Below are 72,089 nucleotides of genomic sequence, written 5' to 3' on the forward strand. Positions count from 1 at the left end.
GGGTGGAGTCCTGGGTAACCTTTCTGCCCAGGGCACTTGGTCGGAGGAGGAGTCCTCCCTCCCGATAAATGTGCTGGAATTGCGAGTGATAAAATGTCTCTTCCAGTGGTCGGACCGACTTCGGGGCTGTCCTGTTCGGGTACAGACGGACAATGCTACCGCGGTGGCTTACATCAACCACCAAGGGGGTACCAGGAGTGCTCGGGCGGCCCGGGAGGTGACCGATATTCTGTCTTGGGCCGAGACTCATGTCCCGGCACTTTCAGCAGTTCGCATTCCAGGTGTGGAGAATTGGCAGGCCGACTATCTGAGTCGCCAGACCCTGGACCCAGGGGGAATGGTCCCTACACCCGGAGGTCTTCCAAATGCTGTGTGCGAAGTGGGGATCCCCGGACGTGGAGCTGTTCGCATATCAGCTAAACCAAAAGGTGGAAAGGTTTGTGGCAAGAACGTGCGATCCTCTGGCAGACGCCTCGGATGCGTTGGTGGCCCCTTGGCACCAGTATCGTCTGATGTATGCCTTTCCTCCGATTTCAGTTGTCCAGGTTCCTCCGCAGGTTAGCCTCGGAACCGCACCTTTTGATTCTGGTGGCGCCGGACTGGCCTCGCCGGTCCTGGTACGCCGACGTTGTTCACCTGGCAGTGGCGACTGCCAATGCGGGAAGATCTCCTGTTTCAGGGACCGATCTTCCATCCTGCTTTACTGTCGCTGGCTTTAACAGCCTGGCTGTTGAGACCCAGGTCCTGAGGGGCAGGGGTCTCTCCCCTGAGGTTATCCCTACTCTAATCAAGGCTAGGAAAACCTCCTCTGGTAAAATCTATTACCGTACCTTAAAAGCTTATTTCGCCTGGTGTGAGTCTAGGGGGTTTCTCCTCGCTCTTACTCGGTGCCGAGAGTGTTGGCTTTCCTCCAGTCTGGAGTGGACCAGCGCCTGGCGCTGGCCACGATAAAGGGCCAGGTGTCTGCACTGGCTATTCTCTTCCAACGCCCTGTGGCGTCTCATTCTTTGATTCGCACCTTCATTCAAGGTGTGCGACATCTGGCTCCTCCCAGAAAGGAGCCTTTACCTCCATGGGACTTGAACTTGGTTCTGTCCGTGTTGCAGCGTGCTCCCTTTGAAAATATCCGGGAGATATCGTTGCCTCTGCTGTCTAAGAAGGTTGCCTTTCTAGCGGCGGCTCGCAGAGTATCGGAGCTGGCGGCGTTGTCCTGCCGCTCTCCCTACTTGATTATTCACAAGGATAAAGGTGGTCTTGCGACCTCACTCGTCTTTTCTTCCTAAGGTTATCTCTGAGTTCCACCTGAATGAGGACATTGTCCTGCATTCACTTTGTCCGAAGCCTAAGCATCCTAAGGAGATTGCTTTGCATTCCTTGGATGTTAGGGCGATCAGGGTTACCTGTCTACGGAGTCCTTTCGAAAGACGGATTCCCTCTTTGTCCTTCCTGAGGGACCTCGGAAGGGCATGGCTGCGTCTGCAGCAACTATTGCCAAATGGATCAGACAGACAATTGAACAGGCTAATGCCTTGAAGGAACGGGTTCCACCCTTCCCTGTTAAGGCGCACTCCACCAGATCAGTGAGTGCGTCCTACGCCTATTGGCATCATGCTTCGGTGACCGAGGTGTGCAAGGCTGCGACCTGGTCGTCGGTGCACACTTTCTCAATATTCTACATGGTAGATGTTCTGGCATCAGCTGCCTCCTTTGGCCGCAAAGTTCTCAGTGCGGCAGTGCCATAAGGACCCTTGTTTTTTTTCTGGGTCCCTGGCTGTTGGTATTTGCTTTCCTGGGCTGTTGCTCCTGTTGAGCATTGTTTTCTGTTGCCCAGAAGGTTCTCTTACTGTGCGTGTAAGGTTCCTTTCTGTGATGTGGGTACTGCGTTACCTTTTTCTACGGTTGCATCTCCCACCCCTCATGTTACATTGCTTTGGGACATCCCAATAGTGATGACTTAGAGGCGGCGGCGACTGTCGGACGTAAGAAAACTGAATTTTTGTAAAATCTTACCTGTAAAATTCCTTTCTCTGAGTCCTCCGACAGTCGCCGCCCCCGCCCCTCTTTTGGGGTTGTTGTCTTAATTCCTACTGCTATGCTACCAAACTGAGTTGGGAGTGGTCACTGCAGGGGGGTATTGACCTAGTGGGACAGCCCCCAGGGGTGTGTATATGCAAATGCCTTTGTTCTTTTTGACTAAGTCTTATGCCTAGCTACTCCTGCGGAGCGGAATTTAATACCCAATAGTGATGACGTAGAGGCGGCGGCGACCAAGTCTATGCATTATAGGCCCACGCCACCATTCAGGATCTTGTTGCAATATCTGGGGTGCAGTCGAGGGAACCCGCTCTATATTTTCCCACTATGAGCATCAACGCACAGCAAGGTACACTGGGGAGTGTTTATGAAGCTAAAATATGTTTGATACTGGTTATAAGATATCGCAAGTTTATTACAATGTCACTAATTTCAGATTTGTTGTCTCTACAGATTTGTTGATGTCTCCACAGTAAACATCGGGAATCACCTTTTCTGCATAAGTAACATGGAAACATGCGGCTCCGTGAATAGATAGATAGGTATAGATAGATAGGTGTGTATATAGATAGATAGGTGTGTATATAGATAGATAGGTGTGTATATAGATAGATAGGTGTGTATATAGATAGATAGATAGGTGTGTATATAGATAGATAGATAGGTGTGTATATAGATAGATAGATAGATAGATAGATAGGTGTGTGTGTGTATATATATATATATATATATATATATATATAATATATATTATAATTTTTTAAATATAAAAATTTTGTAAACCTGTAAATTATTCTGTCATATTTTTTTCGTGCCTTTATGATCATTGCTAAGATGATTAATAAAATGTTGCCAATTAAATATTATCGGTTTTTGATTTACACTTTTTATTAATATAGTCCAGGTGTGTGTGTGTGTGTATATGTGTGTGTATATATATATATATATATATAATATACACACAGTGCATTGCGAAAGTATTCGGCCCCCTTGAACTTTGCGACCTTTTGCCACATTTCAGGCTTCAAACAAAGATATATAAAACTAATTTTTTTGTGAAGAATCAACAAGTGGGACACAATCATGAAGTGGAACGAAATTTATTGGACATTTCAAATTTTGTTAACAAATAAAAAACTGAAAAATTGGGCATGCAAAATTATTCAGCCCCTTTACTTTCAGTGCAGCAAACTCTCTCCAGAAGTTCAGTGAGGATCTCTGAATGATCCAATGTTGACCTAAATGACTAATGATGATAAATAGAATCCACCTGTGTGTAATCAAGTCTCCGTATAAATGCACCTGCACTGTGATAGTCTCAGAGGTCCGTTTAAAGTGCAGAGAGCATCATGAAGAACAAGGAACACACCAGGCAGGTCCAAGATACTGTTGTGGAGAAATCTAAAGCTGAATTTGGATACAAAAAGATTTACCAAGCTTTAAACATCCCAAGGAGCACTGTGCAAGTGATAATATTGAAATGGAAGGAGTATCGGACCACTGCAAATCTACGAAGACCTGGCCGTCCCTCTAAACTTTCAGCTCATACAAGGAGAAGACTGATCAGAGATGCAGCCAAGAGGCCCATGATCACTCTGGATGAACTGAAGAGATCTACAGCTGAGGGGGGAGACTCTGTCCATAGGACAACAATCAGTCGTATACTGCACAAATCTGCCCTTTATGGAAGAGTGGCAAGAAGAAAGCCATTTCTTAAAGATATCCATAAAAAGTGTCGTTTAAAGTTTGCCACAAGCCACCTGGGAGACACCAAACATGTGGAAGAAGGGGCTCTGGTCAGATGAAACCAAAATCAAACTTTTTGGCAACAATGCAAAACGTTCTATTTGGTGTAAAAGCAACACAGCTCATCACCCTGAACACACCATCCCCACTGTCAAACATGGTGGTGGCAGCATCATGGTTTGGGCCTGCTTTTCTTCAGCAGGGACAGGGAAGATGGTTAAAATTGATGGGAAGATGGATGGAGCCAAATACAGGACCATTCTGGAAGAAAACCTAATGGAGTCTGCAAAAGACCTGAGACTGGGACGGAGATTTGTTTTCCAACAAGACAATGATCCAAAACGTAAAGCAAAATCTACAATGGAATGGTTCACAAATAAACATATCCAGGTGTTAGAATGGCCAAGTCAAAGTCCAGACCTGAATCCAATCGAGAATCTGTGGAAAGAACTGAAAACTGCTGTTCACAAATGCTCTCCATCCAACCTCACTGAGCTCCAGCTGTTTTGCAAGGAGGAATGGGCAAAAATTTCAGTCTCTCGATGTGCAAAACTGATAGAGACATACCCCAAGCTACTTGGAGCTGTAATCGCAGCAAAAGGTAGCGCTACAAAGTATTAATCACTTACCGCAAAGTGACGTAGGACTACATCGGCAAACTTTGCAGTAGTATACCGGGATGATGCCTCTAGCTAGAGGCACCATCCCGGTACCGTGGTTTACAGCAGACGGTCAGATTTCCGTCGGTAACAACCGATGCGGCTCGGGAGCCGCTCGATCATTACCCGGGTGAGCGGGAGGGGACATCCCCCCCTCCCGCCGCCTTCCGTGACTTTGGCACGTTCGCCGGCTGGATGGAGTCCCGATCAAAGCCGGAAACGGCTTCAATCGGGTCTCCGATGATGTAACCTGGAGGCGGCGTCCATGACGTACCTTCCGGGTTACTGCGCTGCAAAAGGCGGCCAATTTAAAAAACGATGTTTTCGGCGTTTTGCATACATGGAAATGTAGTGGAGGAGTTTGGGGTCTTTTAGACCTTCGATCCCTCCATAAAGAGTACCTGTCACTACATATTGGTGTCACAAGGGATGTTTACATTGCTTGTGACAGCAATAAAAGGAATCAGATTTTTATTTTTGAAACTGTAATAAAGTTAAAAAAAAATAGGGAAAATAATAATTTTAGCCGCCCCCGTCACCGTTGGCTCGTGCACAAAAAAAAAGTGTACGGAAGTCGAGCCGCTGTGAGGTAGCTCACACACATGTGAGGTATGGCCGCGATAGCCAGAGCGTGGGCAATAATTAAAAAAAAGAGCTACACTAACTTTAAACTGGTAACCGTAAAAAAATTTAAAGCGTCGCCTATTGAGATCTTTATTGACCGTAGTTTGTCGCCATCCCACGGGGGGGGGGGGGGCGCAATTTTAAACCGTAACATGTTGGGTATCTATTTACTCGGCGTGACATCATCTTTCACAATATACAAAAAAATGGGCTAACTGTACTGTTTAGTATTTTTTAAATGCAGTGAAATGTGATTTTTTTTTTTTCCCCAAAAAAATGGCGTTTTGAAGACTGCTGCGCAAATACCGTGTGACAAAAAATATTGCAATGACCGACATTTTATTCTCCAGAGTCTTTGCTAAAAAAATATATATAATGTTTGGGGTTCCAAGTAGTTTTCTAGGAAAAAATACTGATTTTAACTTGTGAACAAAAAGTGTCCGAAATAGGGCTGGGGCTTAAGTGGTTAACTTAAGGGGGCTGAATAATTTTGCACGCCCAATTTTTCAGTTTTTTATTTGTTAAAGTTTGAAATATCCAATAAATTTCGTTCAACTTCATGATTGTGTCCCACTTGTTGATTCTTCAAAAAAAATTACAGTTTTATATCTTTGTTTGAAGCCTGAAATGTGGCAAAAGGGGGCCGAATACTTTCCCAATGCACTGTATATATGGGTATAGAGGGATATAAATGGGGAGATAGAGATGTGTATATATGTGTGTGTGTGTGTATATATATATGTGTGTGTGTGTGTGTGTGTATATATATATATATGTGTATGTATGTATGTATATATGATATTTTAAAATGGTATGTATACAAAAACATTGCAAAGGGTGCTTTTACACTATATACCGAGGGAGAGAACATGTAAAATGACACAAGACGCACAACAAGAGTATGTGAACATTGAATGAATGTTTTATTTATTGCATATCATTTTAAAATTATTTACTTTATAATTAAAAAAACAAAAAACAAATAGAATTAGGAATAAACATTAAAAAAATTCACAAACGGCAGATACAAAGAACAAAATATAAATATATTTAAGAACACATTAAGCAGTAGACCACAATAATATAATATTTACTGAGCTACTAGCCTGGCCTTAAGGGTTACTCGCCACTACTTGCCCCACCTAACCCCTACCCTGCCCCGCCCCTAAATGCGCCCTCAAAAAATTATTTTTGAAAATTACACTGTTAAATGTTTTTGCATGACTGCAGAAGTTGCACAAATAAATATTAATAACAGTGTGATTGTATGTGCGTTTTACCTGGATTTTAGGTGCACTTCTATTGAATTATATTACACAGTGCATTTTCTGAAGCCGCATCAAAGATGCAGCATGCAGGACTTTAAAGCGCTTTCATGAAAACGAACTTTGTAATAGAAATGCACCTAAAATCCAGGTAAAACGCACATCCAATTACACTGGCCAAACCACAGTTCATCAGTTATTAGGGATAAGAGAGTGAATAGGGGGGGGCTGGGTTGTAAGAATATATGTTAATGAAAAGCAGAGTGAAGGACTGAAGAGAAAGTGCTAAGGCTGTATTTTGGGACAGGACAGGACAGGGTCAGCTAAATGGCTGCTTGAAATGCTCAGAGCTGGGACCAGAGGCTGCAGGACATACAGTACAGATTTATGGAGAGGACAGCTGAAAGAGAGAAGTAGATGAAGGGTTAATGTGAACAGAGGACGATTGTGCAGGGAAGATAAAGACAAGTGCGAGAAGAAAGTGAAAGTAACCTGGCCAAGTAGAACAAACCAACAGGGGGGGGGGGGGCTTGGAAGAAGAGAAGTGATTAACGGCTGCAGGAGAGATAAGTTGCTGGAATGGAGGAGTCCAGAAATCATGCATTGTGCTGCTGCAATAACAGGAGGGAGAATGACATTCACTCCTGTCAGGCAGGTGAAGGCAGAAGCTCCTAGTGCGCCCCCTCCCCCCTCATCACAGATATGGACACTCCCCACCCCTGCACGTCCCGACAGTGTTCTGTCTCTTCCTCTCCTCGCTCGCATTCAATGATTTATCACTCGCAAAATGCGAGAAGGCGAGTGAAAAATTTGAGGGCTGGATTAGTGTATATATACATTTCTCTCATGTCCTCTGACAGTCGCCGCCCTCTCATTCAGTCTTCACCAATGGGTATTGACCTCTTATCCATAGGAGCAAGCTAGGCATAAGACTTGTTAAAAACAAAGTAATTTACATAGACACACCTATGGGGCTGTCCCACTGGTCCAATACCCCCCTGCTATCAGCCATCCCAACTCGGTTTGTCTTCTGCCTAGTTAAGGAGTAAGATAGGCTTCCCTGTGCTGGGGCTACAGTCTCAGCCTTTTCTTCGGTTTTATGATTTTTATTTTCACAAGTGTGTTTTCTTACACTACTAGCTGTTTATTTCTCAGCATTTAGTTAGTCGATTCTTTGGATGACGACGGCGTTGAGGTGCTGGGAGTCGCACTGGTCGTCCTGGTGTTCCAGGACTGAGGGCCTTATGGAGCAGGCTATGTGTACGCCCTGGCCTCACAAATGACCTATCACTGTCCTCAGGGATGAAAGCCTGCGAGGTGGCCACCTTGCTGGGACGTCTCACCCACGGTTCCGTGCGTTGCTAGCGCCCTGCGTTTTTTAGCTGACAGCACCCCCACCACCTGGGGTGGGAGGCTTTCTGTCGATGAGAGGCACCCACGCCATCGGGTACGGTAAGTACATTCTGTGTGGGGCCTCTGTCTGGGGCTAGCAGTCTGATGTGTCTGTGGTATCCCCTCATGTCTGTGTGTTCTGGGGCTCCCTTAATCCCGGTACCTGCGGGGGCTCTATCGCAGCTGGAACGCTATGTGGGGGTCCCTCTCTTGAGTGCCACTATTTTGTGTGTTTGGGGGTGCAGACATCTGCGGCGACCGCTGCGGGGTTAAAAACCGCCGGTCCGCCATTTTAGGTGTGGGCAGCTGCTGGTTTCACTGTGGGCAATTCTGCAGCAATAAATGTAGTGTGTTTTGGCGCCTTACGGCACCATCTTGTGTGTGGCAATGTGTTCTTCTGTGCACATGTCGGCGGCCATTTTTCCGGAGCCTCCCATTGCTTTCTATGGGCAACCATTTTCCCTTAGCCTGCTTCCTAGTTCAGCCTCATGCGGTGGCATAACTTCCTTTTTCTCTACAGAGGAGATCGGCAGGAGTGTGGTAACACTTGTGGGGTCTGTCTTTGCTGTTCTTTGTGGGGAATACCTCTGGCTGTCAGCTTATTCCTACTTGCAGGGGTCTTTTTGCATAGTCCTCATAGCGGTGTACTGCGGTGGGATCGCTGTGTGCTTAAAGGGCCAGTACCTTAGAAAAAAAAAATGTTCTGTCGCTCATTGACAGACGCAGACTTCTTGATTAATATCAGTAGGATTATACTGCCCCCTACAGGAGTAGGACACTAGGCAGGAAAAAAGTTCTGACCACACCTATGGGCAGTCCCAGGGGGTATATCCTCTCTCTCCCTGCTATAGGATGTCAGTTCCTTGCTGGGATCTCTGGTCCTGGCAAGCTTTTTTAGATAAATCTTTTTTTTTTTTTTTTTTTTTTTTTTTTTTTTTAGTTCGCTTTTTTTCTCCAGTTGTTCCTGTGAGATCTTCAATCAATTATGCTGGATCTGGGCGACGGGCTGGATGTTGAGATCCAGTGGTCACCCCAGCCGGCCTACGAGCGCGTGCAGGCCCTAGCTCCACGATTGGTCGGCCGCGACATAGTCCCACTGAGACGGGGACTGGCCCCGTGAGTTAAACGTCTCGCCAGGTCGCCTACGACCAGTCTGAGCCTGAGTCCCGACGTCCGTGTTTGCCGATAGCCCCCCCACCTCGTTGGAGAGGGGTTCTATCAGGAGTTGTCGCCCGCTTGTTCCGGTATGGTGAGTAGAATGTTCCCCCTGACAGGTTTTGGGGTGGACGCGGGTCCCTCCCTGGGATGGTCGGACCCTCATGATTCCGGGTTCCCCTCTGTCCTGTTACGCACCCCCACCTATCTGCCCCCCTCACTAGTGGGTTACAGGCCACATATGGGGTGCGCCGCCGGTGTTGCCCTAAAACGATCGTGCGGGGGGGTTAATACCTGTGCTTTCAGGCCCATCTACCGATCGATCCGTAGGGTAGGCACCCGGGGGTCCCCTGTTGGCACTGCGGACCGCACAAGGCCGCCATTTTGTTGTAGCCTTCATGTCCTCTGCATGACGGCGGCCATCTTGGTACACACAGCTCGTCTTGCTTGATAGCTGAGCAGCTGTAGGAGTTACTGAGGGCGTGTAAGGGGATGGAGCCCCTCTCTAGACCCGGGAAAATCATTCCACAGGACTTCCTGTCAGGTAGACAGCGCCGAGAGCAGTCCTGTTTGAACTCTGGTGCATCATGTGGTGAGCCTTTTGGGGGTCTCTTCTCTCTCTGCGGGGGTCTCGAGCACGTGACCACTGAGGGGCGCTGTAGCGCTGGGGGATTCTTTTAAAAAAAAAAAAATTTTTTTTTCTTTTTTGCAATTTTGTCATTTTTGGCTGACAGGTTCCCCTGGCGTTGCCATGGACCCTGCTGCACATGTGTCCCCATCTGATCCCCTCGAGGTGGCCGCAGGGCCCTCCGATTCTCCGCTCACCATTGATGCGCTTTCGGCGGTCCTGGAGTCATTTGTGTCCCGGGTAGAGGTGGCCTGTCAGGGATGGGGGGCTAAAAAACGACCCCCGCCTACCCCTGTCTTGTCTGATGCCTCAGACTCTGATTCTGAGCCGGTCGTTGCTGCTACGGGTTCCTCCTTTAGGGCTGATGTCCCGCGCTCCTCTGACAGTGAGGATGATCTTCCTGCCTCTGCCATAGCACAGGACAAGGCACTGGTGGACGCACTGATTATGTCAGTCCGGGAGACCATAAAACTGGAGGTTGCACCTGTGGATGCAGCTTAGTCGGAAGTTGCCTTTGGCACTTGCAAGCCCTCCAAGGTGGAAAAGGTGTTTCCCTTTCCCAAATGCTTTGATGATATTATTAAAGATGAGTGGGCCCATCCAAAACGACCCCCTGGGATGCCTAAACTGATTGCTAGGCTCTACCCGTTTGAAGAGTCCCTCCTTTAAAAAATGGACGGTGCCACCTTCGGTGGATCCGCCGGTTTCCAGACTAAATAAGGCCATGGTTATCCCGGGTGAGAATTCCCCGTCCTTTCGGGATCCGGTTGATCGTAGGGCGGAATCTGTGTCCCGTTCTATATTCTCCCTGGCAGGGCCGGCCTTAAGGCCAGTGTTTACCATTGCTCTGGTTTCACAGACATTGATGGAATGGGCCAAGCTATTACGCCATGACCTGGAGGGGAGAAGTCTCCCTCCTGCCGTGCCGGAGTTGCTGGAGCAAATAGTGCAGGGGCTACAGTTTGTTTGTGACGCCGCACTGGACGCTGCCCCATTGCTGGGGCGTGTGTCGATCTCGGCGGTGGTCCTCCGGCGCATGCTATGGTTAAAGTGCTGGTCGGCGGATCAGGCTTCCAAAAAAGCATTGACTGATCTCCCTTTTCAGGGGGATCGCCTGTTTGGTGCTACCTTGGATGAGATTATCAAGGATCTCACTGGGGGCAAGAGCACCTTTTTCCCCACAGGCTAATAAGGGTAAGGAACCTCGTCGCAGACAGGGACCTTCCTTTACAGCTCACAAGAAGTTTTTTTCGCTCCTCCGGGGAGGGCGATAAGGCAAAGTCCTCCAAAGCCCCCCCAGAGGGTTTCAAGAGACCCTGGTCTGGTAAGCAAAAATCCGGTCCTTCCAGACCTGAGAATAAGACCGCTTCAGCCTGAAGGTGCGCCCCCACCCATATCAGGGGTGGGGGGGTGTCTTCGCCTGTTTCCGGACCCGTGACTCTCCAGGATTCAAGTCAAATGGGTTCACGAGGTCATACGTTTGGGATACGAGATCGAGTTTCGATCGCTTCCACCGGTGCAGTTCTTCCCTTCCAAAATGCGACTGTCCCCGGATCGCCTAATGGCTCTGTTGGGGGCAGTGCAGGACTTGATGCAAGTGGCGCCCATAGACATCAAGGGTGCCTATCTTCACGTCCCCATTTACGCAGGACACCAGCGGTGTCTGCGCTTTGCGGTGGGAGAGGACCATTATCAGCTTGTGGCGTTACTCTTTGGTCTCGCCTCTGCTTTCCAGGTCTTCACAAAGGTTTTTGCCCCAGTCCTGGCGTTGTTGTGGCAGCGGGGCACATCGGTCCTGGGCTATCTGGACGACCTCCTCTTCTGTGCGGAGTCTCCGCAGGCTCAGGGTCATACGCGGACTCTCCAAAAGGAGATTTTTCTCAAATGGAATTGGAATCCCGATGCCCTGGACAATCGGATCCGACTGAGCGAGCGGACCAGGTAGTTTCTGGTTTGGGGGGCCTCTGTCTCCGATGTTCAGTCAGGGGAAGCCCTTTTTTCCGAAAGTATCCAGGTTATCGATAAATGTGTTGGAACTGAAAGCGATCAGGTTTTGCCTGGTTCACTGGACCAAGCATCTTCAGAGCTGCTCGGTTCGAATTCAGTCGGACAATGCCACGGCCGTGGCCTATGTCAACCATCATGGGGGCACCAAGAGTGTTCTGGCGGCCATGGAAGTGGCCGTCATTTTTTTGGGTGGAACAGTTTGTTCCGGCTCTTTCTGCAGTTCACGTTCCGGGTGTGGAGAGCCCCGGATCAAGGGAAATGGCCTCTTCAGACAGAGGTGTTTCACCAGTGGTACCTTCATTGGGGCACCCCGGACGTGGATCTGTTGGCATTTCGGCTCAACAGAAAGGTGCAGAGGGTTGTAGCACATGCCCGCGATCCTCTGGTGGACGCCGCAGACGCACAAAATACTCCGTGGGGGGCAGTACCAGCTGCTGTATGCCTTTCCTCCTCAAGTTTTCACCAAAACTTCTTCGCAGGATAGAGGCGGAGGGAATTCCAGTCATCCTTGTGACTCCGGATTGGCCTCATCGGGCGTGGTATGCCGTGTTGGTCAGGCGGGTCGCAGATGCTCCTTGGCGACTTCCTCTCGGGGAGCAGCCGCTGTCTCAGGAACCGATCGTCCATCCTGCTTTACGATTGCTGGCTTTGACGGCTTGGCTGTTGAGAGCCAGGTGCTGAAGGACAGGGGTTTGTCTGCTTCAGTTATCCCTACTCTGATTAAAGCGAGGAAAGCGACTTCCAAAAAGGTCTATCATCGCACATGGAAGTCTTATATCGCGTGGTGTGAATCCCTCGGATTTCCTCCACGTTGGCTCGGATCTTGGCCTTCCTGCAACGGGGGGGTTGAGCAGAAGCTGGCCTTGAGCACTATCAAGGGTCAGGTTTCAGCATTGGCGATCTTCTTCCAGAGGCCACTGGCTACTCATTCCTTGGTGCGGAATTTCATCCAGGGGGTGCGGCACCTGGCTCCTCCGGTGCGCACGCCCTTGCTGCCCTGGGATCTTAATATAGTGTTGTCGGTTCTCCAGAAACCTCCCTTTGAAAATATTAGGGAGATTCCCTTGCTTAGCTTATCCCAGAAGGTGGCCTTTTTGGTGGCTATCACTTCTGCACGCAGGGTATCGGAACTGGCTGCGTTGTCCTGTCGTTCCCCATATCTGGTGGTTTATAAGGATAAGGTCGTTCTTCGTCCGAATCCATCCTTTCTTCCCAAGGTGGTTTCAGATTTTCATTTGAATGAGGATATTGTGTTGCCTTCCCTGTGTCCTAAACCCAGTCATCCTCGGGAGTTTGTGTTACACTCCTTGGATGTGGTTCGGGCGATCAGGGTGTACTTGGCTACTACTGACTCTTCGTAAGGCTGATTCTCTTTTTGTGATCACGGATGGCCCTAGAAAGGATTTGCCTGCGTCTGCTGCGACTATCTCCAGATGGATCAGACAGAGCCCGAGTAGAGTGTGCCTTAACAGGGAACGGAGGAACCCGACCCTTAATAGAATAAGCCTGTACCACCGTCTTGGTGCCTCCTGGGCCTTCTGCCATCAGGCATCGGTGCTTCAGGTTTGCAAGGCGGCTACCTGGTCGTCGGTTCATACCTTTACAAAATTTTATAAGGTTGATGTGCTGGCATCGGCGGATGCCTCTTTTGGCCGCAAGGTTTTGCAGGCCGCTGTTTGAGGGGACCTTTTGGTCTACCTCGGGGGTTTTGTTTTTTTCAGTTGGGTCTCATCCTTTTGTTCGATGAGTCCTCGATGCTTCTGGTTGGGCCTTCTGGATTGTATTTTTATTTCTGTTATCCCACCCCTCATTTGTGGCACTGCTTTGGGACGTCCCTACTGATATTAAGTCTGCGTCTGTCAATGAGCGACAGAGAAAACTGGATTTTTGACTTACCGTAAAATCCTTTTCTCGTAAGCTCATTGACAGACGCAGTACCCGCCCCTCTATTTGGAGTTGGGTTGAATTCTCTGACACTGCTTTGTTACATAACTGACATCCTATAGCAGGGAGAGAGAGGATATACCCCCTGGGACTGCCCATAGGTGTGGCCAGAACTTTTTTCCTGCCTAGTGTCCTACTCCTGTAGGGGGCAGTATAACCCTACTGATATTAATCAATTTCTCTTAAGCTCATTGACAGACGCAGACTTCTTGATTAATATCAGTAGGGTTATACTGCCCCCTACAGGAGTAGGACACTAGGCAGGAAAAAAGTTCTGGCCACACCTATGGGCAGTCCCAGGGGGTATATCCTCTCTCTCCCTGCTATAGGATGTCAGTTATGTAACAAAGCAGTGTCAGAGAATTCAACCCAACCCAACTCCAAATAGAGGGGCGGGTACTGCGTCTGTCAATGAGCTTAAGAGAAAAGGATTTTACGGAAAGTCAAAAATCCAGTTTTTTCTTATGGAGTCCCAGGACAGCAAATTCCCCCCAGCTTTGGTGGATGATTTAGGTTCCTCTGGATCTTCTGCTCTGACTGCTGCACTTGCGACTTTAGCGTCCAAAGTGGATCTTTTGATGGCTGAACGGGATACTAGAAAAAGGCCTAGGCTCTTTCTTCTGATTCTGACATGGTTGCCGTAGATAGTGTGCCCCTTGAAGGGTCTCGTTCTTCCCAGTCTGAAGGGGAGGCGGAGGAGGGGAATGATTTCCCCCCTGGGACGGCCGAGGAACGCGCTGCTATGGCTGCGCTGATTACTGCTATTTAAGGATACACTAAATTTAGAGGATGAGCCCAATCTTCCGGGCAAGCAGTCCTCTTTTGGTACCCGCAGATCCCGTAAGGCGGCGCAGGTGTTTCCTTGCCCCGCTGAGTTTCACGAAACTGTAAATGAACAATGGTGCAATTTCAAGCGCAATTTTGTGGTCCCAAAACGGTTTTAAGTCCGTTACCCCTTTGCGTCTCCTACGGATTCGCACTGGTCTGTGGCTCCTAAAGTGGATCACACTGTGTCCAGATTGAACAGGGCCACTCTGGTACCCACCGAGGATTCTCCGGTGTTTCGGGACCCTACGGATAGGAGGCTGGAATCCCTTGCAAGCCATTCCTATATGTGGTGGCGGGTTCCATGCTGAAACCTATTTTCGCCTCCGTCATGGTGGCTCAGGCTGTGGCAGATTGGACCAAGGTGCTCAGGCGCACCCTCGTGGCTGATTCTGCCCCCCCTACTTTCTTGGAGATGGTGGACCAGATTCATCAAGGGGTTATGTATCTGTGTGATGCGGCCTTGGATGAGGCCCCGTTGGCGGCTCACCTGTCGGGTGTCGCGGTACTTAACCGCTGCTTGATTTGGTTGAAAAGCTGGTCCGCTGACCAGACTTCCAGGAAGACGGTGTCTGACATCCCTTATGCGGGGTCTCGTCTTTTTCGGAAATCCCTGGATGAATTGGTTAAAGGTGTCACTGGGGGCAAGACCACTCTGCTGTCCCAGAATCCTAGGGGTAAGTTCTTTCGCGGTAAGCGGGGCCCTTCCTTTAAACCAAATCGGGGGTCCTTTCGTGCCTTTAAGACGCAGAACAGGTGGAAACCCTTCAAGGGCCGGGGTGGCCAGAGAAAGCCCTGGGCGGGCAAGCCAAAAGTCGCCCAGGCTGGTGCGGCGGCCCAGTCCGCCACTGCATGAAGGGGCACCCTCACCCATTTCAGGGGTGGGGGGACGTCTGAGCGGTTTCCTCCAACCTTGGCTGCTCCGGATTCCGGACAGGAAATCATTCGATCAGGGTACAATATCGAATTCCTTTCGCAACCAGTGGACAGGTTCTTTCCCTCAAATCTTAATTTGACCCCAGATCTCCTCGCCCAGGGGGTAATCGTCCCGGTGCCTCATCGGGACAGATTTGGGGGGTTTTACTTGACTCTGTTCACTGTGCCCAGAAAGGAGGGCAAGGTGTGTCCGATTCTTGACTTGAAAGCTCTGAACCACTTTGTGTTCAAAAATTCCGCATGGAATCACTCCGCTCGGTGGTGGCCTCCTTGAGCCAGGGAGATTTCCTGGCTTCCATCGACCTAAAGGATGCGTATTTACACATCCCCATATTCGAGGGTCATCAGAGGTACCTCTGATTCGCTATCGCGGAGGAACACTATCAGTTTGTGGCGTTACCTTTCGGTCTCGCTTCGGCTCCAAGGGTGTTTACCAAAGTACTGGCTCCTGTTCTGGGCCTGTTACGGGCACAGGGCATTGCGGTCTTGGGATATCTGGACGATCTCCTGTTAAGATCGAGTGCCAGTCAGAGCCTGCTGCGCGATCTGTCCACTACGGTTCAGACGCTCCAGGAGTTCGGATGGACCATCAACGTTCAGAAGTCGACTTTGTCTCCTTCGGTTCGTCTCCCATATTTGGGGATGGTCCTGGACTCCACCCAAGCGAAGGTGTTTCTGCCGGAGGACTAGCTCCGGACCCTGCAGAACGAGGTCAGGTCCCTCAGGGACAAAGAGTCCTTGTCACTCAGGACCTGTATGCGTTCCCTGGGGTTGATGGTGTCAGCCTTCGAGGCCATACCGTTTGCAGTTTCACACATGGTCTCTCCAGGCGGAGATACTGGCCAGCTGGGACAGGCTCCCTCAGTTCTTGGACCTGAGGGTGTCTGAGTCGCCAAACCAGAGTGGATCTTCTGTGGTGGCTTCAGTCCCTGACTGTAGCGGAGGGGAAATCCTTCCGGCCGTTGCTGTGGATGGTGATTACCACGGATACCAGCCTGTCGGGCTGGGGTGGCGTTCTGGGCAACCTGTCTGCCCAGGGCACTTGGTCGGTGGAGGAATCCTCCCTACCGATAAATATTTTGGAATTGAGAGTGATCAGGCTGTGCCTGCTCCATTGGTCGGATCGTCTTCAGGGCCGCCCTGTACGGGTGCAGATGGACAATGCCACTGCGGTGGCTTTCATCAATCACCAAGGGGGCACCAGGAGTGCCCGGGCAGCTCAGGAGGTGACCAGTATTCTGTTTTGGGCCGAGACTCGCGTCCCGGCGATTTCGGCAGTTCACATTCTGGGTGTGGAGAACTGGCAGGCCTATTATCTGAGCCGCCAGACCCTGGACCAGGGGGAATGGTCCCTGCACCCGGAGGTATTTCAAATGCTGTGTGCAAAATGGGGATCCCCGGATGTGGATCTGTTTGCATCCCTGCTAAACAACAAGGTGGGAAGGTTCGTGGCAAGAACGCGAGATCTTCTGGCAGACGCCTCGGATGCACTGGTGGTGCCTTGGCACCGGTATCATCTGATATATGCCTTTCCCCCAATTCAGTTGTTGTCCAGGTTCCTGCGCAGGTTGGTCTCGGAACCGCAGTTGGTGATTCTGGTGGCCCCGGACTGGCCACGCCGGTCCTGGTACGTGGACATCATTCAACTGGCCGTCGAGCCTCCATGGCGGCTACCGTTATGAGACGATCTACTGTCTCAGGGACCGATCTTCCATCCTGCTTTACAGTCGCTGGCTTTAACGGCATGGCTGTTGAAAGCCAGGTCCTGAGAGACAGGGGTCTCATCTGAGGTCATTCCTACTTTGCTCAAGGCTAAGAGCCTCGTCCGGTAAGATCTATTACCATACCTGGAAGGCTTATTTTGCCTGGTGTGAATCCAGAGGCTTCCCTCCTAGTTCCTACTTGGTGGTGAGGGTGTTAGCCTTCCTACAAACTGGTGTGGACCAGCGCCTGGCGTTGACCACGATTAAGGGCCAGTTGTCTGCACTGGCCGTCTTTTTCCAGAGCCCCTTGGCGTCTAACTCTTTGATTCGCACCTTTATTCAAGGTGTGCGTCACTTGGCCCCTCAGAGGGCGCCTCTACCTCCTTGGAACTTGAACTTGGTTCAATCCGTTTTGCAACGTCCTCCCTTTGAAAACATCAGGGAAATTTCTTTGCCTCTGCTGTTGAAAAAGGTTGCTTTTCTAGTGGCGATCACTTCTGCACGCAGTGTCGGAGTTGGCGGCCTTGTCTTGCTGCTCCCCTTACCTGGTGGTTCATAGGGATAAGGTGGTCTTGCGACCCAACCAGTCCTTCCTTCCAAAGGTGGTTTCTGATTTTCACCTTAATGAGGACATTGTTTTGCCTTCTCTTTGTGCGAATCCTAAACATCCTAAGGAGTTTGCCTTGCATTCCTTGGATGTTGTCAGGGCGATCAGGGTTTACCTGTCGTCCACTGAATCCTTTCGGAAGTCAGATTCTCTTTTTGTCCTTCCTGAGGGACCTCGGAAGGGTATGGCTGCATCTGCGGCGACCATTTGAAAATGGATCAGACAGACGATTGTACAGGCCTATTCGATTAAGGAAAGGGTACCACCCTTCCCTGTCAAGGCGCACTCTACCAGAGCTGTGAGTGCGTCTTGGGCCTTCCGGTATCAGGCTTCAGTGGCCCAGGTGTGCAAGGCTGCGACTTGGTCGTCAGTGCACACCTTTTCAAAATTCTACAAACTTGACCTTCTGGCTATCAGCAGATGCCTCCTTTGGCCACTAAGTTCTTTGTGCGGCAGTGCCTTAAGGGGGCCCTAGTTTTGCAGGTCCCTGGCTGTTGGGGTTGTTTTCCCCCTTGTTTATTTGCTTTCCTAGGTTGTTGCTCCAGTTGAGCTTTTCTGTTGCCCAGAGGATACCTTTCTGTTCACGTAAGGTTCCTTTCTCTGACGTGGGTGCTGCGCTGCCTTTGTGACGGTTGCGTTTCCCACCCCTCATGTCTACACTGCTTTGGGACATCCCATTGGTGAAGACTGAATGAGTGGGCGGCGACTGTCAGAGGACGTAAGAGAAAACAGAATTTTTGTAAAATCTTACCATAAAATTCCTTTTCTGAGTCCTCTGACAGTCGCCGCCCCTCTATTTGGGGGTTTTTTGGACTTTTACTGCTTGCTACCAAACTGAGTTGGGATGGCTGATAGCAGGGGGGGTATTGGACCAGTGGGACAGCCTCCATAGGTTTGTCTATGTAAATTACATTGTTTTTAACAAGTCTTATGCCTAGCTTGCTCCTATGGATAAGAGGTCAATATCCATTGGTGAAGACTGAATGAGTGGGCGGCGACTGTCAGAGGACTCAGAGAATGGAATTTTAAGGTAAGATTTTACAAAGAAAGGAATTCAGAGAAAGGAAAAGATTTTACAAAGAAAGGAATTCAGAAAGGAATTTTACGGTAAGATTTTACATAAATTCCGTTATATGTATGTGTGTGTGTATACAGTACAGACCAAAAGTTTGGACACACCTCATTCAAAGAGTTTTCTTTATTTTCATGACTATGAAAATTGTAGAGTCACACTTAAAGAGGTAGTCACCTGAAATGGTCTTCACTTCACAGGTGTGCGCTGTCAGGTTTAATAAGTGTGATTTCTTGCCTTATAAATGCAGTTGGGACCATCAGTTGTGTTGGGCAGAAGTCAGGTGGATACATAGCTGATAGTCCTACTGAATAGACTGTTAGAATTTGTATTATGGCAAGAAAAAAGCAGCTAAGTACAGGAAAACGAGTGGCCATCATTACTTTAAGAAATGAAGGTCAGTCAGTCCGAAAAATTGTGAAAACTTTGAAAGTGTCCCCAAGTGCAGTCACAAAAACCATCAAGAGCTACAAAGAAACTGGCTCACATGCGGACCGGCCCAGGAAAGGAAGACCAAGAGTCACCTCTGCTGCGGAGGATAAGTTCATCAGGCACCAGCCTCAGAAATTGCAGGTTAACAGAAGCTCCGATTAGAGACCAGGTCAATGACACACGGAGTTCTAGCAGCAGACACATCTCTTTAACAACTCTTAAGAGGAGACTGTGTGAATCCGGCCTTCATGGTAGAATATCTGCTAGGAAACCACTGCTAAAGACAGGCAACAATCAGAAGAGACTTGTTTGGGCTAAAGAACACAAGGAATGGACATTAGACCAGTGGAAATCTGTGCTTTAGTCTGATGAGTCCAAATTTGAGATCTTTGGTTCCAACCACCGTGTCTTTGTGCGAACTCTCTGGGAAATCCTTCAAGACTGTTGGAAGACCATTTCAGGTGACTACCTCTTGAAGTGTGACTCTACAATTTTCATAGTCATGAAAATAAAGAAAACTCTTTGAATGAGAAGGTGTGTCAAACTTTTGGTCTGTACTGTGTGCGTGTGTGTGTGTATATATATATATATATATATATATATATATATATATACACAAAGTGCCTTGCTAAAGTATTCGGCCCCCTTGAACTTTGATCTTTTGCCACATTTCAGGCTTCAAACATAAAGATATAAAACAAATTTTTTGTGAAGAATCAACAAGTGGGACACAATCATGAAGTGGAACGAAATGTATTGGATATTTCAAACTTTTTTAACAAAAGACGGAAAAATTGGGTGTGCAAAATTATTCAGCCCTCTTAAGTTAATACTTTGTAGCGCCATCTTTTGCTGCGATTACAGCTGTAAGTCGCTTGGGGTATGGCTCTGTTTTTCACATCGAGAGACTGAAATTTTTGCCCATTCCTTCTTGCAAAACAGCTCGAGCTCAGTGAGGTTGGATGGAGAGCGTTTGTGAACAGCAGTTTTCAGTTCTTTCCACAGATTCTCGATTGGATTCAGGTCTGGACTTTGACTTGGCCATTCTAACACCTGGATATGTTTATTTGTGAACCATTCCATTGTAGATTTTGCTTTATGTTTTGGATCATTGTCTTGTTGGAAGACAAATCTCCGTCCCAGTCTCAGGTCTTTTGCAGACTCCATCAGGTTTTCTTCCAGAATGGTCCTGTATTTGGCTCCATCCGTCTTCCCATCAATTTTAACCATCTTCCCTGTCCCTGCTGAAGAAAAGCAGGCCCAAAACATGATGCTGCCACCACCATGTTTCACAGTGGGGATGGTGTGTTCAGGGTGATGAGCTGTGTTGCTTTTATGCCAAACATAACGTTTTGCATTGTTGCCAAAAAGTTTGATTTTGGTTTCATCTGACCAGAGCACCTTCTTCCACATGTTTGGTGTCTCCCAGGTGGCTTGTGGCAAACTTTAAACGACACTTTTTATGGATATCTTTAAGAAATGGCTTTCTTCTTTCCACTCTTCCATAAAGGCCAGATTTGTGCAGTATACGACTGATTGTTGTCCTATGGACAGAGTTTCCCACCTCAGCTGTAGATCTCTGCAGTTCATCCAGAGTGATCATGGGCCTCTTGGCTGCATCTCTGATCAGTCTTCTCCTTGTATGAGCTGAAAGTTTAGAGGGACGGCCAGGTCTTTGTAGATTTGCAGTGGTCTGATACTCCTTCCATTTCAATATTATTGCTTGCACAGTGCTCCTTGGGATGTTTAAAGCTTTGGAAATTTTTGGTATCCAAATCCGGCTTTAAACTTCTCCACAACATTATCTCGGACCTGCCTGGTGTGTTCTTTGTTCTTCATGATGCTCTCTGCCCTTTAAACGGACCTCTGAGACTATCACAGTGCAGGTGCATTTATACGGAGACTTGATTACACACAGGTGGATTCTATTTATCATCATTAGTCATTTAGATCAACATTGGATCATTCAGAGATTCTCACTGAACTTCTGGAGATAGTTTGCTACACTGAAAGTAAAGGGGCTGAATCATTTTGCACACCCAATTTTTCAGTTTTTTTATTTGTTAAAAAAGTTTGAAATATCTAATAAATTTCTTTCCACTTCATGATTGTGTCCCACTTGTTCATTCTTCACAAAAAAATTACAGTTTTATATCTTTATGTTTGAAGCCTGAAATGTGGCAAAAGGTCGCAAAGTTCAAGGGGGCCGAATACTTTCGCAAGGCACTGTATGTGAGATGAAATAGAGTGTCCAAAATTTCAAAAACGGATAAAATAATCAATAAAACAAAATATGGATAAAAGATCAAACACAAAAGGTAGAGTTGGACATAAAAAGGAAGGAATGATTGTTGTATGAATCAAACACAGGTATAATACCAAACTTACTTACTGACTCCATATAATGTGCTAAATGTGGTGTGATATAAACCAACGTCAGTACCATAAGGGCTGTTCATAAAATGATTCAAATGAAAATGCCACTGTGTTCATATATATCACCCCACCATACAAGGATAGCGACCAACACCCCCTCCAGATGGCGCTAACAGCCCCCTTCTTTATTCATAAAAATGTGTAAGGTGCCACTCATAGTGTAACCCCTGTGGAACTCTCATGCACAAATGAAAGATCCAATAAACCTTGCGTTTACAGAGAGACCTAAACCTGTCACCACCACGTCTGGGAGTACCCACCTTCTCTACAGCCTGGACACGGATGGCCATAGTGTTCCCCATATGATGTTGGTTGAAGTCACGTGCCTCACTTGTATCATGATGTTTGACGGTGTCATATACATGGTCTCTCCAAAGAGAAACGGCTAGTGCATGGAGGAGATGCCGGATAAGACCCACATCCCTGGTGCAAAGGAGAAAGGAAGGAGAAACCCCCCTTGTGGGACTTTAATGGTCTTTATCCTATTGGATATAAAGTAACCCAATAAGTAAAAATAGTACAAAAAGTAAAATGAATGACAAATTTATTGTTACAAAGGTTACAAAAATGAGAAGATACAAAGCAGGGGTGGCTAACCCTAAAAAGACTCCATCAAGGTTGTCAATGTGTAAACAGACATAAATGTGCAAATGGATGACTCATAAAGCAGCATAGCTGCACACCCAACGCGTTTCTGGGTATTATTCCTTCTTCAGGGGTGTAAGAATGGTGTAGTCCAAGACAACACTTCTATAAAGTAGAAAGAGTACATATAAGCACAAATTTACCAATACTGATAAGTATACAAAGATCATCCATACTGGTGAGTATGCAAAACATCAAAATGGTGTCTGAATAATACTCTTACATGATGCAAAGAGTCACAAAATCGCCAGAATTACAATAAAATCAACATATTGTTATATTCACCCAGGGGACCGGAAGGAGCAGCAACCAAGACTGCGCATCCAGATGTCCCAGACCATGGAACCCAGCAAGACCTGGCAGAGCGCCCAGCAGAAACAACATTCTGAAAGAGCAAGAAAGCTCTAAATAAATCAAAAAAGGAAAAGTGAAAAAAATATATACTTGAATAAATATTATACATAAAAAGTTCATTAAATATGGGAATATTAGTAATTATACTAATCCAACAGTGCCCATAGGGTACAGTTAAATGATGCTATAGTAGTACCAGTGCCCATAGGGTACAGTTAAATGATGCTATAGTAGTACCAGTGGAAATAAAAAGAAGAGTTTTGTAGTTGAATAAGAAAAAATGGGGCAGATATATCCAGGTTACAAAAACAGATCTTACCGATGCCAGAATGGAGACCGCCAGAGCCTACGGCCACCAATGGAGGGAGGCTGATAAAAACCCTTCACCCCCTCCCTTAAATATACCACCAAATAGGGTGGAGGTCCAACCGTAAACAGATGCTGGACGCAATGACATTTTTGTTCCAGCCTGGTCCCCGTGCCCGCGGTGATGCCCCGCCCACTGAAGTCGGAACAGGCGTCCCGCATCACACGCACACCAGCACAGAAGAGGGCGGAGATGGACAAGGGGGAGGCTCCCCATACAACGATGCACCGGGAGAGCATCCGTCCATCAAAACCCCCAGATGTTGCATAGGCCAATCGTAAGAAGAAAGCGAACGGCCTGGGTGCACCGGGTGGACTCCACAGAGAGGGGCGCCCCGGATGCAGCAAAAAATTGGATTTTTTGTAAGAACTTACCGTAAAATCCTTTTCTCTTAAGCTCATTGACAGACGCAGTCCTCTTTGATTAATATCAGTAGGGTTATACTACCCTCTACAGGAGTAGGACACTAGGCAGAAGAAAACGTTCTGGCCACACCCTGGGGGCAGTCCCAGGGGGTACATCCTCTCTCTCCCTGCTACCGGATGTTAGTTATGTCACAAAGCAGTGTCAGAGAACCCAACCCAACTCAAAAAATAGAGGGGCGGGTACTGCGTCTGTCAACGAGCTTAAGAGAAAAGGATTTTATGGTAAGTTCTTACAAAAAATCCAATTTTCTCTGTCGCTCATTGACAGACGCAGTCCTCTTTGATTAATATCAGTAGGGACGTCCCAAAGCAGTGCCACAAATGAGGGGTGGGATAACGGAAATCAAAATCCAATCTAGAAGGCCCAACCGGTGCCAACCAGAAGTTTTAAAGGCTCATCAGAAAAAAGGGATGAGACTCAACTGAAAACCCAACAGAAAAAAACCCTCGAGGTAGACCACCGGTCTTCTCAAACAGCGGCCTGCAGAACCTTGCGGCCAAAAGAGGCATCCGCCGATGCCAGCACATCAACTTTGTAAAATTTTGTAAAGATATGAACCGACGACCAGGTAGCCGCCTTGCAAACCTGAACCACTGATGGCGGAAGGCCCAGGAAGCACTAAGTGCCCGAGTGGAGTGCGCCTTAACAGGGAACGGGGGAACCCGACCCTTAATAGAATAAGCCTGTACCACCGTCTGTCTGATCCATCTAGAGATAGGCGCGGCAGACGCAGGCAACCCCTTTCTAGGGCCATCCGTGATCACAAAAAGTGAATCCGTCTCACGGAAAGATTCCGTAGTAGTCAAGTACACCCTGATCGCCCGAACCACATCCAAGGAGTGTAACGCAAACTCCAGAGGATGACTGGGCTTAGGACACAGGGAAGGTAACACAATATCTTCATTTAGATGGAAGTAAGGAAGCATGGATTCGGACGAAGAACCACCTTATCCCTATGAACCACCAGATATGGGGAACGACAGGACAATGCAGCCAGTTCTGACACCCTGCGTGCAGAAGTGATAGCCACCAAAAAGGCCACCTTCTGGGATAAATTAAGCAAGGGAATCTCCCTAATATTTTCAAAGGGAGGTTTCTGAAGAACCGACAACACCAAATTAAGATCCCAGAGCGGCAAGGGCGGAGCCAGGTGCCGCACCCCCTGAATGAAACTCCGCACCAAGGAATGAGTAGCCAGTGGCCTCTGGAAGAAGATTGCTAACGCTGAAACCTGACCCTTGATAGTGCTCAAGGACAGTTTCTGCTCAACCCCCTTTTGCAGAAAAGCCAATATACAGGCCACCGAGTAAGAACGTGGAGGAAACCCAAGGGATTCACACCACGCAATATAAGACTTCCATGTGCGATGATAGACTTTTCTGGAAGTCGCTTTCCTTGCTTTAATTAGATTAGGAATAACTGAAGCTGACAACCCCTTGTCCTTCAGCACCTGGGTCTCAACAGCCAGGCCGTTAAAGCCAGCGATCGTAAAGCAGGATGGAAGATCGGTCCCTGGGACAGCAGATCCTCCCCGAGAGGAAGTCACCAAGGAACGTCTGCGACCAGCCTGACCAGGTCGGCGTAGCAGGCCCGACGAGGCCAGTCCGGAGCTACCAGGATAACTGGAATTCCCTCCACCTCTATCCTGCGAAGAAGCTTTGGCAGCAATTTGAGAGGAGGAAAGGCATACAGTAGCTGGTACTGCCCCCACGGGGCGACCAGCGCGTCTGCGGTGTCCGCTAGAGGATCGCGGGAGCGAGCTACAAACCTCTGCACCTTCCTGTTGAGCCGAGATGCCAACAGATCCACATCCGGGGTGCCCCAACGAAGGCACAATTGGTGAAATACCTCTGGATGAAGAGACCATTCCCCTTGATCCAGAATCTGACGGCTGAGGAAATCTGCCTGCCAATTCTCCACCCCCGGAATGAATACCGCGGAGAGGGCTGGAATAAATCGTTCCGCCCAACGAAGGATGCTGGCCACTTCCATGGCCGCCAGGACACTCTTGGTGCCCCCCTGGTGATTGACGTAAGCCACGGCCGTGGCATTGTCCGACTGGATTCGCACCGGGTTGCCCCGGAGCTGCTCGGTCCAGTGAATCAGACAAAGTCTAATCGCTCTCAGTTCCAATACATTTATCGGTAACCTGGATTCTTCCAGGGACCAGAGCCCCTGAGCAGATCGTCTGCCGAGAACCCCACCCCACCCGGATAGATTGGCATCCGTGGTGACAATTGTCCAATAGATTGGAAGAAATGACTTCCCCTGACTGAGCATTGGTGATCGAAGCCACCAAACCAGAGATTCCCTGGTCCGTTCGCTCAGTCGGATCTGATTGTCCAGGGAATCGGGATTCCGGTTCCATTTGAGAAGAATCTCCTTTTGGAGAATCCGGGTATGAGACTGGGCAAACGGTACTGCCTCGAAGGAGGCCACCATCAGTCCCAGAACCCTCATGCAAGTCCGCAGGGAAGGCCAGTCGACGGTCAATAATAACTGGGTCGTCGACTGAATCTTCCGGAGTTTCTCCACCGGGAGAAACACTTTTGCCAAGGATGTATCCAAAGTTAGGCCCAGATAGTTCAGTCTCCTGGTGGGAACCAGGGATGATTTAGCCTAGAACCGAAATGCCCCTCTGTTGCAACAGTGCCAAAACTGGGGCCAAAACCTTTGTAAAGACCCGGGGAGCAGAGGCGAGACCAAAGGGTAACGCCGCAAACTGATAATGGTTCTCTCCCATGGAAAAGCGAAGGAAACGCTGATGTCCTGCATAAATGGGAATGTGAAGATAGGCATCCTTGATGTCTATGGACGCCAGAAAAAAGGCCACTACTGTGCGAATGGACTCCATCTTGAATTTTTGTACCCGGACAAAATGATTGAGTGCTCTTAAGTCCAGAATTGGACGCACCTTGCCCTCTTTTCTGGGTATTGTGAATAGGTTCGAATAGAACCCCTGAAAACGTTCTGTCCAAGGAACGTGGACCACCACTCCTTGTTGCATCAAATCCGTTACTGCCCCCCGCAAGCTTCTAAGCGGTCCGGGGATAGTCGGATATTGGAAGGAAAGAACCGCACCGGTGGAAGTGATCGAAACTCGATCTTGTATCCCGACCGTATGACCTCTTGAACCCATTTCTCTGGAATCCTGGAGAGCCATGGGTCCGGAAACCGGTGAAGACGTCCCCCCACCCCAGATATGGGTGGGGGCGCACCTTCAGGCTTTAGTGGTCTTATCTTCAGGTCTGGCAGAGCCGGACTTTTGTTTACCCGACCAGCGCCCTTTGAAACCCCATGGAGGGGCTTTGGAGGGCTTCGCCTTATCGCCCGCCCCAGTGGAACGAAAAAACTTTTTAGGAGCGGAAAAGGAAGGTCCCCGTCTGCGACGAGGTCCTTTACCCTTAGTAGTCTGTGGCAAAAAAGTGCTCTTGCCCCCAGTGAGATCCTTGATAATCTCATCCAAGGTGGCACCAAACAGGCGATTCCCTAGAAAAGGGAGATTAGCCAAAGCTTTTTTGGAACCCTGATCCGCCGACCAGCATTTTAACCACAACACACGCCTGAGGACCACCGCTGAGATCGATACACGCCCCAACAATGGAGTGGCGTCCAGAGCGGCGTCACAGACAAATTGTAGCCCTTGTATCATCTGCTCCAGCAAGTCTGATACTGCCGGGGGGAGACTTCTCCCCTCTAGGTCACGGTGTAACAACTTGGTCCATTTTGTCAATGTTTGTGAAACCAAACTAATGGCAACCACTGGCCTAAAGGCTGACCCTACCAGGGAAAAAATGGAGCGGGATAGGGATTCCGCTTTACGATCCACCGGATCCCTAAAGGACGGAGCATCCTCCAACGGGATAACAGTAGCTTTATTTAGTCTGGAAATTGGCGAATCCACCGATGGTGGTACCGTCCATTTATTAAGGAGAGATTCCTCAAACGGATAGCGCCTAGCAATCCATTTGGAAATACCAGGGGTTCGTTTTGGATGGCCCCATTCCTCTTTAATGATATTACCAAAACATTTGGGCAAGGGAAACACCTTTGCCATCTTGGTAGGTTTGAGAGTACCAAAAGGAATTTCAGTATCAGCTACCTCTGCCGGTGTAACCTCAAGTCTTAAGGTTTCCCGGACAGACATAATTAGTGCATCCACCAACGCTTCTTCTTGTGCTATGGCGGAGGCAGAAATGTCCTCCTCACTATCTGAGGAGACGGTACCCAAGACACAAGCCCCAGAAGAGGGACCTGCAGCCGCCGCGACAGGCTCAGAATCCGTATCTGATATGTCAGACGAGATAGGGGTAGGCGGGGGTCGTTTCTTCGCCCCCCGTCCGTGACAGGCCACCTCCACCCGGGATACTAAAGACTCCAGGACCGCTGATAATGCATCTATAGTAAGTGGAGGGTCCCGTGGTCACCTCGAGGGGATCAGGTGGGGATACATGTGTAGCAGGGTCCATGGCAAAGCCAGGAACCTGTCAGCAAACAAATGACAAAATTTGAAACTAAAGAAAAAAACTTTTCAAAAGTAATCCCTCAGCGCAATAGCGCCCCTCAGTGACCACGTGGAGCCCCCGCAGAGAGAGAAGAGACACCCCCAAGGCTTACCACCTGATGCACAGAAGTTCCTACAGGACTGCTCTCAGCGCTGTCTTTACAGGACAGGAAGTCTTGTGGATCGATTTACCCGGGTAAAGGAAGCGGCCCCGCCCCCTTAAACGTCTTCCGGCCCTCCCACCGCTGCTCCACGAGGCTGGGTGTATCAAAGATGGTCGCCGCCATATCGGGGACATCTAGGCTACGCCAAAATGGCGGCCTCACGCCCGCGAAAGAATGGCGCTCCGCGCGCTGCAGCCGGCTGATCGATCTGTAGGCATGATTGTTTCATTGGTAATGCCCGCGGCGCCATACTCCATTCCTGACCACCTTAGTCATGGATTCGAAAGGATAGCGTTCCGTGGGCTGCAACCGCCCGATCAAACGGTAGGTGTCTGACCATCTGCATAATTGTTTTAGTGGCAATGCCTGCGGCGCCATACTCCATCCCTGACAAACCTTAGTCACGGATTCAAAACGATGGCGTTCCGTGCGCTGCAACCGACCGATCAAACGGTAGGTGTCCGACAATCTGCCTGATTGTTTTACTGGTAATGCCTGCGGCGCCATACTCCATTCCTGACAAACCTTAGTCACGGATTCGACAGGATGGCGTTCCGCGCGTTGTAGCCGACCGATTAAACGGTAAGCCCATCTCCATACTCCATCCTTTACAAACCTTAGTCATGGATCCTTGCCGTGACCTTCAGGATAGTAAGTCTTCAACCAAGCCTCCTGGAGTGTAAATCTTTACAGGACAGGCCTTACTTACCAACCTCTCCTAGGTGGGGAAGCTAGGCGGAGTATGTTTACAGGATAGAGGGGAACCCGGGATTATGGGGGTCCGATTATCCCACGGAGGGGCCCGCGTCCACCTGACAGAGGGAGAGGGGGAACATTCTACTTACCATACCGAAACCGGCGGGCACCAACTCCTGACAGAACCCCTCTCCACTGGGGGGCTGTCGGCCAACACAGACGCCGCGACTCCAATTCAAATTGGTCTTAGGCGACCTGGCGAGATGTTTAACTCGCGGGCCAAGTCCCCGTCCAGTGGGACTATGTCGCGGCCGACCCAGCGCGGAGCTAGGGCCTGCGCGCGTTCGCAAGCCGGCTGGGGTGACCACTGGATCTCAACATCCAGCCCGTCGCCCAGCTCCAGCATAATTGCTTCAATGTGTCGCGGCCGACCCAGCGCGAAGCTGAAGTCTGCACGCGCTTGTAGGCCGGCTGGGGTGACCACTGGACCTCAACATCCAGCCCGTCGCCCAGATCCGGCATCATTGCTTGAAGATCTCACAGGAACAACTGGAGAAAAAAGCTAACTAAAAAAGATCTATCTAAAAAATCTTGCCAGGACCAAAGATCCCAGCAAGGAACTTAGGTCCTTACTCCTGACTAGACAGAAAAAAACTAACATCCGGTAGCAGGGAGAGAGAGGATGTACCCCCTGGGACTGCCCCCAGGGTGTGGCCAAAACGTTTTCTTCTGCCTAGTGTCCTACACCTGTAGAGGGCAGTGTAACTCTACTGATATTAATCAAAGAGGACTGTGTCTGTCAATGAGCGACAGAGAAAATGGGAGAAATACGCCCTGCGGGTGGCAGGGACAAACAATACATACACAGTAGACAAAAACCTGAAATATAAAAAAACAAAGAAAAACAAGGCCATAAAACCGCATTCACACTGGTACGACTTGGACCACGATATCTCAGCCTGACAAGTCGCAGTCCGTCACGCTCCCATTGTGTATTACAGGAGCCGTTCTAATAGGAGTGACACAAGTCGCTCCGACTTAGAAAAGGGGTCCTGTACTACTTTGGGGCGACCTCGGAGTGACTTGCATAGACATTCATTTTATGAAGTCCATTCAAGTCGCGCTGCATGTGACTTCACAGATCGACCCCATAGTCGGAGCGACCTAGTGTGAACCGGCACTTATACTTGGAAAACATATTGTCACCAATAGATACCTAGTTAGGTACAGACACAGCCAAACAACAAATGATTACACAGGAAGATACACAATAGCGGGAACATATTATATTACATAGGGAAACGTGAGATAATGAAAACCCAATAGTAATTGCTACACAACCTGGGACAATATAACAAAATATTGTGGTATAGTGAAATTTATTTTTACCACCCCCCTGAGGAAAAACCTTCCAAAAAAGGCTTGAAATTGATGCCATCGTTCAAGCCTGGAGGGGAGGAAGCATCAAGATTATAAATCCAGCGGAGTGTCCATTGTAGTAATTGTTTATTCCAATCACCACTCCGAGGGGGGGATGGACACGATCCAACAGGGCCGGTACAAGGGGGGGGAGGGACACTTGCCCTGGGCGGAGACTTTTGCCATTGGAGGGGGGGTGCCAGATTTCCAGCTGCACTTAAATGCAGGAAACTCTTCACCCCATCAGGTGGGTGTTCCCCCCGTGTGTATTGCACAAATGCTAGGTGGTGTCCCTGCTGCCGGGACCACGCTGATCTTACTCAGCAACACTACTGGCTGCACAGCGATCAGTGTAAATATGCCGGCTGACAGCATCCACTCTCCACCCACCGCCACCGGTCATTGCCTGTCGCTACTAGTGATTGGCTGCTTGGACTACGGTCATCCAAGCAACCAATCACGTGCCTGCCCCGCCTCCGGGCTCTGACCTTCAAAGGAGGAGGAGAATGGAGATTCCTCCTTCAGACCTGCCGGGTCCTATTGCCCCAGCTTCCATCTGTCTGCCCTGTAGCTGCCTGCTGCAGTAATGTAATTGGGATCTCTGGGGACCTTGATAGAAAGGGAGGATGACCTTTGGGTCTCTGATGTGAGGTGGGGAATCTGGAAACCCTGGTGTAAGGAGGGGTGGGGGGACATTGGGGATCCTGATGTGAGGTGGGGACCCTGATATAAGGAGGGTGACACTGGGGACCCTGATATAAGGAGGGTGACACTGGGGACCCTGATGTAAGGAGGGTGACACTGGGGACCCTGATGTAAGGATGACACTGGGGACCCTGATGTAAGGAGGGTGACACTGGGGACCCTGATGTAAGGATGACACTGGGGACCCTGATGTAAGGAGGGTGACACTGGGGACCCTGATGTAAGGAGGGTGACACTGGGGACCCTGATGTAAGGATGACACTGGGGACCCTGATGTAAGGAGGGTGACACTGGGTAACCAGATATAAGGAGGGTGACACTGGGGACCCTGATGTAAGGAGGGTGACACTGGGGACCCTGATATAAGGAGGGTGACATTGGGGACCCTGATATAAGGAGGGTGACACTGGGGACCCAGGTATAAGGAGGGTGACACTGGGGACCCTGATGTAAGGAGGGTGACACTGGGGACCCTGATGTAAGGAGGATGACACTGGGGACCCCGATATTAGGAGGGTGACACTGGGGACCCCGATGTAAGTAGGGTGACACTGGGGACCCTGATGTAAGGAGGGTGATACTGGGGACCCCAATATAAGGAGGGTGACACTGGGGACTCTGATGTAAGGAGGGTGACACTGGGGACCCTGATGTAAGGAGGGTGACACTGGGGACCCTGATATAAGGAGGGTGACATTGGGGACCCTGATATAAGGAGGGTGACACTGGGGACCCAGGTATAAGGAGGGTGACACTGGGGACCCTGATGTAAGGAGGGTGACACTGGGGACCCTGATGTAAGGAGGATGACACTGGGGACCCCGATATTAGGAGGGTGACACTGGGGACCCCGATGTAAGTAGGGTGACACTGGGGACCCTGATGTAAGGAGGGTGATACTGGGGACCCCAATATAAGGAGGGTGACACTGGGGACTCTGATGTAAGGAGGGTGACACTGGGGACCCTGATGTAAGGAGGGTGACACTGATGACCCTGATTTAACCACTTGCCGACTGCCTAACGCCGATCTACGTCGGCAGTCAGCCCCTCACAGGCAAAGTGACGTAGGGCTACGTCATTAGCTTGTGAGGGTCTAGGGAGCGAGCGCGCGCCCCCGGAGGCGGGCTCCTGCTCCCGCGTGGTCACGGACCCCCCCGCGCGTGTGACCAGCGGACCCGATGTCCGCCGGTCACTCGGCGATCGGCGGGGGAGAGGGAGAATGTCAGGCAGCTTGTGTAAACAAGCCACCTGTCATTCTCCTCGCTGTAAAGACACTGATCACACGGATCTAGTATGTAGATCCGTTGATCAGTGTCCTTACAGCTCAAGCCACAGCCAATCACAGTAGAAAGCACGCCCGTAGGGACACACACAGCCCCTCCCTCCCAAATAAAGTTAACCCCTTCACAACCAGTGTATTTTTACAGTAACAGTGCATATATATAGCACTGATTACTGTAGTAATGTCACTGGTACCCCCAAAAGTGTCACAAACGTCAGTCAAGGGTCCGATCTGTCCGCCGCAATGTCGCAGTACCGCAAAAAAAATCGCAGATCGCCGCCATTACGCGTTAAAAAAAAAAACAACAAAAATGACAAAAATCTTTCCCTTTGTTAGTAAACGCGATAACTTTTGCGCAAACCAATCAAAATACACTTTTTGCGATTTTTTTTACCAAACATATGTAGCATAAAACAAATTGGCTGAAAATTTTTAAAAATTTAGATTTTTACTTTTTTTGGGGGGGAATTTCATATAAAAAATGTGAAAAATATTGTTATTTTTGCAAAATTGACGCTTTTTTTTGTTTGTAGCGCGTGATCAAAAAATCGCACAGGTGATCAAATACCACCAAAAGAAAGCTCTGTTTGTGGGAAAAAAAGGACGTCAAATTCGTTTAGGTACAGCGTCGCACGACCGCGCAATTGTCCGTTAAAGTCACGCAGTGCCGAATCGCAAAATACCCCCTGGTCAGGAAGGGGGTAAAATCTTCCGGGGCTTAAGTGTTTAAGGAGGGTGACACTGGGGACCCTGATATAAGGAGGGTGACACTGGAGACCCTGATATAAGAAGGGTGACACTGGGGCCCCCCGATATTAGGGGGGTGACAGTAAGCCCTACGGGGACAGTGCTACCCCTCTATATGGGGCTGTTTGTTATGGATTCATAGAATGTGACCACAGTCCCTTCAGAAGATCTACAATCATTTCCCTGGGCTGGGACCGTCCAGTCCTCTACAATCGGGGCTCAGGTAAGTATTAGGGGGGGGAGGGGCTGCTGCACACAGAAGGTTTTTTATTCTAATGCATAGAATGCACCGGACTCCAAGCTGGTAGAAAGACACAAAACACAACGGCATTTACAGCTGGGAGTGCACAGGGAATGTGTATGGGGTCTGCACACCACATTGGAGCAGCACAACTCCTGGACTTCCAAAGCCTAAAGAGGAAGTATTAAAGTGTTTGTAAACCCTCCATATCCCCAGTAAGGTGACCGGCCTCAGGTGATACACAGAGAGGAAAAAAATCCCCCTACATATGTTGTACCTGTTTATCTGCAGCCTTCTCTACATCTGTTCAAAGTGCTGAAATATAAAGCTTGTCTGAGCTGTAAGAAAAAAGGGGCGGAGAGCTGAAATTACACTCTGCAGGGCTCAGTGAGGAGACCTCTGGGAGCTGATTGGAGAGAAGGGACACACCCCCTTCACACAGGAACAGAGCTGAGGCTTTCAATCTCAGGCTGTGTGCTGGAGCTCCTCCCCTGTCACCATTTATCTCTTGGTGTCAGGAAAACTTATCAGAAGTGACTCATGCAGAGGAAGGAGGCAGCAGACAGAAATGACACTTAGTGCTCTGGACTGAGACAAGTACACACTATAGAGGAGTGATGGTGAACCTTGGCACCCCCGGTGTTTGGAAACTACATTTCCCATGATGCTCATCTACACTGCAGAGTGCCGGAGCATCATGGGAAATGTAGTTCCAAAAAATCTGGGGTGCCAAAGTTCCCCATCATTGCTATAGAGGGATAGGCTTTGTTCAGATTTCACGTCTGAGGTGTACAACTACTTTAAAGAATTAAAATAAAAATATATACAGTATCTCACAAAAGTAAGTACACCCCTCACATTTTTGTAAATATTTTATTCTATCTTTTCATGTGATAACATTGAAGAAATGACACTTTGCTACAATGTAAAGTAGTGAGTGTCCCCTCTCCCCTTATACCCACCCATGCCCTTGCTTCTCTATGCCCTACCCCACACAATCACCCCCTCTTCCATCATCCCTCCATACCCACCCATTCCCTTCCTCCTCTATGCCCAAACCTACTCAATCACACTCCTCGGCCATCACCCCCCCATAGCCACCCATTCCCTCCCCCACCCCTATGGCCTACCCCACACAATCACCCCCCTCTCCCATCATCACCTCATACCCACCTATTCCTTTGCCCCCCCTATCCCACTTAATCCCCCCTCTCACATCACCCCCCCATACCCACCAATTCCCTTGCCCCCCTATGCCCTACCCCATACAATCACCCCCCTCTCCCATCATCACCCCATACCCACCTATTCCTTTGCCCCCCTATCCCACTCAATTCCCCCCCTCACATCACCCCCCCCCCATACCCACCAATTCCCTTGCCCCCCCATGCCCATTCCCTCACTCAATCACCCCCCTCATACCCACACATTCTCTTGCTCCTCTATGCCCTACCCCACTCAATCACCCCCTCTCTCATCAACCCCCATACTTACCAATTCCCTTGCTCCTCTATGCCCAAACCTACTCAATTACCCCCCTCTCTCATCATTACCCCATATCCACCCATTCCATTCCCTGCCCGTATGCCCTACCCTACTTAATCACCCCCCTTTCCAATCATCCCCCCATATCCATCCATTGCCTTGTCCCCCTATGCCCCTACCCCACTCAATTACCCCCCTCTCTCATCATCCCCCCATACCCACCTATTCTCTTGCTCCTCTATGCCCTACCCCACTCAGTCACCCCCCCATACCCACCAATTCCCTTGCCCCCCTATACCCTTTCCCTCACTCAATCATCCTCCCTCATACACACCCATTCCCTTGCCCCCCTATGCCCTACCCCACTCATTTCCTTGCTCCCTTATGCTCTACCCCACTCAATCACCCCCCTCTCCCATCATCCCCCCATGCCCCTACCCCACTCAATCATCCCCCATACCCTTGCCCCCCTTATGTCCCTGCCCTATTCAATCACCCCCTTCCCCCATCTCGTATCTTCCCCACATGGCATCCCCAGTTTTTATAAAACACATACATTGGGATCAATGATCCCTCCAGTCATACCGCACCTCTAATCATACAATAGTTCTTACTGGTGGGAATAACACAAGCTGAGGGCCGGGAATAACACCAGCTGAGGGCCGGGAATAACCCAAGCTGAGGGCCGGGAATAACACAAGCTGAGGGCCGGGAACAACACAAGCTGAGGGCCCGTGAATAACACAAGCTGAGGGCCCGGAATAACACAAGCTGAGGGCCCGGAATAACACAAGCTGAGGGCCCGGGAATAACACAAGCTGAGGGCCCGGGAATAACACAAGCCGAGGGCCAGGAATAACACAAGCCGAGGGCCCGGGAATAACACAAGCCAAGGGCCCGGGAAAAACACAAGCCGAGGGCCGGGAATAACACAAACCGAGGCCCAGGAATAACACAAGCCGAGGGCCAGGAATAACACAAGCCGAGGGCCCGGGAATAACACAAGCCAAGGGCCCGGGAAAAACACAGGCCGAGGGCCGGGAATAACACAAACCGAGGCTCGGGAATAACACAAGCTGAGGGCCCGGGAATAACACAAGCTGAGGGCCCGGGAATAACACAAGCTGAGGGCCCGGAATAACACAAGCTGAGGGCCTGGGAATAACACAAGCTGAGGGCCCGGGAATAACACAAGGTGAGGGCCCGGAATAACACAAGCTGAGGGCCCGGAATAACACAAGCTGAGGGCCCGGGAATAACACAAGCTGAGGGCCCGGGAATAACACAAGCTGAGAGCCCGGGAATAACGCAAGCTGAGGGCCAGGAATAACACAAGCTGAGGGCCCGGAATAACACAAGCTGAGGGCCCGGAATAACACAAGCTGAGGGCCGAGAATAACACAAGCTGAGGGCCCGGGAATAACACAAGCTGGGGGCCGGGAACAACACAATCTGAGGGCCCGGGAATAACACAAGCTGAGGGCCGGGAATAACACAAGCTGAGGGCCCGGGAATAACACAAGCTGAGGGCCGGGAATAACACAAGCTGAGGGCCCGGAATAACACAAGCTGAGGGCCCGGAATAACACAAGCTGAGGGCCCGGAATAACACAAGCTGAGGGCCCGGAATAACACAAGCTGAGGGCCCGGGAATAACACAAGCTGAGGGCCCGGGAATAACACAAGCTGAGAGCCCGGGAATAACGCAAGCTGAGGGCCAGGAATAACACAAGCTGAGGGCCGGGAATAACACAAGCTGAGGGCCCGGAATAACACAAGCTGAGGGCCGGGAATAACACAAGCTGAGGGCCCGGGAATAACACAAGCTGAGGGCCGGCATTAGCACTTTATTACTATACTGTTATTACTCTGAAGACGTGGATGATACGCTGCAATCTCCTATACTGGGCTGACTATTGGAGTCATATCCTTGTTTGCCAAAATGCTTTATTGTCAGTTTATGAATCTTCTTCTCCTGAATAAAGGCCGTACACAAAGTAGAAGTCATAGATTTATTTGGGTCACTGTATGCTGCATATTGTAAAAAACATGAAGCTATGTACACATAATAACAATACTAATATACATAATAAAGTCCTCCGCATCAGCTGGAATCTTCCGGATCGGTTGGTGGTGCCGGGATCAATTTCCTCAGGTGCACAAGAAAGGCTGGAAAATAAAGATCAATCCTGCTGAATGGTAATAATCATTCCTAGTGTCACAGCCAATCAATAACAGAATTCCCAGCCAATCAATAACAGAGTTCCCAGCCAATCAATACTAGAAATCTCAGCCAGTCAATACCAGAGTTCCCAGCCAATCAATGAGAGATTTCACAGCCAATCAAAAACAGTTCCCAGCCAATCAATAACAGAGTTCCCAGCCAATCAATGACAAAGTTCCCAGCCAATCAATGACAGAGTTCCCAGCCAATCAATAACAGAGTTCCCAGCCAATCAATGACAGAGTTCCCAGCCAATCAATGAGAGAGTTCCCAGCCAATCAATGAGAGATTTCACAGCCAATCAATAACAGAGTTCCCAGCCAATCAATAACAGAGTTCCCAGCCAATCAATGACAAAGTTCCCAGCCAATCAATGACAGAGTTCCCAGCCAATCAATAACAGAGTTCCCAGCCAATCAATAACAGAGTTCCCAGCCAATCAATGACAGAGTTCCCAGCCAATCAATAATAGAGTTCCCAGCCAATCAATAACAGAGTTCCCAGCCAATCAATGACAGAGTTCCCAGCCAATCAATAATAAAGTTCCCAGCCAATCAATACCAGAGTTCCCAGCCAATCAATAACAGAGTTCCCATCCAATCAATAATAGAGTTCCCAGCCAATCAATAATAGAGTTCCCAGCCAATCAATGACAGAGTTCCCAGCCAATCAATGACAGAGTTCCCATCCAATCAATAACAGAGTTCCCAGCCAATCAATGACAGAGTTCCCATCCAATCAATAATAGAGTTCTCAGCCAATCAATAATAGAGTTCCCAGCCAATCAATGACAGAGTTCCCAGCCAATCAATGACAGAGTTCCCATCCAATCAATAATAGAGTTCTCAGCCAATCAATAATAGAGTTCCCAGCCAATCAATGACAGAGTTCCCAGCCAATCAATGACAGAGTTCCCATCCAATCAATAATAGAGTTCTCAGCCAATCAATAATAGAGTTCCCAGCCAATCAATGACAGAGTTCCCAGCCAATCAATGACAGAGTTCCCATCCAATCAATAATAGAGTTCTCAGCCAATCAATAATAGAGTTCCCAGCCAATCAATGACAGAGTTCCCAGCCAATCAATGACAGAGTTCCCATCCAATCAATAATAGAGTTCCCATCCAATCAATAACAGAGTTCCCAGCCAATCAATGACAGAGTTCCCATCAAATCAATAATAGAGTTCTCAGCCAATCAATAATAGAGTTCCCAGCCAATCAATAACAGAGTACCCAGCCAATCAATGACAGAGTTCCCATCCAATCAATAACAGAGTTCCCAGCCAATCAATAACAGAGTTCCCATCCAATCAATAATAGAGTTCTCAGCCAATCAATAATAGAGTTCCCAGCCAATCAATGACAGAGTTCCCAGCCAATCAATGACAGAGTTCCCATCCAATCAATAACAGAGTTCCCAGCCAATCAATGACAGAGTTCCCAGCCAATCAATAACAGAGTTCTCAGCCAATCAATAATAGAGTTCCCAGCCAATCAATGACAGAGTTCCCATCCAATCAATAATAGAGTTCTCAGCCAATCAATAATAGAGTTCCCAGCCAATCAATGACAGAGTTCCCAGCCAATCAATGACAGAGTTCCCATCCAATCAATAATAGAGTTCCCAGCCAATCAATAATAGAGTTCCCAGCCAATCAATAACAGAGTTCCCAGCCAATCAATAACAGAGTTCCCATCAAATCAATAACAGAGTTCCCATCCAATCAATAATAGAGTTCCCAGCCAATCAATAACAGAGTTCCCATCCAATCAATAACAGAGTTCCCAGCCAATCAATAACAGAGTTCCCATCCAATCAATAACAGAGTTCCCAGCCAATCAATAACAGAGTTCCCATCCAATCAATAACAGAGTTCCCAGCCAATCAATAACAGAGTTCCCATCCAATCAATAACAGAGTTCCCATCCAATCAATAACAGAGTTCCCATCCAATCAATAAGTTATAGTTTGGTAATCTATGTAATGGGCACACATTGGGGGGATTAATGTTCCTCCTGATGCAGAGAGCGCCCCCTCATGTCCAATCTGGAGAGGAGGGCCAGGCATGGAAAGGACGCACCCGCTACCAGTTTTTATAACTACTTCCAGTCCGTCCTTTTCTGACACTTTTTGCTGACATGTAAAAAATTACTCAGAACCCCCAAACATTATATATATATTTTAACCTCTTACAGTCCGAGGAGGTCATGTGACATCCTGGACTTTGAGTGGCGATATCGGGGTGACGGGTGCAGCTGCAGACATTCAGATATCATCTTCTGCAGCCGGTGATTCCTTACACCGTAAAAACAATCATATCAGCAGTTCAGCCATTTGATCGTTCTTACAGGTGGCGGGAAGGACGCCCCCCCCTCCCCCTACTACCGCCCTCCGGTGCCTCTACCGGCTCACCCATGCGATCGGCAAGCCGGAGAATGAATCTGCTGGCAGTGGAAGTTCACCATAGAGAATACAGAGGACCAGATGGTCCCTGGAAGTCTCTATGACTCTGAGGGCGGGACACGACGTTATGACGTCACATCCGGCCTGGCAGTTGTAAACACCGCCATGTTTTCAGCTAGAAATCGGAGATCTTTCCAGCCTAGAGGAGAGATGTGAGGTCTTATAGACCCCAAACCTCTCCATAAAGAGGAGCTGTCATGTCCTATAACTATTACATGGGATGGTTACATTACTTCTAATAGGAACAAAAGTGATAAAAATATAAAAAAATGCATCTATAAGTCGCGCCCTCATATGTAAACCGCGTTCAAACCGCACATGTGAGATATCGCTGTGAATGTTAGAGCGAGAGCAATAATTCTCCTCTGTAACTCTAAATGGTGGGGCAAGGGACAGTTAGGCTGAGAAGGAAAGGGTTAGATGACGCTGGATGTCCTCCAAGCAGGAAATGGGGCGGAGCTCTATCTGACCTGCTGTGAGAAGCTCACAGTGTGCGGTGAAATCAGAGGAAGTCATTTCAGTCCAGGAGAGGAGCCGGTACACCTGTGCAAGACTGAGGGGGAGGAGCCGCTACACCTGTGCAAGACTGAGGGGGAGGAGCCAGTAAACCTGTGCAAGACTAAAGGGGGAGGAGCCAGTAAACCTGTGCAAGACTAAAGGGGGAGGAGCCAGTAAACCTGTGCAAGACTGAAGGGGAGGAGCCGGGACACCTGTGCAAGACTGAAGGGGGAGGAACTGATACACATGTGCAAGACTGAAGGGGGAGGAGCCGGGACACCTGTGCAAGACTGAAGGGGGAGGAGCCGGTACACCTGTGCAAGACTGAAGGAGGGGCCGGAGATCAGAATAAAAGCGTATTCTCAGTTTTAGTATTTTAGTAATTTCCTGTAAATCAGAGAGATTTCTTCCACTCGGTGTATATCATTCTACAGAGACTCAGCTACTGATAGTGGGGGTCAGTTTATAAAGGTAGAAAACAAGCAATTAACTGCTCCCAATAGCAACCAATGAGAGGGCGGCACAAGCGAGGAAAGGAAAGCAGACATTCGGTTGGTTGCTATGGGCAACAGCGCCATCTTTTCTTTCATGTTCTTCTTAGTCTTATAAACAGTATGTCCTCTACTTACCTGTGTGTCCCGTCTGCCACGGGAGGGGCCGAGCAATATAAGGCACTTCTCCAAATGCCTCCGATCCTGCTGGGCATTCATCGCCCCCTACAGGAAGAAAAGGAAAATACTGCATGAAAGTTAGAATCAAACTAGAATTTATTTAACCGCTTGCCTACCGGGAACTTTTACTCCCCTTCCTGCCCAGGACAATTCTCAGCTTTCAGCGCTGTCACACTTTGAATGACAATTGCACGGTCATGCAACTCTGCACCCATATGACATTTTTATCATTTTTTTTGCTACCGCTAGAGAATTCTTTTTGGTGGCATTTAATCACCACAGGGAGGGGGGTGTTCTATTTTTTTGCTAAACAATGTGAAAAAGACGGGAAAGTTTGAAAAAAAAACAACAACAACAAAAAGTTTCTTTGTTTCAGTTAAAAAAATTTGTAAATAAGTAATTTTTCTTTAAAGCCACACTGATTGGCACTGATAAGGTGGCACCGATGGGCAGTGATAGGCTGTACTAATGGGCATTGATGAGACTGCACTGATGGGCACTGATGAAATGCCACTAAAATAATATCTTCTTTCTTATATCTCTATTGCTATTCAATTATACAATACTGACCTTATATACCCTATATTATGAAAGGCACTGATGAGGAGGCACTAATATGCAGCACTGATGAGGAGGCACTAATATGCAGCACTGATGGGCACAGATGAGGAGGCACTAATATGCAGCACTGATGAGGATGCACTAATTTGCAGCACTGAGGAGGAGGCACTTATATGCAGCACTGATGAGGAGGCACTAGTATGCAGCACTGATGGGCACAGATGAGGAGGCACTAATATGCAGCACTGATGAGGATGCACTAATTTGCAGCACTGATGAGGAGGCACTAATATGCAGCACTGATGAGGATGCACTAATTTGCAGCACTGATGAGGAGGCACTAGTATGCAGCACTGATGGGCACTGATGAGGAGGCACTAATATGCAGCACTGATGAGGAGGCACTAGTATGCAGCACTGATGGGCACTGATGAGGAGGCACTAATATGCAGCACTGATGAGGATGCACTAATTTGCAGCACTGATGAGGAGGCACTAATTTGCAGCACTGATGAGGAGGCACTTATATGCAGCACTGATGAGGAGGCACTAGTATGCAGCACTGATGGGCACAGATGAGGAGGCACGAATATGCAGCACTGATGAGGAGGCACTAATTTGCAGCACTGATGAGGAGGCACTTATATGCAGCACTGATGAGGAGGCACTAATTTGCAGCACTGATGAGGAGGCACTTATATGCAGCACTGATGAGGAGGCACTAGTATGCAGCACTGATGGGCACAGATGAGGAGGCACTAATATGCAACACTGATGAGGAGGCACTAATATGCAGCACTGATGAGGATGCACTAATTTGCAGCACTGAGGAGGAGGCACTTATATGCAGCACTGATGGGCACTGATGAGGAGGCGCTAATATGCAGCACTGATGAGGAGGCACTAATATGCAGCTTTGATGGGCACAGATAGGTGGCACTGATGGGCATCACTGCTGGGCACTGTTGGGGCTGCACTGATGATCAGAGCCATGATTATCTGTGCAGATCTCCCGTTAGGAAATGCCGCTGATCGCCTCTCCTTCTCACACGCTGTCAGTGTGAGGAGAGGAATGCAGATAACCGGCATTTCCTTCTCACATGTGATCGGATGTAATTGGACACAGCTGATCACATGGGTACAGAGCCTTGTCACCGGCTCTTTACCAAAATCCTTCATGCACTGTGTCCCAGAGTCAGAGCGCACCACCGATGGGTGCGCAAGCGTGGAATTCTGTCATATGATGTCATCCCAGAACAAGAGAGCCACCTTGTCCCGCCCAGTCTATTGTATTATGATGGCTGGGCGGGACATTCCTTCTTCTGGTTGGATGTCACATGACATCCTCCCGGAACTCGTCTCACACGCCCCACGGCGCAATCTGTGACCGGCTGTGTCCACCAGACACAGCCCATGACTGATCAGTGTACCAGCTGGCTTCCAGTACCGTGTTAGCGCTGTGACCAATCACAGCAGATCACATGACAATTGTACATAGTGGATGGCTTCCATACATGCTATTTATTGTGTACAATTGTGTTGCTAGCTGTGATTGGTCACAATGATCACATGGTACAGACAGGGCCAATCACAGCCCATCTGTACCATGTCATTAGCTGTGACCAATCACAGCTAATCACAATGGTGGACACTGAATGAATCAGTTCCATTCAGTAAAAATGATGACAGGCTCCGGCTGTGAGCACAATGTGCGTGCCCTAAACCCGAACGTAGACAGCGACATACGGGAACGTCTCCTTGCCTACAGCGGTTGATTGTCCGCACTACATTGCGGGTGGGGGAAGAGGCGGCGACAAGCGGATATAAGTCAGTGACCCTTTGCTGTGATTTAGGGAATATCTGCCCTGCTGGTACCCTGTAGTATCTTACCATCACTTTCATCATCATCATCCTTTTCTTCCTCTCCATTAAGCCGTTCCAGTGTTTGAGGCTCCACCCTCTTGGAAAGTTTGCCGTCTTTGCCTACAGATGGCGCCACCAGCCAGTCTGTGACACCGACCTCTATTATCTTTTCACACATCAGGGGAAGCTTACAGCACCGAATCCCCTCCAGGAGGTCAATAACCTGCGTGATACTTATATGGACACAACGCAGAGCAGAAAATTAATCCCAGGAGAGGTCATGTTGTTTTCAGACAATACAAAAGTTAGACATTGTAGATGAAGCTGAACTCCGGGATCCCTGACTTTTCCCCTTCATCTCCCTTTCCATACACCCTGCACATCCCCCGATACGTATCCCGGGCTCCACTCACCCATCTGTGGGCCCGGGACTGGCATAGTGGGTGCCACCGGGAAGAGGGGAGGGAGGAGACACACGTCCGCTCTCCTCCCCTTATTGCTGACCCGGAATGACATGTGTGACATCACTTCCAGGTCCCCAATGACAGTTACATCACTTCCAGGTCCCCAATGACAGTGACATCACTTCCAGGTCCCCAATGACAGTTACATCACTTCCAGGTCCCCAATGACAGTTACATCACTTCCGGGTCCCCAATCACAGTGACATCACTTCCAGGTCCCCAATGACAGTGACATCACTTCCAGGTCCCCAATGACAGTTACATCACTTCCGGGTCCCCAATGACAGTTACATCACTTCCAGGTCCCCAATGACAGTGACATCACTTCCAGGTCCCCAATGACAGTTACATCACTTCCGGGTCCCCAATGACAGTGACATCACTTCCGGGTCCCCAATGACAGTGACATCACTTCCAGGTCCCCAATGACAGTGACATCACTTCCAGGTCCCCAATGACAGTTACATCACTTCCAGGTCCCCAATGACAGTTACATCACTTCCAGGTCCCCAATGACAGTGACATCACTTCCAGGTCCCCAATGACAATTACATCACTTCCAGGTCCCCAATGACAGTTACATCACTTCCGGGTCCCCAATCACAGTGACATCACTTCCGGGTCCCCAATCACAGTGACATCACTTCCAGGTCCCCAATGACAGTTACATCACTTCCAGGTCCCCAATGACAGTTACATCACTTCCGGGTCCCCAATGACAGTGACATCACTTCCGGGTCCCCAATGACAGTGACATCACTTCCGGGTCCCCAATGAGAGTGACATCACTTCCAGGTCCCCAATGACAGTGACATCACTTCCAGGTCCCCAATGACAGTTACATCACTTCCAGGTCCCCAATGACAGTGACATCACTTCTGGGTCCAATACTATGGTCCCCCCAATACTATGATTCTGTCATAACTATGGTGCTCCCAATACTATATTGATCCCAAGGAGAAAGGGAAGATGGTCTAACTAAAAGCCATGTACTTGTGCTCTGCACTAACATGACAGATTCAGAATATGGCGTTCCGCACCAAAGATTCCGGTATGATGTCAGTGTGATGGGAAGGGATGTGAAGTTGCATTGATGTATGGACATTCCATTATGGTAGAAAAAAATGGCGGCCGATCACGCTCAGGACACTAACTCACTGTGACCAAAACTGAACCAGGTAATATGGGAAGGCTTCAGCTCTGCTCTCCACCCGCAAGAGAGGTCCCTCAGACGCATTTCGCCCCCTAAGTCGGCTTAATCATTGAGGGCTTCCATATGTGTGACAAGTGCGCCAACTTTTTTTAACTACGTGTTTTGGTGAATTTTTTGCCCCCCCCCCCAATGCAATGTCCCTTGTCCATCTTCACATCACCCCCCCCCCCCCGCAATGTCCTCTGCCCCCCAAAACAATGTCCTCTGTCCCTCTTCACATCACCCTGCCCCCCGCAATGTCCTTTGCCCCCCCATAGCAGTGTCCCCTGGCCCCCTTCACATCACCCCCTCACTCCCCCCACTGTGGTGTCCTCTGCCCCCCATAGCAGTGTCTTCTGCCCCCCTCTCCCCTACAGTATTGTCCTGTGCCCCCCCCAAAGCAGTGTTCTCTGCCCCCCTTCACATCGCTCCTCCCCTCACTGGTGTTCTCTGCCCCCTTCACATCGCTCCTCCCCTCACTGTAGTGTCCTCGCCCCCCCCCCCATAGCAGTGTCCTCTGCCTCCCCAAAGCAGTGTCCTCTCCCCCACTGAAGCAGTGTCCTCTGTCCCCCTTCACAAATCCCCCCCACCAGCAGTGTCCTCTGCCCCCCTTCACATATCCAGCCCTGTCCCCTTCACATCACTCCCTCACAGTAGTGTCCTTTGCCCCCCCCCCCCCATAGCAGTGTCCTCTGTCCCCCTTCACATATCCACCCCCCCAGCAATGCCCCCTGTTCTCTGTCCCCTTCTGCCTCCACCGGTCTCACCTTCACTGCAGAGGGGAGAGCGGGAGGCAGCACATTACTGGATGGAGGGTGGGAGTGGGAGTTAACTTTTCATATCAACAAGCTGGTAAATGGTTGCTAGGACTGCCTGGCATCCTAGCAACCAATCACCTGCTGGTTAACTGGAAAGGTTAATGGAGGCAGCTCCCCCTCCCCCGCCCTCCATCCAGCACTGAGCTGCCTCCCACCCTCTACTCTGCAGTGAAGGTGAGAGTGGGGTAGGCTGGGGGGGGGGGACCGGCAAAGCAGGGCGTTCTACCCGTCGGCTGCCCACGATCGACAGCTTGCCAACCCCCGCCCTAGAGATAGCTGAGAACAATGTAACTGATAGCAGGAAGTTGGTCCGCTGTGAGGATTTCTGGCAGGAATTATGTTTTGGGGAGGAATTGGGATTCGGGAAAGAATTGGGATTTTGGGAGGAATTATGAGAATTATGATTTGGGGAGGAATTATGAGAATTATGATTTGGGGAGAAATTGTGATTCGGGGAGAAATTGGGATTTGGGGAGGAAATGGTATTCAGGGAGGAATTGGGATTCAGGGAGGAATTGGGATTTGGGGAGAAATTGGGATTCGGGGAGAAATTGGGATTTGGGAAGGAATTGGGATTCGGGGAGGAATTGGGATTTGGGGAGAAATTGGGATTCAGGGAGAAATTGTGATTCGGGGAGAAATTGGGATTTGGGGAGAAATTGGGATTCAGGGAGGAATTGGGATTCGGGGAGAAATTGGGATTCGGGGAGAAATTGGGATTCGGGGAGGAATTGGTATTCGGGGAGGAATTGGGATTCGGGGAGGAATTGGGATTTGGGGAGGAATTGGGATTCGGGGAGGAATTGGGATTTGGAGAGGAATTGGGATTTGGGGAGGAATTGGTATTCAGGGAGGAATTGGGATTCAAGGAGTGGTGCAGTGAGGAGTGACAGATGGAAATCCGGTGAAATGGAAAGCCGTGCGGCCCGGATGCCGAAAGCTACTGACTTAGTGGCATTGCTGAAAACGCAGCCAATTCCTGCAAATGTAAAAAAAAGAACTACAACTCCCAGCATGTCAGGATAGCCAGAATGACCACCCCCGCTGTCAATCACAAAACTATTTATTATCATAGTGCAGGCGGCAGTGACACTTAAGGCCCGTACACACGTACCGATCGTCGTCATACAAACGTCGGCGGACGAAAGATCTGCCGATTGTACGCTTGTTAGTATGGTGCCTCCGACAGATGTCTGCGCACAATCCGCGGACAAAAGTCTTTCTTGCAAACATAAAAATTTTTGTATGCCGACACCAGAACGGACGATTGTTCGCCTGTCAGTACAGAAATCAGCCGACAGACCGCAGATTTGCAAGACTGGGCATGCTCAGAAAAGAAAAAACACAGGGAAAGTTAACCATCACATGACATCACTTCTGCAGTCAGCTGAAGTCGGCGGACAAAATTCTTGTGCTGTCTTTGCACTTTTCAACAGACATTGACATCCCGGGGAGAAAAGACGAACGTTTGTATGACGACGATCGGTACGTGTGTACGGGGCATAAGTAACCAAAGTTGGACCAAAATAGTGCAGGGACTTCTTTGAAGTCGCACAGATATGAACGATACTCCCTGGAAATCATTGGGTATGGCTTGTCATGCGACTTTGTAGTCCCAAGTCACAGGACAAGTCGCAGAAGTGTTAATTGGGTCTTGAGGTCCATAGACCTCCAGAATTCACAGGCATTGCTTCAAGTCGGGTCAAAGTCACACGACTCGTTCAAGTTTGAAAGAGGCCTTAGAGACTTGGGACTGCAAAGTCGCATGACAAGTCATACCTCATGATTTCCAATGAGTACTGTTTATATCTGTGCAACTTCAAGTTGCAGCGACTTTAAAGTAGTCCCTGCACTACTTTGGTCCGACTTTGATGCAACTTTGATCTGCCTGGACACACTCTGACTCAAAGTCGCATTAAAGTAGTGCAGGCACCTTTTTGAAAAGTCACTGCAACTTTAAGTCGCATAGATGGGAACGGGTGCCATTGGAATCAATGGGCTGTGACTTAATTTGTCCAAAGTCGCATGACAAGTCACACTAGAGGAAAAGAAGCCTAAAATTGAATCTGTCATTGGCTGATACCAGCTGAACGTGAACCCTGAAAAGTGGATGCAACTGCCATATACAGGATATATGGAGGATAATCCTAGTGCACTGCTGCCACCATGTGGTGTATAATGAAACTGCAACAATTTCTTCACAGCTCTTCTTTTTCATCCTCTGGACCAGAAAATATCGCTGCATGGACCAGAAATGAATTCGTTCTGAAAGATAACGATCGTTTGTATCCTGTTCACCGCAGAAGATTTCATCAGGTTCATTGAAAATGTTGAAAAATGTTTTATAAAGATTTTGACCGATTTGGAAGGTAATGTGCGTTTCTATATTTTTTTATTTTTTTAGTCAGCCAAACATGTGATATTACATATGTATTGCTATTCAGCTAATAGATGAAACTTTGGGCTCCTTTTCACATTTTATTTACCAGTTCTGGACCGGAAAGATTTTCCCCCTTAATGACCAGGCCATTTTTTGCGATACGGCGCTGCGTTTAAGAGATTTCTATTGGCGGTATTTGATCACTTGTGTGATTTTTATTTTTTACTCTATAAACAAAAAAGAGCGACAATTCTGAAAAAAACAAACTATATTTTTCACATTCTGCCAGGGGTGTAACTACAGGGGTTGCAATTGCAACCGGGCCCCATGCTCCAGGGCCTGTGCAGCTCCCCTGTACACCTGGATAGGGGGGGGGGGGGCAGCATGTAGAGAAATCACTGTCCTCCTTTTTCCTCCTGTAGCTGCAGGAGGAAAATGGAGGAGATTGGTTCCTCTGTATGCTGCCCCCGCCTCTCCTCCTATCCAGTTCACTTGTGTTCTGCTGTCTCTGTGCCCCTGTGTGCCCCCCCCCCCCATCCACTGTGCTCCCTCCCCCACTGTGCTGCCCACCCCCCACACTGTGCTCCCTCCCCTCTCCTGCAGGGGATGTGTCACAATAGAGAGCCAGGAAGGGGTCAGTAAATATGTAATTTACCAGCTCTTTCCTTTTCTGAATGGACAGAGTCATAGTCAGTCGCATTGTAAAAAAAATAAAATAAAATGATAAAAAATAATACAATTAAAATACCAAAAAAATGAAAACTACTAACACCAGTGGGGGAACTTCCAGGATCACAAAGGTCACACTTGCAACCGGGCCCTGGCATTCCACCACCATGGGGGGGCCCCAAGATGGCAGGAAGGGGGCCCACTGCAGAACTTGTGAAAGGGTCGCGCTGCGGGACTGTAATAAAGGGCCCCGCAAAGAGAATAAAGGGCCCCAGGATCAGTGGGAAGAGCCCCAGGCTTGAAGGGAAGGGCCCCGGCCAGGGGTCTGGGGGGCCCTTCATGGTTTCTTGCACCGGGGCCCTAAAGGTTCTAGCTACGCCTCTGCATTCTGCTATAGAACATTCCCAAAAAATATATATATATTTAAAAATCTATTTTTTTTTTATCATTTTAGGCCAATTTGTTTTGCTACATATTTTTGGTAAAAAAAAATCCCAATAAGTGTATTTTAAATTGGTTTGTGCAAAAGTTATCGCGTCTACAAACTAAGGGAGAGATTTATGTCATTTTTTCCTTTTTTCTTACTAGTAATGGCAGCGAACTGCAATTTTTAGCGGGACTGCGACATTGCGGCAGAACAGACCGGACCCCTAATTGACATTTTTGACACTTTTGGGGGGACCAGTGACATTACTACAGTAATCAGTGCTAAAAATATGCACTGTCACTGTACTAATGACACTGGCAGGGAAGGGGTTAACACCAGGGGCGATCAAAGGGTTAAATGTGTGCCTAGGGGGTGTTTTCTAACTGTGTGGGGGGATGGGCTTGCTGCATGAACACAGAGACCTGTGCTCCTAAATAGGAGGATCCTAGTGTTCACCTCTGACAGAACAGCGATCTGCTGTGTTTACAACGCAGACCGCCGTTCTGCCTCCACGGAGAGCCATCGTGGGCACTCGGGATTGCTCCCCGTGGAGATAGAACGGGCGGTCTGCTGTTGTAAAGCTTTTTTGCGAGGCGACGCACAGGTACGCTGTTTCGTGGGACAGAGCCGACCTGCCGCTGTAAAACTACAGTGGTTGGTTGGCAAGCAGTTAACCCCTTCAACCTCTGCAGCAATGCTGGCAGCACTCATACATCTATTTCCCAAAGACAACCTCTGGATATGACGCTGAGCACGTGCACTCAACTTCATTGGTGGACCATGGTGAGGCCTGTTCTGAGTGGAACCTGTCCTGTTACACCGCTGTATGGTCTTGGCCACCGTGCTGCAGCTCAGTTTCAGGGTCTTGGCAATCCTCTCTTTCTTCAAATACCACCAATCTTCAAAAAAATAAAAATGTTTATATTTTATGTTTAATTACAGGAAGTAAAACATATTGTTTTTTTTTTTTTTGTTTTTTTTAAATTGCTGGTCTTTTAAAAAAAAATAATAATCAAAAATAGCAGAGGGGATCAAATACCACCAAAAGAAATCTCTATTTGTGGGGAAAAAAAGGACATAAATTTTATTTGGGTACAGCGTTGCATGACCGCGCAATTGTCAGTTAAAGTAACGCAGTGCCAAATCGCAAAAAAATAGCCTGGTCATGAAGGGGGGGGGGGGGGTAAATCTTCAGGAGCTGAAGTGGTTAAACCAGGGAACCCACACCATTTCCCCAACTCCCCTACCCAATCATAAACATGTGCGGTTCGCTTCGATCCGAATACAAAATGAATTATTATCATTATTATTCTTCTTTACATTCGTGACATCCCTCATCTATAGTCCCATGATCTCTTTTTTTGCTTGTATATTTTGGCGTTATTTGATCACCCCTGCGGTTTTTATTTTTTTGCGCTATAAACAAAAAAAAAAACCAACAATTTTGCAAAAAAAAAAATATTTATTACTTACTGCTATAAAATATATTCAATAAAAAAAAATGTAAAAAATCAAATTTCTTCATCAATTTTAGGCCAATTTGTATTCTGCTACATATTTTTGGTAAAAAAATTCCCAATAAGCGTATATTGATTGGTTTGCCCAAACGATATCACGTCTACTAACTTGGAACTTTTTATGGAATTTTTATTTATTTTTTTTACTAGTAATGGCGGCGATCTGCGATTTTTAATGGGACTGCGATAGTGCGGCGGACAGATCGGACACTAAGGGGTTTATTTATTAAAGCTAGAGAGGGCAAAATGAGTCCCAATTCTGCAGAGAAACCAATCAGCTTCCAGGTTTTATTGCTGAGGTTGGAAGCCGATTGGTTTCTCTGCAGAATTGGGACTAATTTTGCCCTCTCTAGCTTTAGTAAATAAACCCCTAAGTGACACTTTTTGGGGACCAGTGACACCAATACAGTGATCAGTGCTAAAAATATGCACTGTACTAATGACACTGGCTGGGAAGGGGTTAACATCAGGGGCGATCAATGGGTTAAACGTGTGCCTAGCCGGTGTTTATGTGTATTTGGAGAAGTGCTTTTACTAATGGAAGCTGCGGTTGGTACCTGGAAGTGCAGGATCCCCTATATTTAGGTGATTCTGTGCAGCACGGCCACCCAGTAGCAGTAAATGTGCTAAAGGGAGGTTGGCAAGTAGTTAAAAGGTTCCCTCACCCAAGATGGCCGCCAAAGTCTCAGGAGAGTTTGGTGTTCAGTTAGATCACTTCCCCTCTCGAGGGAATGGACAGAATTACTAAGGCTCAATTCGCACTTGGCGATTTGGAATCAAGGGCGGGATCAAGGGAGGAATCAAGGGCGGGATCAAGGGAGGAATCAAGGGCGGGATCAAGGGAGGAATCAAGGGCAGAATCAAGATCGAAATCACAGAGATTCTTCCCACTATTCCAAAGTGCATGGCGATTGCTGCAAAACCTGTGATGTGTGTTTGGGTGCAATTCATTCTAAATGGCAATTCCAATCACCGTGCGACTTTGCCGCGATTGAAGCATGAGAGAATCGCGCTGCAATCGCAACAAAATGCGCCTTTAAATTTTGGGTAAAGCTTGTCGCCCAAAAAGGAGCAGCAGCTTCTTTTGGAGCAGCCAAGTAAATGGACTGCCCTATGTGCGGCACGCGGAATCACGTGAAAATTGCTCACACAAAATGGTAAGCGGTAATGCGAGATCCCAATACGCAAAGTGTGAATGGCGCCTAAGGGTTCTGTTCCCTGACAAGACTCCCTTCTCATTCTATAATGGCACAGAGCCACCTACTGGCAGGAAGGATAACTGCACCTGTCTACACTATAGCAGCTCCTCCATCCACTTCCGAGTCAGCAGAAAATAATATTAGTAATCCAACAGCCATTCGTTCCGATACATCCGAATTCCCATCAGATTCGGCCTCCACCGGAAACCCCAGATCCACATTTCTGAAGCTCTATAAGCGCAGATGTTGCAGCTCCCAGCCATCCGTTCTCCAGGAAATCGCCAATAGCGGCAGCGACCGTCCTCCTCTTCTTCCTCCTTTTGGCTCGGGATTAAAGATTTAAATCAAGGTCTCCCCCTCCCCCAGTGATCAGACTGTACATTGTAACTTTGTAGAAGGAGGAAGCATTTCCTCATTCTCCCCTCCCCCACTGATCAGACTGTACATGGTAACTTTGTTAACCACTTTATCACCGGAGGATTTTGCTGTCTTACGTCCAGGCCACTTTTATTCGGCGCTGTGCGACTTTAACAGACAATTGCGCGGTCGTGCGGCGATGTACCCAAACGAAATTTACGTCCTTTTTTCCCCACAAACAGAGCTTTCTTTTGGTGGTATTTGATCACCTGTGTGGTTTTTACTTTTTGCTCTATAAACAAAAAAAGAGCGACAATTTTAAAAAAAATAGCAATATTTTTCACATTTTTTTAAATGAAATTCCTCCCAAAAAAAATGTAAAAATCTATTTTTTTTTAAATTTTTGGCCAATTTGTTTTCTGCTACATATGTTTGGTAAAAAAAAATCGCAATAAGTGTATTTTGATTGGTTTGCGCAAAAGTTATTGCGTTTACTAACTAAGGGAAAGATTTTTGTCATTTTTGTTGGTTTTTTTTTTTAACGCGTAATGGCGGTGATCTGCGATTTTTTTTGCGGGACTGCGACATTGCAGCGGACAAATTGGACCCCTGACTGACATTTGTGACACTTTTGGGGGTACCAGTGACATTACTGCAGTAATCAGTGCTATATATATGCACTGTTACTGTAAAAATGACACTGACAGGAAAGGGGTTAATTTTATTGGAGAGAGAGGGGTTAATGTATGCCTGGTGCTTACTGACGTGTGTGGGGGGAGGGGACTGAGTGACACAGGGACAGATCGCATGTTCAGCTATGCTGAACCCTGCAATCTGTCTCTGTTTGTCACTTAGGAGATCCGTCCGCTTTGTTTACACAGGCGGGCGGATCTCCAAACTCGATTCCCCAACGCTCCTCCCCTGTGAATGAAAACAGCGGGAGCGCGCCTCCGGCGGTGCGCGAGCGCCGCCTACAGGGGGAGGAGTCCAGCGACGTAGGTCTACGTCGCTGGACGATAACGAGCCACTGTGCCGCAGTAGAGGCACAGTGGCCAGCGGTAAAGTGGTTAAAGGAGGAGGAAGCATTTCCTCTGTCTCCCCTCCCCCACTGATCAGACTGTACATTGTAACTTTGTGTTAAGTCACAAGCTGAGAGGCTGCAGGAGGGGCTGGTCTGTGTCAGACATTTGTGAACACCACTAAGAACTACACAGGCACGGGGATTTACATAATTGTGTCATTACTGAGCCAGGAAGTAGGTGGTAACCATGGATGATGGCTGAACAAAGATGGTGCCGTCCTTCTGGAGAGAAAATCAGGTGAAGACATTGTCAGGAGGAGTTCTGTGATCTCTGTAAGAGGAAATAAATACCTGGAAGGGTGACACAGAAAATCATATTAATTATGGAAAGATTATTGCAATAAACGACTCAAAAAGTCCTCCCTGCGCTAAGTGAATATCCATCAACCAAGAACCGTCTCTGCTGCTCATCACTCAGTGATGAAATATTATAGATAACCACAAAGACAGAACATCTCACCAATAATCAATACATCAATCCATGTACATATCCTATCAGAGTGAATTCATTTTCCCACAAAGAGGAAGATAGGATCAAAAAAAAAAAAAAAAAAAAGGCTTAAAAAATATATAATGCAAGGATAGATAAATTATTCAAAAAATATATTTTTAAGCAAGTGTCCAGTGAAAGTTCGTAAATAGTTCTCAATTAGTTCATAGCATCCATGTGACTTTCGTGAGAGGTGGCTCTGTGTTTTTCACGCCCCCCGAAGTGAATCCACTTACCAGAAAATGTGGACCCCCCCTAGCCAATACTGCATAGGGGTCTTATCAAGCTGGTGACTGGTGAGTGTAGAAGATGGGGCTCCTTGGGTGTCTCCTATTTCCCAATACTCGGCATGGAAAGACAAAGAAGATCCCAATAGTGCAGTATGTTCAATACTTTTATTAAATAAATCCAAGAGAAATATGCAGTTACAATGTATCCGATGTTCATAGACATGTAGATTAAGCCCCCGTTCACACTGGGGCGACCTTGTCGTCTGACAGGTCGCCGTAGGTCGCCTGCCATAGAGTAGCTGTGGACCCGTTCTAATAGGAGCGACACAAGTCGCTCCGACTTAGAAAAAGGGTCCGGAGCTTCTTTGGGGCGACCTGGAGCGACCTGCATTGACTTCAATGTTATGAAGTCCGTGCCGGCCACTCCGAGGTCGCGGTGCGAGCAGCGCGCGGCGACCTGTGAGGTCGCCTCGGGAAGTAGCGTCGCCCCAGTGTGAACGGGGCCTTATAAATTAGTAGAGGCTGGCTGAACGGCAACACCAAATGTTTACCATAAGGAAAAGCGCCGTGCGTTCCAGCACACTTCCGCTTGCGTTTCAACAGCCAGGAAGCGACGTTGACGTTGCTGCAAAGCCCGGTGTACTGCTGAAAGTTTCAACCCGATACGTCACTTCCGCCGCAAGTACGAGCCTTCCAATAAGACTTCCAATGCCTTCCAATGCAATGCCCTGGCCGCGCCGTGCACAGTGGAGAACACTGTGCACGACAGTTGAATTTTTCGGCAAGATTTTTTAACACAACTGCGACATTTGGAACCGCTGTACATAGTTCACATAGTTGGAGTTTTCGGCAAGATGTTGCGGAGCTTTTATATATATAAAGGATTTACAAAAATGAATCTGCAGCATGGTTAACACTACTATATATACATATATACAGTGCCTTGCGAAAGTATTCGGCTCCCTTGAACTTTGCGACCTTTTGCCACATTTCAGGCTTCAAACATAAAGATATAAAACTGTAATTTTTTGTGAAGAATCAACAAGTGGGACACAATCATGAAGTGGAACGAAATTTATTGGATATTTCAAACTTTGTTAACAAATAAAAAACTGAAAAATTGGGTGTGCAAAATTATTCAGCCCCTTTACTTTCAGTGCAGCAAACTCTCTCCAGAAGTTCAGTGAGGATCTCTGAATGATCCAATGTTGACCTAAATGACTAATGATGATAAATAGAATCCACCTGTGTGTAATCAAGTCTCCGTATAAATGCACCTGCACTGTGATAGTCTCAGAGGTCCGTTTAAAGCGCAGAGAGCATCATGAAGAACAAGGAACACACCAGGCAGGTCCGAGATACTGTTGTGGAGAAGTTTAAAGCCGGATTTGGATACAAAAAGATTTCCCAAGCTTTAAACATCCCAAGGAGCAATGTGCAAGCGATAATATTGAAATGGAAGGAGTATCAGACCACTGCAAATCTATGAAGACCTGGCCATCCCTCTAAACTTTCAGCTCATACAAGGAGAAGACTGATCAGAGATGCAGCCAAGAGGCCCATGATCACTCTGGATGAACTGCAGAGATCTACAGCTGAGGTGGGAGACTCTGTCCATAGGACAACAATCAGTCGTATACTGCACAAATCTGCCCTTTATGGAAGAGTGGCAAGAAGAAAGACATTTCTTAAAGATATCCATAAAAAGTGTCGTTTAAAGTTTGCCACAAGCCACCTGGGAGACACCAAACATGTGGAAGAAGGGGCTCTGCTCAGATGAAACCAAAATCAAACTTTTTGGCAACAATGTAAAACGTTATGTTTGGTGTAAAAGCAACACAGCTCATCACCCTGAACACACCATCCCCACTGTCACACATGGTGGTGGCAGCATCATGGGTTGGGCCTGCTTTTCTTCAGCAGGGACAGGGAAGATGGTTAAAATTGATGGGAAGATGGATGGAGCCAAATACAGGACCATTCTGGAAGAAAACCTGATGGAGTCTGCAAAAGACCTGAGACTGGGACGGAGATTTGTCTTCCAACAAGACAATGATCCAAAACATAAAGCAAAATCTACAATGGAATGGTTCACAAATAAACATATCCAGGTGTTAGAATGGCCAAGTCAAAGTCCAGACCTGAATCCAATCGAGAATCTGTGGAAAGAACTGAAAACTGCTGTTCACAAATGCTCTCCATCCAACCTCACTGAGCTCGAGCTGTTTTGCAAGGAGGAATGGGCAAAAATTTCAGTCTCTCGATGTGCAAAACTGATAGAGACATACCCCAAGCGTCTTACAGCTGTAATCGCAGCAAAAGGTGGTGCTCCAAAGTATTAACTCAAGGGGGCTGAATAATTTTGCACGCCCAATTTTTCAGTTTTTTATTTGTTAAAAAAGTTTGAAATATCCAAAAAATTTCGTTCCACTTCATGATTGTGTCCCACTTGTTGTTGATTCTTCTCAAAAAGTTACAGTTTTATATCTTTATGTTTGAAACCTGAAATGTGGCAAAAGGTCACAAAGTTCAAGTTCAGTGTGTATATATGTATATATATATATATATATATAAATATATGTGTGTGTGTGTATATATATATATGTGTGTGTATATATATATATATATATATATATGTATATATACTGTATATATATATTTATATATATATATATATATATATATATATATATATATATTTAGCTTTTTTTTAATTCTCCCATTTATTTATTTTTATATCTATCTATAAAAATAATATATATATATATATATATAACGGATAAAAGAAAAAGCCTAAATAAATAAATAAATACCAGTGCCTGACGCTTTGGTAATATATATATATATATATATATATATATATATGTATATATATATATATATATATATATATATATATATATATATATATATATATATATATATATATATATGTGTGTGTGTGTGTGTGTATATATATATATATATATGTGTGTGTGTGTGTGTATATATATATATATATATATATATATATATATATAGCTTTTTTTAATCCTCCCGTTTATTTATTTTTATATCTATCTATAAAAATGGACGGGTAAAAGAAAAAACCTAAATAAATACCAGTGCCTGACACTTTGGTAATATATATATATATACACACACACACACTCTATATATATATATATGTATATATATAGATTTGATCAGAAGAACAGCCCTCTTTTGATATAGCTGGCTGAGAGGAGTGGCAGCTCTTTCATGATGTCCCGGCATGATGGGGGACACAGGCGGCAAAACAACGGGGGACATAGGCTGCAGGATGACGGGGGACAAAGGCTACGAGATGGGGACACAGTCTGCATGGTGGCGGGGGACACAGGCTGCAGGATGATGGGGGATACAGGCTGCAGGATGACGGGGGGACGCAGTATGCAGGATGATGGGGGATGCAGGATGCAGGGTGACGGGGGATGCAGGATGACGGGGGGACACAGGCTGCAGAATGACGGGGGGACACAGGATGCAGGATGACGGGGGACACAGGCTACGAGATGGGGACACAGTCTGCATGATGGCGGGGGACACAGGCAGAATCAGGGGTGTACCAATGGAGGGGTGGGGCACAGTGGCGGTTGGTGCTCAAAATTTTTTTTAGGGGGGGGGCGCAAACATAAAAATGTAATAGGCATTGCTTTGCGGCAAAAAACTCTGTAAAAAATTGCGTGACTTTGAGGTCGCAAAAGTGTGAAAGGGGCCTTCAGTAATTAAGGTATAGTGTGCCCCCTTTCAATGCAGAGAGACCAGCATGCCCCCTTACAATGCAGAGTGACCAGCGTGCCCCATTTCAATGCACAGTGACCAGCGTGCCCCCTTTCAATGCACAGTGACCAGCGTGCCCCTTTCAATGCAGTGACCAGTGTGTATGCCCCCTTCAATGCAGAGATCAGCGTACATGCCCCCAATGCAGAGACCAGCATACATGCCCCCTTCAATGCATTAACCAGCATACCTTTCCCCCAATGCAGAGATCAGCGTACATGCCCCCAATGCAGTGACCAGCATACATGCCCCCAATGCAGTGACCAGCATACATGCCCCCAATGCAGAGATCAGCGTGCGTGCCCACTTCAATGCAATCAACATTGTGCCGTTCCCCCATCAATGCAGAGTTCAGCGTGCCCCCCCCCCCAAGAGCAGTGCACTTACCTGGAGCCCTGGAGCACAGTGGTGACGGCTTCTCTTGTTTTCAGTCCCGGACTTCCGGCAGGCGGCTTCTTCTCACTCCGGCGGCGTGTCTTCTCTGGTCTTCCCGCTCCCGCCTCCTCCTCAGCCAATGGCATGGGGTTTGCCATGCGGCCGGTATTAGCCCGGCTTCCTGATTGGCCAGGAGGAGGATCGGTGTGACATTAGCGAATTTTCATTCGCTATTGTCACACAATGGGCGGGCTCTGGGCGCACTGCTCTGCGCCCCGGGACCACCCTTTGCATCACCCTATTAGAGCCTCTGGCTCTAATCAGGTGATTTAAAAAAAAAAAACCCATTAAGCTCCATGTGTCCGGCGCCCTGCATGCAGATTAGGGGGCCGGACGCATGGATGGGGGGAGGCGCCCCTGCGCCCTGTATACACCAGCCGCCACTGGTGGGGCAGGGTGGGTGCTTGCCGAGATCTCCAACCCACGTCACCTCTGGTCGGAGATATCGGCAATTTGCCTGTACTGTGCATGTGCGCCAACAAATGCCGTTCACAGAGAAGTCCTATGCAGTGCACAAAAGAGTTGGAGTTCTCGGCAGGACAATGTATGCTACTGCGGAAGTGTCTGCGGTTGGACTTTTCAGCAGGACAATATATGCTACTGTGCAGGCGCCCGCGGCTCCTGAAGCAAAAATTAAACACAACAGTTTGGAGAGCGGGATGTGAGCATCCGCAGTCCCTATTTTATGTTATTGTCTAATAAAAACCCGTGCACAGTACTATCCCCCAGAGTACTATTACAAATGTGAGCATCCACAGTCCACATTTTATTTTATTGGCAAATAAAAACCTTTACACAGTGCCATCCCCCACATTACTAGTACAAATGTGAGCGTACCTATGTGCTGTTTGAATGGGCAGAGTCGCAGGCAGGAGTTAGCTGAGCTAAGGCTGAAAGGGAATGCTGGGATTTATAGTTTCTCTCCATACAAAAAATACAAAGCTAGATAGGCAGCGTTGTGTAATAATATCCGCTCACACTGCGGCCATTTTTATGTTTGAACTCTTTATTGGGTTTTTGTGCAAAAACAAAAGCAATGCGTGTAAATGTAAAGTAAAGCACAGCAATAAATAGCATTCCAGTCTGATTCCGGACAGACACACATTTTAGAAAGAACAATTCAATTCTCATTACTAAACACACTGATACGATGTTGAGCTGAGGGGGATCTGGTGTGCCGAGAACCTGTGGAGAGCGAATGTAGCAGGTTTTCCAGGCCATAAAATAGTGACTGCGAATGCTAACATCCCGCTCTCCAAACTGTTGTGTAATTTTTGCTTCAGGAGCCGCGGGCGCCTGCACAGTAGCATAGATTGTCCTGCTGAAAAGTCCAACCGCAGACACTTCCGCAGTAGCATACATTGTCCTGCCGAGAACTCCAACTCTTTTGTGCACTACATAGGACTTCTCTGTGCACGGCATTTGTTGGCGCACATGCACAGTACAGGCAACTTGCCGAGATCTCCGACCAGAGGTGATGTGGGTTGGAGATCTCGTCAAGCACCCACCCTGCCCCACCAGTGGCGGCTGGTGTATACAGGGCGCAGGGGCGCCCCCCCCCCCCCATCTATGCGTCCGGCCCCCTAATCTGCATGCAGGGCGCCGGACGCATGGAGCTTAATGTTTTTTTGTTTTTTTTTAAATCACCTGATTAGAGCCAGAGGCTCTAATAGGGTGATGCAAAGGGTGGTCCCGGGGCGCAGAGCAGTGCGCACAGAGCCCGCCCATTGTGTGACAATAGCAAATGAAAATTTGCTAATGTCACACCGATCCTCCTCCTGGCCAATCAGGAAGCCGGTTTAATACCGGCCGCATGGCAAACCCCATGCCATTGGCCGAGGAGGAGGCGGGAGCGGGAGGACCAGAGAAGACACGCCGCCGTGCTCCAGGGCTCCAGGTAAGTGCACTGCTCTCGGGGGGGAGGGGGGCATGCATGCTGAACTCTGTATTGATGGGGGCACGGCACAATGTTCATTGCATTGAAGTAGGCACGCACGCTGATCTCTGCATTGGGGGCATGTATGCTGGTCACTGCATTGGGGGCATGTATGTTGGTCACTGCATTGGGGGCATGTATGCTGATCACTGCATTGGGGGCATGTACGCTGATCTCTGCATTGGGGGAATGGTATGCTGGTCACTGCATTGAAGGGGGCATGTATGCTGGTCTCTGCATTGGGGGCATGTACGCTGATCTCTGCATTGAAGGGGGCATGTACTCTGGTCACTGCATTGAAAGGGGCACGCTGGTCACTGTGCATTGAAAGGGGGCACGCTGGTCACTGTGCATTGAAATGGGGCACGCTGGTCACTCTGCATTGTAAGGGGGCACGCTATACCTTAATTACTGAAGGCCCCTTTCGCACTTTTGCGACCTCAAAGTCACGCAATTTTTACAGAGTTTTCTGCCGCAAAGCAATGCCTATTACATTTTTATGTTTGCGCCCCCCCCCCCCAATTTTGAGCACCAACCGCACCTGTGCCCCACCCCTCCATTGGTACACCCCTGACTCTGCCTGTGTCCCCCGCCATCATGCAGACTGTGTCCCCATCTCGTAGCCTGTGTCCCCCGTCATCCTGCATCCTGTGTCCCCCCGTCATCCTGCAGCCTGTGTCCCCCCGTCATCCTGCATCCTGCGTCCCCCGTCATCCTGCAGCCTGTGTCCCCCGTCATCCTGCAGCCTGTGTCCCCCGTCGTCCTGCAGACTGTGTCCCCATCTCGTAGTCTGTGTCCCCGGTCATCCTGCAGCCTGTGTCCCCTGTCGTCCTGCAGACTGTGTCCCCATCTTGTTGCCTTTGTCCCCCGTCGTCCTGCAGCCTGTGTCCCCCGTTGTTTTGCCGCCTGTGTCCCCCATCATGCCAGGACATCATGAAAGAGCTGCCACTCCTCTCAGCCAGCTATATCAAAAGAGGGCTGTTCTTCTGATCAAATCTATATATTTATATATATATATATATATATATATATATATATAAATATATATAAAATATATAAATGTGAGGATTAATATATATATATATATATATATATTGTAACAGGAAGTCGGCTGAATCTGGGAATGTAGTCACAGGAAGGAGATACATTTCTACCTGATTTGGAGAGTCCATTGATTGGTTTAGGGTGTTGGCTACAGAGCTAGCCAGCAGGAAGTTGAAAGGCCTTCACCTGTTCAGAATGAGGGAGTTAAGGCTCTATAATTTGTTCAGAGAAATTCCTATTGTTTGCTGCCTCCAGAAGCTGTGTCCTGAAGCCATGTGGGCTGGGAGCAGGAGGACAGTCAGCGTGTGCCTCCCGACAGGATGTGTGGGCCTGGGAGAAGACCCCCCGGAGTGATGTGTGCCCGGGACGGTAACCAAGGGTGAATACGTCTCAAAGGTGAGAAGACGAAGTGTTTCTGTGTGAAAGAAACAAAAGGACTGTGTTGCCCTGTGAAGCTATAGGTCCGCTGTAGGACAAGGAAGTCTGCCCGACGGTAGGTTGGAGACAGACACTTAGGCAGGTTCCAGTTGTGAGAAGGTAGCCGCCCACAGAGGCAAGGATTTATTTTCTGTTTTATTTTATTTTGGATGTTTTGCTGCATACAGCCTGGTGAAGAAAACCCCATTCAATAAACCACACTGTTTGTTTGCAAGCACTTGTCGGCTACCTGTCTGGGAAAACGCACCCCCCAAGGGGTCATCCACACCCGCCACCGAGCTAATCCCTCACATATGGTGGAGGTATGCAGTGGGCAGAAGCGAAGATCCCTGCAAGGAAGTGCAAATGTTTGATGAACTTTGTCTGGTGCATGAGATTGCACAATCTATGTGTGCAGGAGAGAAGATCCTGACAGAAAATAAATCCTTGCCTCTGTGGGCGGCTACCTTCTCACAACTGGAACCTGCCTAAGTGTCTGTCTCCAACCTACCGTCGGGCAGACTTCCTTGTCCTACAGCGGACCTATAGCTTCACAGGGCAACACAGTCCTTTTGTTTCTTTCACACAGAAACACTTCGTCTTCTCACCTTTGAGACGTATTCACCCTTGGTTACCGTCCCGGGCACACATCACTCCGGGGGGTCTTCTCCCAGGCCCACACATCCTGTCGGGAGGCACACGCTGACTGTCCTCCTGCTCCCAGCCCACATGGCTTCAGGACACAGCTTCTGGAGGCAGCAAACAATAGGAATTTCTCTGAACAAATTATAGAGCCTTAACTCCCTCATTCTGAACAGGTGAAGGCCTTTCAACTTCCTGCTGGCTAGCTCTGTAGCCAACACCCTAAACCAATCAATGGACTCTCCAAATCAGGTAGAAATGTATCTCCTTCCTGTGACTACATTCCCAGATTCAGCCGACTTCCTGTTACAATATATATATATATATATATATATATATATATATAGAGAGAGAGTGTGTGTGTGTGTGTGTATGTATAGTTGCCGAAAACTCCAACTATGTGAACTACTCCAACTATGTGAACTATGTACAGCGGTTCCAAATGTCGGGCGCATGCGCAGTTGTGTTCAAAAATCTTGCCGAAAAATTCAACTGTCGTGCAGTGGCGTCACTAGGGTTGGTGTCACCTGGTGCGGTAAAACATGGTGTCACCCCCCCCCCCCCCCTATATTCGGGCCGGGCAGCAGCTCAGCGTTGGGAGTTTTTTGTAGCAGGTCGCGACGGTCATTAAGGCCTAGAGGATAGCAGGTTAGGCACTTCCTAATGGCTCAGTTCCTAGGAGCAGTAACGGATAATGGCTGACAGGCCATCCTGCCAGACCCAGCAAAAATGCAGCAGTGATCCCTCTGGTTATACGTTCGCTCCCTCTGGGTTGACCAGGCTGACTTTGGTCAGTAATGTAGCCCGTCTGTACCCTGGCAATGACAAAGTCTTTCTCTCTCTGGTGGTGCTGGGCAGTGTGGCTCTTTCTGACTTCCCCCAGCACAGTCCTCTCTTTATGGTGTAGCACTCCATCCCTCAGCTTTTTCCCAGGTTCCCAGTCCTCAATCTCTCCCCGTAGCAGAGTGCATGCTGGGGGCTATGGTCTGCTCCCTGTGGACTACAAATGGGGCCGCCAATCTTCCGGGACTACATGTCCCATGATGCCCCCCTAGTCTCTTCTGATTGGCCCTGAGCGGTGGCCAATGGGAAGGGAAAAAGACTGGGCAGTAAGCTAGGCGGCAATCAGATGAGAGCCGCTCTCTCTTCTCCTGCACTGCTGACAGGAGAAAAGAGGGGGGGAAGTGGGGAAGATAAACTGACAGCCCGCAGCTCGCTACCTGTTCTCTGGTGGACTGAGCGAGGAAAAGAGCCTGTTGTCACTGCTTAATCATACCTCCCTACTTTGAACTTCAGAATGAGGGACACTGGAGGAGTGAAAAGTTCTGCGGCATGCTAGGTCGCTGTAAATTGTGGGAGGAGCTAAAGGGATATGTTTAAACAAAACCCAGGCTTCCTTGTACCTATAAAATATGCTTTGATTGTTTTGTCTGAGCCTACCTTAAAGAATAAATTCAATAAAATAGTCAGGGACTGCATAGCAACCAGCAACTGTTGAGACAATGAAGACTTTGGTGAGAAGTATATAATGTACAGTATTATGTATATAGTGCGGGAGTGTGTAAAGCAGAGCACATGGGTTGGGGAGTGCTGCAGTCAGTGATGGGTTTAGGATACATAGTGCAGGCTGCAGGGGTCCAGGGTGTGTAATGCAATGGGTTCAAGATTTAGATGAATGTAATGCACAGAAGGCTGTAGCCAGTGCCAGGTTTAGGAGTACATGATACACACAGAGAGCATTGTCCAGGAGTACATAATGCACAGAACGCAGGGCTCAGGAGTGTGTAATGTATAAAAAAAAAAATAATCAGGAGTACAAAACAAAGAGTGCAGGAGACAGGGGTGTGTAACTCAGTGTAGGGGTAAGGAAAGGGCAAAATTCCTCCCACATACAAGAGATGGTCAGAGACTGTGGAAATAATACAGGAGGTGGTCAGAGACTACAGACATGATACAAGAGATGGTCAGAGACTGCAGACATGATACAAGATATGGTCAGAGACTGCAGACATGATACAAGAGACTGTCTGAGACTGTGGACATGATACAGGAGATGGTCAGAGACTGCAGACATGATACAAGAGATGGTCAGACACTGCAGACATAGTACAGGAGATGGTCAGAGAATGTGGAAATAATACAGGAGATGATCAGAGACTGCGGACATAGTACAGGGGTTGTCGGAAGACTGCGGACATAGTACAGGGGTTGTCGGAAGACTGCGGACATAGTACAGGGGTTGTCGGAAGACTGCGGACATAGTACAGGGGTTGTCGGAAGACTGCGGACATAGTACAGGGGTTGTTGGAAGACTGCGGACATAGTACAGGGGTTGAAAAAAGTCTGGTGCGCTAAATTGTTACCATCATGAACAAGTGTTATGTGATACCAAAACTTGACCTTATTAAACAATTGTGATGATTACAAAAAATTAAATACAGAGTGAATAAATATTCCTTGAAAGAATATTACTTAAAACAAAATTATGCAATTGTCACACACAATAAAAAAGTCCAAATGTGAAAAATGATGACAATCGTGATACAAATGGGATGTGAAGGTTTCCCACCACCTCACAGATTTGCTTCTTACCAGAATTGGGTTGGTAAAGGGCAGATAGCAGAAAAATCGGTCCAAATGCAAGGGGTGGGAATGCCACTTACCTCTCTGCACATGGACAGGATTAAGATATGACGGTCAACTTCCAACTACCTAGACTTCTCATTGTCTCCTATGTATCAGATCTCCGTCTACCGCAGGTAATTCAAATACCGACTTCCCCACCAGGCGAAGTGGCTCCTCCCACTGATCCTACATCAAGAAGTAAAAGGACCTCGGATTGAGCTATATGCCAGGAGTCCCTCTTTATATATGACCTCCAGAGAGTCTGCATAATAACCAATAGCCTGAAATAATTGGGATCTGGTAAGCAGCCCTTTTATATATAGGTGTGAGTCTCAGCACAGCACTCACTCTTGGTTTCATCACAGAGGTTCCCCTTTGAACCGATTTTTCTGCTATCTGCCCTTTACCAACCCAATTCTGGTAAGAAGCAAATCTGTGAGGTGGTGGGAAACCTTCACTTTGTATCACGATTGTCGTCACTTCTGAATACCAGTTCACCACTATTTCACCTCCCAACATTCAGCACCTGTGGATTTTAATTGGACTTTATTTTGGGATTTATTGCACTTTTCACATTTGGACTTATTATTGTGTGTGACAATTGCATAATTTTGTTTTATCCTTGGTTCACACTGATGCGATGCGGGAAGGTTGTGAATTCGCAGCCTGTTCCCGCATCGCAAACGCACCCTCGGCAGTTCACACTGCCATATGCGATACGCTGGGGGTGTCAATGTAATCTTAATGACACCTCCAGTTTGATCGCATATCGCAGTGCGATCTTACAGTTTGCACAGGATCGGATCGCACAAGTGTGAACCGCTGTGCGATCCGATCCTGATGCGGCTCAAAAAAAGGGTCCTGTGCGATTTTACTGCGGGTGCAGTGCGAATTTAGCCATACAAAGTGTATGGCTGAATTCGCACCGCACAGCCGATTGCATATAATGAAGGAGCAGTGCGCTCCGATATTACATGCGAGCGCCGCACTTGCACAAATGTGAACCGGCTGTTAAGTAATATTCTTTCAAGGAATATTTATTCACTCTGTATTTTATTTTTTGTAATCATCACAATTGTTTAATAAGGTCCAGTTTTGGTATCACATAACACTTGTTCATGATGGTAACCATTTAGTGCACCAGACTTTTTTCATCACTATTTATTCCTATTGGATCTTTGGTTGCAGCTCACATACATTTATCAGTGCACTTTTCCACATACATTATAGTACAGGGGATAATGGAGACTGGGAGCATGCTTCTGTAGTTTACAAGAGACTGGACACATAGTACATGGTATATCACAGCAGCACTCTCCTAAAACATAAAATACTGTTGAAGTTCAATTTTTTTGAAGTTAAAAAGAACATGAACAATCCTTCCAGTGATAATGTGCCAGCAGTGCAAGGGTTACCTGCAATTTACCTTGTCCTACTAATGGTAGCTTCTTCTATCCTGACAGAGAATGCCATAATCAGCAGTGTGGTGTGCCTCCCCCTCCTCCCCCTCCTCCTCCCCCTCCTCCTCCCCCTCCTCACCCCTCCTCCTCCCCCCTCCTCCTCTGTGTACACAGGAAGTAAACATCACAGCTTAAGGAGGAGGGGCGGTGTTCCGTGAGAATTACCTACCCGTGAGAAAAACCTACCCCTCGTCACTTCCGGTTCACGGCACTGTATGGAATGCAGCGCTTACATTAAAACAGCGGGGCTGCAATACGAATCATCTCCGCTCGTGTCCCGGTCACTTCCCTGATCTCGTCAACTAAATATAAAAGCGGCGGCGGGTGTATGTAAACATAAATCACGGAGACGCCAGCCGCTTTTATATTTACTTGCCGAGATCAGGGAAGTGACAGGCACACGAGCGGAGATGATTCGTATTGCAGCCCCGCTGTTTTATTTAACCGCCGCGTGGGTAGGTTTTTTCAACGGTACACTGTGCTATTTCTATACTAGTGCGCATGCGCACTAGTCTGCTCCTCTGTTGTCCCTTTAGGTATCCGGCCCTGTGAGCATGCGCACTGCTGCGCTGCTCAGCTGTTCCTGGCCGGAAGTGACGGGGGGTAGGTAATTCTCACGGGGTAGGTAATTCTCACGGAACACCGGCTTTAGTTCAGTGTACTCCGTACATACACTACAGTGAGAAGTGTAGACTGGAGGCAGCTGGGGAGACATGCCGGGCTGGTGTCACCCCTCTGGCGGGTGTCACCCGGTGCGGACCGCCCCCCCGCACCCCCCATAGTGACGCTACTGCTGTCGTGCACAGTGTTCTCCACTGTGCACAGCGCGGCCAGGGCATTGCATTGGAAGGCATTGGAAGTCTTATTGGAAGGCTCGTACTTGCGGCGGAAGTGACGTATCGGGTTGAAACTTTCGGCAAGTTGAAACTGTCGGCAGTACACCGGAATCTCATCGATGCCTTTTGCCTCTCCCAGTGGACGTTCTCATAGACTGAGATAGCCGGTGTTCCGTGAGAATTACCTACCCTGTGAGAATTACCTACCCCTCGTCACTTCCGGCCAGAAGCATCTGAGCAGCGCAGCAGTGCGCATGCTCAGAGCCCCGGATACCTAATGGCAGAACAGAGGAGCTTACTAGTGCGCATGCGCACTAGTATAAAACGATAACGGTGTACCGTGAAAAGAACCTACCGACGCGGCACTTACCTAAAACAGCTGTGCTGACATACGAGTCATCCCCGCTCCTGTCCCGGTCACTTCCCTGCTCTCGGCAAGTAAATATAAAAGCGGCTTTCGGCTCAGTGATTTATGTTTTCATACAGCCACCGCCGCTTTTATATTTACTATCCGAGAGCAGGGAAGTGACCGGGACAGGAGCGGAGATCACTCGTATTTCAGCACAGCTGTTTTAATGTACCCGCTGCATTACATACAGTGCGGAGTACCGGAAGTGACGAGGGGTAGGTTTTTCTCACGGGTAGGTAATTCTCACGGAACACCGGTGTTCCGTGAGAATTACCTACCCGTGAGAAAAACCTACCCTCGTCACTTCCGGTTGCACGGCACTGTATGTCATTCGGCATTTACATTAAAACAGCTGTGCTGCAATACGAGTGATCTCCACTCCTGTCCCTGTCACTTCCCTCATCTCGGCTAGTAAATATAAAAGCGGCGGCGGGTGTATGAGAACATAAATCACTGAGCCGAGACCCGCTTTTATATTTACTAGCCAAGATCAGGGCAGTGACAGGGACAGGAGCGGAGATGACTCATATTGCAGCACACTTGTTTTTATGTAAGCGTGGCGTGGGTAGGTTTTTTTCACGGACACGGTGATAATTTCTTACTAGTGCGCATGCGCACTAGTCAGGTCCTCAGCTCTTTCATTAGGTATCCGGGGCTGTGAGCATGCGCACTGCTGCGCTGCTCAGCTGTTCCTGGCCGGAAGTGACGAGGGTAGGTTTTTCTCACGGGGTAGGTAATTCTCACGTTACACCGGTGTTGTAAACTTTTGTCGGACCCGTGAAAAAATCGGACCTCGTCACTTCCGGTGGACAGAGCATCACAAAACAGCTGATGGGAATTGTCCGTGCGCATGCGCAGAAGAAATTTTTCGAGGTTTGGCAAAATTATAACAGAGAGCGGACAGCTGATTGAGAGGAGGCGGGGCTGAGGTGCGACGGAGGACACCGCCGTGTCATTGAAACATTACAGGGACGGAGGCACATATGCAGAGCTGAATAGAGGAGGCGGGATGGAGGTGCGGCCATGTAATAAATGCAGGGCTTAAGCGACTCCTTCTGTTTTATTATCTTTAGTAATTATCGTATTATTTATCCTTAGGATTTCATTACATTTAGTATTTCTTATTTTGTATTATAGAAATACTAAATGTTATTAAATCCTAAGGATAAATAATACGATAATTACTAAAGATAATAAAACAAGGAGTCGCTTGAGCCCTGCATCTATTACGGCCGCACCTCCGTCCCGCCTCCTCTATTCAGCTCTGCCGATGACGCGGCGGTGTCTTCCGTCCCACCTCAGCCCCGCCTTCTCTCAGTCAGCTGCCCGCTATGTGTTATAATTTTACCCAACCAAGATAATGTCTTGTGCGCATGCGCACTTGAGACTCCCATCACCGGAAGTGACGAGGTCCGATTTTTTCATGGGTCCGAGGAAATTTTAGAACACCGGCAGGAGAGAAGAGAATCCGCCCCGCCAGCAGAGGGCACTGTGCGGGAGAGAAGAGCGCGGCACAGCCCAGGAACCTTCCTCCCCGGGAACATGCTGACACTCAACACCGCGCATCCTAATGACGTCACCAGCCGGTGTTCCGTGAGAAAAACCTACCCGTGAGAAATGCCTACCCTGGTCACTTCCAGTGCACCTACGTCTTGCACGGAGGGAATGAAATGATCACGGCAGTGTGTGTAACGCGGTGATTACATTAAAACAGCTCGGCTGAAATATGAGTCATCTCCGCTCCTGTCCCTGGCACTTCCCTGATCTTGGCTAGTAAATATACAAGCGGCAGCGGGTGTATGAAAACATAAATCACGGAGCCGAGAGCCTCTTTTATATTTACTAACCAAGATCAGGGAAGTGACAGGGACAGGAGTGGAGATGACTCGTATTGCAGCACAGCTGTTTTAATGTAAACTCCGCGTTACACACACTGCCGTGATCATTTCATACCCTCCGTGCATGCGCAGTAGTCATCTCCTCATCTGTTCCATTACGTATCCGGGGCTGTGAGCATGCGCACTGCTGCGCTGCTCAGCTGTTCCTGACAGGAAGTGACGAGGGTAGGCATTTCTCACGGGGTAGGTAATTCTCACGGAACACCGGTTTGATCTTTCGCCAGAGCAGCGGTCACCGTGACGTCATTAGTATGCGCGGTGCTGAGTGTCAGCATGTTCCCGGGGAGGAAGGTTCCTCGGCTCTCCCGTACACCACCCTCTGCTGGCGGTGCGGACTCTCTTCTCTCCTGCCGGCTCCGCGTGCTCCCGGCTGTCAGTCACTCAGACTGCCCCAGAGGAGGGGGCAGGGAGGATGCCCCGGGGGCCCGGGAGGGAGCAGGGGCCCCGGGATCTGCCAGGGATTGGCTGCTCAGGAGATTATGGGGCAGATCTCTGTCTCCTCTGGACAGGGTCAGTAGGATGATCCCCCCTGAGCTCCTCTCCAAAGAGGTCCAGGATCTGCGGGGGCCGGAACTCTCCAGTCCATCGGGTGAGGGGCCCTTAGACCAGGTCCCGACTCTCCCATCCACTACAGAAAACACCTTCCATGTGAGACTGGAGGACGCCGGAGCTTCGGTACCTCAACAGGGCAAAGAGGTCCAGGATCTGTGGGGGCCAGAACTCTCCAGTCCACCAGGTGAGGGGCCCTTAGACCAGGTCCCCACTCTCCTATCATCTCCAGGAAGCCCCTTTCATGTAGACCTGGAGGACATTGGACCTTCGGCACCTCCACGGGGTAAAGAGGTTAGAGGAGAGTTTGGGAATTTGGCCCCACCACATGGTGAGGAGACCACAGAGAAGACCTCTCCATCACTACCCCCAACACCCCCTCTGGCCCCCACCCCCCTTCCCACCCCAGAAACAGATGGAGACCTCTCACCTCTGCAGGGGACACCGTTCAGTCCTGGGGACCTCCTGCTGGCGGAGTACAAGAAGAAACACCATTCCGTCTTCAAGAAGATGTTCCTCCTGAAACCTCACGGCAAACTCATCAGTAACTGGGGGGCCATCAACAACCAAGACATAATGGGCAAACTGCCAGGAAAGAGGCTCCAGACTTCTACCGGGCACAAACTCCTCTTCAGAAGACCCTCATTGGAGGAATATGTCAGATTCATGAAGAGGGGGCCCAATATTGCCTATCCGAAGGTATGGAGTAGCTGGGCCAACACCTCTCCATGAAGAAATGAAGATCTGTGAGGGATAATTTATATCGATGAGATAAGGAAATTATTATTTTTGCGGTGGTTAGGAGGGTCAGTAGACCAGCAGGGCAGTACAGTGGTTAGGGGGGTCAGTAGATGACAAACAGGACAGTATGGTGGTTAGGAGGGTCAGTAGATGACCAGTTGGACAGTATGGTGGTTAGGGGGGTCAGTAGATGACCAGCAGGACAGTACGGTGGTTAGGAGGGTCAGTAGATGACCAGCAGGACAGTATGGTGGTTAGGAGGGTCAGTAGATGACCAGCAAGGACAGTATGGTGGTTAGGAGGGTCATGGGCTGAGACCGAAAGAGCCCGTGGTGTACGTGCCCCTGGGGTGGCAGCCCAGGGGTGCCTCAATCTCACTGGTGAGGGGCAGCTCACCTGAGTTTTTGTGGCACCTTGGTCACTGCACCATCACACTTTTTCAGCACCTGCCTCTTGGGGTGGGCCTTTTGGCCAGCACCAGAGGAATTTTTTATTCCTGGCCGGGGGGCCTGCCAAGGTCTTGCACTTTGGCACTACCCAGCACTTCTCCACTTCCCTTTTCCCCACTCTGTTTTTTCTTTGTTGTGTGTTCACGTTTGTCCCTTTTTGGTTGTACTGTCACTTTGCACGACTAGTATGGCGTAGGTCCTCGGGCCTGCCCTGAAAGTCTTGGGAGGGGGTGGACATGGCCTTCTGGCTTAGCTTGCCCTCTCTCATGGGGTCTCCCTGTAACGCTCCTGCGTTTTTGTAATAGGCTGGATTTGCAGCTGCAAAATCTCCACTCAGTAGTCATGTAGAGATGTGTTGAATAACCAGATCCAACTCTCCAGGACTCATCACTGTGGGCCTGTCAGCTTCAACATACAGATATATACACACTCAATGAGATGTTCCTGGAGTGTTAGGATGTATATGATAGTATGAAGGTGATGTGCTGAAGGGACAGGTGTGAACAGTGACAGAGATGGTAAGCACTTGATAGGTTTGTTCAGGAGAGTAACAGATGGTATTAGGTGGAATGCAGATAGGTTAGTAATCGAGTATGGCAACAGGTGGTAAGGACAGCAGATGACAAATACAGGATAGACTAACCCAGTGCAAGGATAGATGGTTGTAGACTCAAGAGCTAGCAATCTATGTAGCAGTGCAGATGATAGAAGATAGTAGACTCAAGAGTAAGTAATCTATGTAACAGTGCAGATGATAGATGGTAGTAGACTCAAGAGCTAGCAATCTTATGTAACAGTGCAGATGGTAGATAGTAGTAGACTCAAGAGCTAGCAATCTTATGTAACAGTGCAGATGGTAGATAGTGTAAGTAGGTTATGGAGGATTCCCCTGTGGGGTACTTATCACTGGTAAAAGTTAGTAGTAGAGGGGTCCAGTAGAGAGGGAAAGATCCGGTAGCGAGATACAGGGATCAGTAGCGAGGTTCCGGTCTGCTCCAGGTAGATGTAACTAGCTGGAGGTTCCGACGGCAAGACAGGCTTGAAAGCATCAAGGCACATTGAACGAACGATGTGAGTGAGAACGCCGGCGGTTGAAATAGCCGCTCTGCGGCGCTCGGCGATGACATCATCGTTCTTAAAGGTGTATGCGTACCACCTAATAAGAAAGGTGGGACGCATATTTGAAGGAAAATATAATAATAAGGGTACCAGAGGTACCAGAATCTTACAGTACCCC

At 48.4% G+C, this 72,089-nt stretch overlaps 2 protein-coding genes across 2 annotated transcripts in view; one reads left to right on the forward strand and one right to left on the reverse strand.

Annotated features, from left to right (window-relative positions):
- Positions 1–36,495: 36,495 nt before the first annotated feature.
- On the reverse strand, positions 36,496–43,043 carry LOC309549203 (tRNA (adenine(58)-N(1))-methyltransferase, mitochondrial-like). Its single transcript, XM_082249319.1, has 3 exons — positions 42,814–43,043; positions 40,321–40,407; positions 36,496–36,671 (listed from the first exon to the last, which is right to left on the reverse strand). Exons 1-3 carry the CDS (start codon positions 42,962–42,964, stop codon positions 36,607–36,609), a joined length of 303 nt encoding a protein of 100 aa, XP_082105445.1. The 5' UTR covers positions 42,965–43,043; the 3' UTR covers positions 36,496–36,606.
- A 26,343-nt stretch (positions 43,044–69,386) lies between these two features.
- The window catches only part of LOC309550672 (uncharacterized protein), a gene marked incomplete at both ends in the record, with an annotated part of 16,213 nt that continues 13,510 nt past the window's right edge, over positions 69,387–72,089 (forward strand). Inside the window, one exon of the mRNA XM_082251006.1 lies at positions 69,387–70,361. Coding sequence (XP_082107132.1) covers positions 69,387–70,361 — 975 coding nt within the window. The remainder of the gene's footprint in view (positions 70,362–72,089) is intronic.

This window comes from Pelophylax lessonae (genome assembly GCF_965119305.1).
Source record: "Pelophylax lessonae genome assembly, chromosome: 3".
In the NCBI taxonomy this organism is placed as follows: Eukaryota; Metazoa; Chordata; class Amphibia; order Anura; family Ranidae; genus Pelophylax; species Pelophylax lessonae.

Coding starts and splice junctions, on each gene's coding strand:
- LOC309549203 (XM_082249319.1), bottom strand. CDS start 42,964: ATGTGTGAAAAGATAATAGAGGTCGGTGTCACAGACTGGCTGGTGGCG. Junction 40,408..42,813: donor TGATGATGATGAAAGTGATG/GTAAGATACTAC, acceptor TTCTTCCTGTAG/GGGGCGATGAATGCCCAGCA. Junction 36,672..40,320: donor GTGGCAGACGGGACACACAG/GTAAGTAGAGGA, acceptor TTTATTTTCCAG/CCTTTCTTGTGCACCTGAGG.